This window comes from Molossus molossus, unplaced genomic scaffold (genome assembly GCF_014108415.1).
Source record: "Molossus molossus isolate mMolMol1 unplaced genomic scaffold, mMolMol1.p scaffold_m16_p_2, whole genome shotgun sequence".
Lineage (NCBI taxonomy): Eukaryota > Metazoa > Chordata > Mammalia > Chiroptera > Molossidae > Molossus > Molossus molossus.
The window spans coordinates 93,659,206-93,731,294 of NW_023425355.1; the positions used below are offsets into that span (position 1 = coordinate 93,659,206).

At 42.8% G+C, this 72,089-nt stretch overlaps 1 protein-coding gene and 2 pseudogenes across 1 annotated transcript; 1 reads left to right on the forward strand and 2 right to left on the reverse strand.

Moving 5' to 3' along the window:
* The first annotated feature begins 9,912 nt into the window (after positions 1–9,912).
* Positions 9,913–13,612, forward strand: LOC118635410 (annotated as a pseudogene).
* A 7,702-nt stretch (positions 13,613–21,314) lies between these two features.
* Positions 21,315–21,710, reverse strand: LOC118636313 (calmodulin-1-like). The gene has a single exon (XM_036271395.1). The coding sequence runs from the start codon at positions 21,678–21,680 to the stop codon at positions 21,315–21,317; it is 366 nt and encodes a 121-aa protein (XP_036127288.1). The 5' UTR covers positions 21,681–21,710.
* Positions 21,711–35,871: 14,161 nt separating this feature from the next.
* Positions 35,872–40,571, reverse strand: LOC118635411 (annotated as a pseudogene).
* Between the last annotated feature and the right edge of the window lie 31,518 nt (positions 40,572–72,089).

The window sequence follows — 72,089 nt, forward strand, 5'->3', positions numbered from 1 at the left end:
AGTAATGTGGATGACACACACCCCAAATTATTTCCCATGAGGTTTTTCTTGCCAAGATCATTTGGTATTTTCTAAGTCTCTCTCTTGTTTATAAGGCCAACAGAAGTAACCTGCAAGTAAACTGTTCCCTCCCCAACCTGACCGTGGATTGAAAAATTGGGATCGTTTTCCTGAAGTTACATTATGAACCACGTCACTCTGAGAGGTCTCTCTCTCTCTTTCTTCCTAGAGTGTTACCCTAGCTGGAGATGTGCCAGGTATGGTTGAATTTGTGTGCCCCTAGCAAGAGGCTTGGACTTTCTCATTACCTGTCCTGACTTCACTGCAATCCTGAACTGTGGGCAATGGGCAGAAGCCGAAGGCTGTAGGGTAACTGAGGTTTAGAGGACTCTGAAGTCCTCGGCAAGCTTGTGCCTAGAGGGATGTCCTTTGTACCTGTCCTAGGTGGACCTCAGAATCTGGGGACTAACTAGTCAGGAAAGGTTGATAGTTGTGGAATAAGAATAATGTTTAGCTTACACCCCGAGAAAGAGGAAGTACTCATCCCTGCTCACATGTTTATTCACACTGCCTGCTTTTCTTTTCTTTTTTTTTAAAATTAATTAATTAATTTTTGCTACAGATGTTTCCCTTTTTCCACCCACTGCTTCCCCCCTTCCCCTCCCTCCCCACCCTGTCCCCACCTTTGTTGTCCATGTCCATTGTTCATACATACATGCATGTATGTTCTGTGATTTATCCCCCCCTTCCGTCAGGGGATTGTCGGTCTGTACCCCACTTCCATGTCTCTGGGACTAGCCTGTTCCTCAGACTGTTATGTTTGTTATATTCCACAAGTAAGTGAGATCATGTCACACTGCCTGCTCTTCAGAAGTTCAAGGAAATCATCTATCAAGCACTCAGTCCCTGAAAAATCTGCCAGGAAATAATCCATTGACTACTGATATCTACAGCCCTTAGATCCTTAAGGCCATTTTATTTTAATACCCTACTATAGAGCTATTCAAGTCACTAATCATTGGGCCTTCTGGCCTCTGTCTGAAGGAAAGCGCTGAACAGAGATCATAGTTCTTTCATCCTCCAGCTGAAATAGAAGTCAGCGGTTTAGGAAAGTGAAGACATCATGGTTGAAATTAGGCAAACATGTTAGGACTTGACAAGAGAACGGTTACAAAAATAACATTATGTTTATCTCAAAACAGACTTCATCTCAAGAAAAAAAGGTCTGGCTCAAAGTGTCAGCAGGAAGGGGCCCTGGTTTGTATTTTCTCCACCACCATCACTGAGGATTTGGGCCCTTTTAGTCAAGGGCTCCAGGCTACAGAGCTGGGAGAAGCCCGGTTGATTTGAGTCAGCAGCTCAGCCCCTCTCCCAGATGCAGGTTAGTGGTGATTCCATCCCATGCCTGGGGGGCTGCAATGCCAGTTTTAGAAATACACGCCACACGTGCAGTTCTCAGTAAATAGCGTGTCAGGCCTTTTCTTTGGGGATGATGTTGCCAATGTCTCAGTGACATAGGATACGTTTGAGAGTGAGGAGGCCGTTTTCCTTAGCCCTCCAGATGGAGTCCACACATCAGAAGGCTCAGTGTGCTCGCACAAGCACAGCTGCATAAGGTCAGAATTGGCCTGGCGGCAACCAGAAGTGACCATCTTCTAAAATGACTAGCCCGGCCCTGGCCGGTTTGGCTCAGCAGTTGGAGCATCGGCCTGTGGACCAGAGAGCCCCGGGTTCGGTTCCCGCTAGGGGCACGTACCAAAAAAATATATAATAAAATAAAATGACTAGCCCGTTCTGTGCCTTACAACATGGCAGCAGCCTCTTCGCCAGGATCTTGCTGTGGAACAAGCCCCCTCAGTGGCTTGTGAAAGGTTGTGTGGTCTTAGGGCCTGTTCTTCAATCCCACATATGCATGCCGCTGAGGGGAAATGAAGCTTTCTGAAGGAAAATGCAAGCAGGGTAGTTTAAAATTAGGAATGTTTACAGTAAGCCAGAAATCATATCTTTGCAACTACTTAAACTTATGAAAAATTTCAGATACTAGTTTAAAAATGTGTGTATGTCAATGGAGTACTATGCAGCTGTAAGAAAGAAAGATCTCTTATCCTTGGAGACGACAAGGACGGACCTGGAAAGTATCATCCTACGTGAAACAAGCCAAGCAGAGAAAGACAAATATCACATGATCTCACCTATTTGTGGAATATAATGAACATAACAGTCTGAGGAACGGGGTAGTCCCAGAGACATGGAAATGGGGTACAGACTGACAATCCCCAGAAGAGGGGATGGTGGGGAGAGATAAACCACAGAACTTATATGCATGCGCATAACCAATGGACATGGACAACAAAGGTGGGGACAGGGTGGGGGGGAGAGGGAGAGGGTACTCAGTGGGGGGAAAAGGGGAAAAAACATCTGTAACAAAAATAAATAAATTAATTTAAAAAAATAAAAATGAAATATAACATTCTATATCAATATTAAAAAAAAAAAAAAAAAAGTGTGTATGTGACATGGTTTCACCAAACTCTTTTGGAGGGAAGTGAGCAAAACTACTTGAAGTCCACTGATTAGTAGACAGAACCTTGGGCCCGGCCTTCAGCCCTCTCAGTTGTCCCCTCTGAGACTGGAGCACAGCAAATGGATATGATAGTCCATCCCAGAATGCCTAACAGGAAAGCAAATTCACTTCCACCCTCCACGGTGAGCTCCTCCTCACTGCTGGATCCAAGGGGCAAAGATGGAAACTGCTTCTGGGGCCACTCACTACTTTTAGAACCTAATGCCTTGAAGACATGAAAGACTTCCTGTGGGAAGTGAAAGTGAGAAATGTGAAAAGCTGGAGTCACATGACAGAGATGTGGCTTAACAGCCTTGGGGAACAGCAAGGAAGGCTCATTTCCTGGATAGGACCTGGCTGTCAGAAAACTTGGGTACAGCAGAGGGGTAGGGGGCAGGCTGGTTTCTCTAGGACTAGATCAAATACTTTTCTCTCTCACTGATGTTGAGACCCTACACTTATTAATAATCTGAAAAGCCATTTATGTCTGTTTCTCCTTTCATTCCTACTTTAGAAAAAAAGTTGAAAGCCAACAGGAAATGAGTATGCTGTACTCAAAGCCAGTGGTTCTCAAACTTTAGAGGTATCAGAACACCCGCAAAGATCTCTACCCCCAGATTGCTAGGCTCTACCCTAGAATTCCTGATTCAGTAGGCCTCAGTGGGACCAGAGAGCTGCATCTCTACCAAGTCCCAGAAGAAGCTGATGCTTCTGGTCCACAGACCCGGCTTACAGAAGAATCTCCTCTAACCACATGCATCTGTCTGTGGTCACTGAGATGGGCTAGTTATAAATTGAGTTAGTTCTTTCCACTTTGGTGCTTCCCTCTGTCTACCCACCCCCATCTGAGATTGGGATGGTCAGATTTTCTCACCCCATGGATGGGCAGCAGAGACTGATGTATTCACCTCTGTTTTTGCTCTCTTCCCTCCTCATCTCTGACTGGCCGTGGAAGGGAGAGACTGGCTAGTTCTTACTAATTCCTCATGGCTAAGCTGAGATGTCACTTCTTGCCTGATCAGAATTGGGTAGGTATCTTTCCTGGGTGTGTTTGTAGGACCTTGAGCCTCCCTCAATATACTACATGTCACATTCCAATATAATAGCCCGTTTCCTTTTCTGTGACTCCCATCAGAGAGTGAATCCCTTGAGGACAGGGACTGTGTTCGAGAGGTTGCTAGTAGTGAGTCTCGGTGTAAGGAAATAAATTCTTGGACTCTAAAAACATCACAATAAAGAAGAAGGAATGGATATGAGGGATATTATAAAGGAATGTTCTTCTCAGTGCCTGCTCCACAACAGGCATCCGTGAATGCTTCCTCAATTAAATGGACTCATTCACAGAGCTTTTTGACTGATGGGATATGGAAGGTAAGTTGAAGAAGGGATCTAACATTTGGTGAGCACCTAATACCTGCCACATACTGATAGATAGCAAAGTCGAAAATGGCATTGAGGGGAGTAGGGAATATGAATGAGTTTGACATTGGTCAAGTGGTATTTGAGGTGATAGCAAATGCCCAAATGGGGGTGCACATCTGGAGATCTATTGATTATAAACTACAGCACAGTAGTTAGGAGCACAGTGAAGAGCACAGAAATTAGTCAGACACATGCCAGTAGTCACAGCAGTATCTCAGACCTCATCGTTGTACTGCATGAGAAGTCAGTCTGGACATTGCCAACCAAAAAGAATACTTGCAACAAAATCCAGAGCAGCTCTGGCCTAGCCTGCCAGCCCCACCCACCTGTTCACATGTGCATAACAATCAGACAGGAACAAAGAGGCATCCAGCAGGGCAGTCCTTAGGAACCCTCCCTTGGATATCCTAGCCTTCCAACCTCCACTTTCTCCTTTCTCTCTTCTCTACACCAAAGAGGAATAATTCGCGGGTTGAAGAAGTGGGAGAAAACCATTTCAGGTCTTTCAGTCCCAACCTCAGGGTGAGAAAGGACACGAGACCTTGAGTGGTTTGCTTGAATGAGTAAAACAAAATTATCCTGAGGACCTTTCCCTGTGCCACCACACTACCATCTAGCTGCCCTTGAATGACAATGCAGTCACTTTCCACTTGTGGTCATGTCTTTTTTAGCTTGAAGGGAAATCTCATGGGAGACCTGGTCCGAAGGCTTGGTGGATCTTCTGCTCCCTCAAATATCATTTTCACAAGTCCAGGGATCCTGGTCCTTCTTTCTGGAGGACTGCCTTTTCATTTTCCCAGCAGAGGATGCAGGGATGAAGATAGGCTGCTGAAGCTGCTGGTGGCTCAGAGGCTGAAAACCTCAGAGATGAGCTTGTGCAAGGGCTGGCGTGCTTTAACTAACCCCATGGTATGAGCAGTGCATTCCCTGTTGACAAAGAGCTGATTGGTTTGCTTTCTCTCCCCACCTGGAGCTGAAGGCAGAGAAAACGATTTACCAGGAGACTGGAAACTACACCAAAGTGAATTGATTCATTTTTGTGGGACGGTCCAAGCATCCCACATCCCACAGTGTCCTCTTCTGGGCACTGATGTGTCCCTACATAGTAACTTTGGCAGGAAACAGGACGATCACTTTCCTCGTCGGGGTCAATTCTCAGCTCCATAACTTGTCTTTACAGGATCTCCCCTTTTCCACCAGTGCTGTGCCAGTGACCATGGGAAACCCTCTGCAGAACCTTCCCAACATCTCTTCCAGTTCTTGTTTAGCCTAGCTCACCATCGAAGCCTTCTTGGTACTGCCTGAATGTTTCTTTCTTATGACCGATTTGAGGCTATCTCAGACCCACTCAGATACAACCTGGCCATGCCTTCTCGAGGATGCCTTTTAATGGCTTTGCTTGCATGGGTGACAGGCTTCCTGCTCACTGGTAGGCCCATACTGCTCTTCCCCATCCGTTTCTGAAGCCATAATTCTGTCAATCCCTTCTCCGGTGGAGTCCAAGCCCTCTTTAAATTGTTCTGTTCCAACACCCATTTCCTAGAGGTTATGATGATAGTATGTGAGGTCATTATAATGCTGACACCTTTCATTTTCATCTTTGTCTCTTACCTTTGTATTCTCAGAACTGTCTTAAGAATCCACCCAACCGAGACCAGGCTTGAATCCTTTTCCACATGTGGCTCTCACCTGGCCATGTTCACCATTGACTTTGTGACACTAATATTTATTTATATGAGACCCCAGACCAAATACTCTCACGGTGGATACAAAATTGTCTCTACAGTTTATGTAGCAGTGACCCCAATTCTAAATCCTCTCATCTACACCCTGAGAAATAAGGATGTGAAAGCTGCTCTCAGGACAGTAACTTCTGGGTCCAAGTCCTGATTCCTCGATCACACGACAGCACCAGGACTTCAGCCACCCTGGCAACTTGGCGTCTCTGAGTGAAACCTCTGGAATGGGACAAGTTTTTCAAAGCATCTGAAAAATGGAAGAAATCACACAAGAACAGAGATTTGATGGTAGAAAAATATAAAACTGCAGCATGTCACATATATCTTTAATAAAAATAAAGTGCAAGTTACACATGAGGAGCAACATTTTTAACATACATGACAGAAAAATTATCAATAATCTTTATATAAAAATCCTCCTGCATGCCCTGGCCGGTTTGGCTCAGCGGTTAGAGCGTCGTCCCGTGGACCGGAGAGTCCCGGGTTCGGTTCCCGCTAAGGGCATGTACCTCAGTTGCAGTTTATCCCCGGCCCTGGTTGGAATTGTGTGGGTGGCAACCAGTTGATGTGTCTCTCTCACATCGATGTTTCTCTCTCTCTTCCCCCATCTCTCCCTCCCGCTCTATCTGAGGATAAAAAATATCCTCGAGTGAGGATAAAAAAAAAAAAATCCTCCTGCAGGTCCTTAAGATGGAAGGCAAATATTCCGATAAGAAAATGGCCAAAGGACACAAATATGCAATTGAGTAAAGAAAAAAACATTCACACATATGCCACACACAAATACTGCATTTTATTTATCACATCAACAAAAATTAAAAACACTTACAGTATACGATATTGGTGAGAGCTTAGGGAAACACCGTTAGGGGCACGTAAATTGGTGCAAACTTTCACAGGGCAGTTTTGGTAGCTATAAAAGCAAACATTTGGGTGAGCATTTAGTTGGGGAGGAGGCTCTCAGCTGGAACTGGCTTTGCCCTCTGCATGCACTGCTCTGAGAGTGCTGCGAGGGTCTTCAAACCTCGTGGCTCTGAAAATATCCACACAGGAACAGGATGTCAATCTCCACTTTTTGCAGACTCCCACTGAACACATGAGGTGCTTTCCTCTGCATTCTTCCCTACATTAGGAGACCCTCGGGGGGGGGGGAGGGGGGTTCCACAAGGGAAATGATTCCAAGTGTGAAATGGTGCCTCGCAGCAATCTTTGTGAGTATGTGGTTGGTTCTTAACAGGTGGTCTTCTTTATTTAGAATGGGAGATATTTTGAGGACCGTTCTTTTTGTAGTTGTGGTCTTTAGCCATTGATTCTAGGAAAATATAAAAGACCAGCTGTTATGGACTGAATATTTGTGTGTCCTCCCTCCCATCCTAATTCAAACGTTGAAACCCAACCTCCCAGGTGGTGATATTGGGAGATGGGACCCTGGTCTGATGAGATAAGTGTCCATCTAAGAAGAGGAGGAGGGGTTCTCCCCCTCCCTCTCCTCCTTCTCCTCTCTCTCCTCTCTCTCTCTCTCTCTCTCTCTCTCTCTCTCTCTCTCTCTCTCTCCACTGTGTGCCCCGTGAGGACAAAGGGAGAAGGCAGCCATCTACATGCCAGGAATAGAGCTTCTACCAGAAAGTGAATCAGGTGGTGCCTTGACCTTGGACTTCCCAGATGCCAGAACTGTGGGAAATAAATGTCTGGTGTCTATTGTACTAGCCACATGGTCTATGGTGTTTGGTTATGACTGGCAAGCTGAATAAGACACCTGCTTTGACATTCCATGTCATCATGCTGTCACTGGACCAGGGCTGGCCCTGCCAGGGCAGGTTCTGGTACCAGCAGGTTCTTGCCTTGTGCAAGAAATATTGCAACTACGCCTCTGAGTGAGAGTCCTAGTGAGAACAAAAGCAAGTTTTATTCAGGTAGAGACAGAGAGGTTGCTGCAAAAGTACATGCCCGAGTGGAAACAGGCCAACTCTGGAGTGAATTGCACAAGTGGTCAGTCGGTTTTTAAGATTTTTTGTGTTTCTAAGTGTGAGTGGTTTCTGAACTTTCTGGTGCTACATTCTGACTCCACCATCTGGTAAGGAGGGTGCTCTTGTTCCTAACATGGTCCCTTCCCAAAATACCATCATGTTTATTCCCCTGGGGAGTGGGGTGCTCTTCTACCTGTGTTGTCAGTTTTCAGTATAATGATAGCATAATGAGCTTTGGGGTCAGTCTCTGGTCAAATTTTCCTCCACCTTGGAATGATCTGGTTTTAGCCAATGCTTATTGTTGTTGACTTCTGTAACCAACACAGGGGTTTCCAGTGATGAACTATTTTCCTTTGGTCATTCATGGAGGTGGGGCCCTGATGTGAGCACCTAGCAGCTTATCTGTCCTGTGATGTCCACTCCTCCTTCCTCATTCCACTTGTCGGGAGTTTTCCCTAAGTTCTTTCTATCTTGCGTCAATGCCACATCATGGCATCTATGTCACAGAAATACTGATGTATGTGTGGAACATGTTTGTGAAAGGATGCTTGTTAGAGCACTGTTCAGACTTGTGATAATTTTGAATAAAAGCCCTACATGTCCATTAATAGACTAATGTTGAAATAAATTACAGTACATCCATACTATGAAACACTGTGCAACTAAAGATGGCCCACTCTATAGGTCTCTCAATCTTTTGGAGCCACAAGGGTACCTGGCTATTAGGATTTTTTTTTTTTTTTTCCACGGTGATGACTAAAGTGCAAGAGGGGTGATCATGATACTTCTTGAGATCTAGGATTAAATCAGCACGTTCTTACTTTAGCCCAGAGGAAACCATGAGTAACACAATGCATTCAATCATGGTAGCGAAATAACTGAAGATAAATAGGAAAAGTAACCATCGTTTCTGTAAAGACTGGGTTTAGCTGCACAGGGAAAACATCCATTTTGGTGAGTTTAGGGAGAAAGAGGTTTATTGCAGAAGCTTTAAATAAGCTTATATGATTGTTGGGAGAACTGAAGACATGAACTGCAGCCTGATCTTCCCAAAACAAATGGCCGACCGGAGTGGGGCTATCAAGGTGAGTGCTGCTCATACTGCACCCAGGCAGCTGCCAGCATCACAACCAGCTGGTCTGCTATGATCTTCCCCAGCCAGATGGCCCACACCTTGACTCCCTTCCAGGTAACTCAATCTCCAAGGCTTGTTAACTGCATCTGATTATAACAACCTAAATCACATCTGAAGACCTACCTGCAAAAATGTCTGGGAAGACACACTGGAAGGAGCCTGGAGTATCCAACACATTTCCATCACCAGGAGACACTGAAAATAATGTTGGTATTTATCTTCCCACAGGTTTTGTCTACACCTCTGTACATAGAGATCAATCACTATTAAGTTACTATTTTCTCTTTTAACAAATCCTTTGAAGGGGTTAACTAAGTCAGGCCCACCCTCAAAGGAGGGAAAACTAAGCTGTATCTCCTGAAGGGAGGAGTATCAAAGACTTTGTGGACATATCTTTTTTTATTATTATTAAGTAATTTTTGTTACAGATGTTTCTCCTTTTTCCCCCACTGATTCCCCCTGCCCTTCCCCCCTGTCCTGTCCCCAGCTTTGTTGTCCATGTCCATTGTTCATGCATACATGCATATAAGTTCTGTGGTTTATCTCTCCCCCACCACCCCCTCTTCTGGGGATTGTCAGTCTGTACCCCACTTCCATGTCTCTGGGACTACCCCATTTGTGGACGTATCTTAAAAACCACTGCAGTAATGAATAAACATTTTAGGGGTGACAGTTGAGGCTATGCAACTATTCCATTTCTCTTCAATGTTTCATTCACTAATTTTAGCATCCACTGCTGGATCCTGACAGCAATTATGACTCTGGTCTTCTACTAGTGACTTTCTATTTCCCCTATTCATCGTTCATGATTTTATGCATTTAAGGTTATGGCTTCCTCTCTGAGAACATCTGCCTCCTGTAAGTTTGATATGTAGTCCTTTGATTGCCATTCAGTTTTAAATATTTCACAAAATCTACCATTATTGGCTCTTTTACCAATGAGTTATTCAGGAGTGCATTTTAAGTTTCCAAACACACTTTGACTTTATACTATCATTTTAAAGTTGTTTTGAACATGTTTGAGATTCAAAAAAAATAGTTATTCAGGAAAGCACTGATTCTGGCAGAAACCCAAATAATGTGATGATGAGGAGACAAAGGTACAGGGTATTTATGATAAAGGTAAGGGGAACATTTACATCCAAAAAAAGGAGACATTCTATTGTTGCAGATAACATAACATGGTGAAGTTTATGCCATGGTGTTTTTACTCTTTAGTCCACTAGTCATAATATCTGTTTTCTTCTTATTTTTGCAAACAGTTCTTTTGGTCATAAGGTTGCCCAAAGCCCTATCCAAAGGTTATTTTTCCCTGTTTTAACATTCCAAAGATGTGAGGCAAAAAAGAGGCAAGGTGATAAAGCAACCGAGCTTTATCATGAAAAAATGCGCATGACCTTGCCATTCTTCCACAGTTCCTCAAGCAACTGCTAGCTTCACCGACCAAAAAGTAAGGGAGAAAATTCAATTTTTAAAACAATCTATCGTTCCATTTGACCCAGTGATCCCACTTCTAGGAATTTACCCTAAGAAACCTGAAACACCAATCAGAAAGAATATATGTACCCCCATGTTCATAGCATCACTATTTACAATAGCTAAGATCCGGAAACAGCCCAAGTGTCCATCAGTAGACGAATGGATAAAAAAGCTGTGGTACATATACACGATGGAGTACTACGCAGTTGTAAGAAAGAAAGATCTCTTATCCTTTGAGATGACATGGAGGGACCTGGAAAGTATCATCCTAAGTGAAACAAGCCAAACAGAGAAAGACAAGTATCCTATGATCTCACTTATTTTTGGAATATAATGAACATAACAGGCTGAGGAATAGGGTAGTCCCAGAGAGAGACGTGGAAGTGGGGTACAGACTGACAATCCCCAGAAGAGGGTGTGGGGGGGTGAGATAAACCACAGAACCTATATGCATGTATGCCTGAACAATGGACATGGACAACAAAGCTGGGGACAGGACAGGGGGGAAGGGCAGGGGGAATCAGTGGGGGAAAAAGGAGAAACATCTGTAACAAAAATTACTTAATAAAAAAATAAAAATAAAAACAAAACAAAACAATCCATCGTTTAACAGCCAAAACTGATGCATCTATGGTGCTGCATCCTGTTGTCTGTCATACTCTTGAAATCAGACCTAGGTGAAAGATCACTTCTGACTTAACTGTGATGTGCTCACAAGTACCCTTCCTGTTTGTTTAGTTAGTGTTGAAATCAAGACTATTTATTGGGACTATATACAACAGCGTTTTCCACTGTGTTTCATTTGTGAAAGTGGAGAACAACCTTCCCTGCTTTTGTAAATAATTAATATTCCATATAGGATTCTTGAAGATTTCGATATGGTGAACCTATCAAACCTAGAAATTGTACTTCATCCTTTCATTACTGTGGCCTAAGTTCCCCGATACCTCCCACCCCCACTTTTTAGATGAAATTTAGCACCATTTCAGTTCTTTAAAAATTCAAATTTGTAATAAAATTATTTGTATAGAAAAAAAGAGGCAAGGCGACTCCATTTTAAATTGGCTGCGTTGATATTATTTTTGACACCTATATGACCCTTTGCAGAAGAGCTTTCCAACCCTGCCTGTTGCCTGTTTGCATTCTCTGCTCATTTGCTTAGCAGGATGTTAGCATCCATTGGGAAAAGATGCTTTCCGTTATTTTCTGGCCTAGAATGCTTCCCATCCATCTCTATATTTAGTCCTCACTTGCCCAGGAGGTAGGGGCTGCTACTTGAAGTTTTGGAGATGAGAAACTGGGGCTCAGAGGCAGAGGCACCAGAAAGACTGGGCCAGAGCTTTGGAACCTGGAATTCAGCTCCCCTCCCCACACAATCACCTCTTCAATGGCTCATCTCCCAGCAATCCAGCTGGCACCTTTGGCCCTCACTGGTGCGAGTCCACAAAGAAAAGGCCAGGTTTGCACACTGATTGGTGAGCTGTAACACTGTGTGCACTGCTGTTGCTTTTATGTAGCTTTGGATCCATCCCTGAAGGTTTCAAAGTCTGGAGGTGGTGAGGGTGAGGTCTTACCTGACCAGCTGCCAAACTCTCTGCAGACATGAGCTCCCTTCACCATGATGAAGTGTCTACTCTGTAGAGTGTCTTGGCCCAGGGAATATGGGAGGGTAATGGTGGGGATGAGGACATCCTGTGCAGGGTCTTCAAGGAGTGGGAGGTAGAACACCCTGAGTGGGAGGGGGCCTGGCATGTTGGAAGTGATGGTGGCCTAGCTGAGGGAGTCCTCATGGGATGGCATGGATACTGGCAGCCTGAGTGGAGGGTGGCCTGGATGAAGGGACTGAACAGTGGTGGGGGAAGGGTGACGAGTGTTGGGGGCGTGAGTGGACCCCTGGAAAGTGGGGGTTGACTGTCTGAGAAATCTGGGGAAGGTCATGACTGGGGAAACTAAAAGAGACTGACAAAAGTAGATTTGAATATAAGTGTGGGTCTCCAGGTGCTGGCTTCACCCAACCTTCTACCCTCAGACCCGAAGCCCGCTGACCTGTCATCATATGAGTTCCCTGGGACACAGCTCATGAGGGTAAGTATTTTCTTCAAAGATAGAAGCCAAGTCAAGTCCAGTGGCTTCTAGGATTCTTGAGACACGTCCAGACAAGGCATCCTTGGTGGCTGGGTGCTTTGCTGTCTTCCATTCCTCACGTATTAGCTCTGCAACCACACAAGGGGAGTTTGCTGGAGAGTTGGATATCTCCTCACACAACAAGTCATCAGCTAAGAAAATGCAAGTGTGGTCAGTGGGAAGAGAGCAGACAGGCCCTATCACCTGCCTCGGGCCACATGTAGGAAGAAGGAGCCTCAAGAGAAGAAATCTCTGACTTGCAATGTCTCAAAAGTTGTCCTGGGGAGAAAATCCCAGGCTCATATCTCTGGGTATGCCCGGGCACCAGCAACCATCCCTTCTATCTCTGGCTGTCCAGTGCTTAGGAATGCTGAGAAATGTTCCTTGATCCATTCAGGGCCAAAACAGCCCAAGCACAACTCCAGGAAGAAACCAGTGCTGAGTGGGATGAGGAAGTCCAAACTGGTGGGCCTAGAAGATACCAATCCAAATAAAGAGCCACCCCAAAGGGCAAAGAGAGTAGTCCGTCTTCCTCTTCCTCTTCCCCATCCATACCCCCAACACAAACACTTTTCATGTGCTCCTTCTGTCCTTTGAGGTTCTCATTAGAATGCCAAGTTTGGGTCATTTTAATAGTATCAAATGATTAATATGTGTCATGTTGTTTTACATGTCTTCCCCAGGGAGGGGCTGGGATTGAGTTGGGGTTGACAAGGACAGTGGTGGTTATGAGTGGAGGTGGGAAGGAGGGGGCATAGATTATGTTTTTACTTCTCATTTATTCCTTGCCTAACCACATCCTCTGCACATACACACACGCGCATGCACACACACCCCTAACTAGTCAGAAATGTATGTTCTAGCTTCCAGCAAACAGGCCAGAGCCATCTCGCCTGTCCATACATGTTGGAGGATACAACAGTGGAGACTCCAAGATTAAAACCTTTCCAGTTTCAGGACATTCACAGCTTTTGGCCATGGCCCAGGAAGAGTAAAGTCCAGAGTGCTCCACCCTCAGATTGAGTCAGGAGGGTTTGGTTTATGGGGAGGGGTTTCAGAGGGAAAGCCCTTGCTCTGTCACTCAGGACCTCAGTCTTGCTCCCAGCCCTCTCTTCCTAACTCATACAGTTCTTCCCCTAGGTAACTGTGTAAATAGGGCTGGCCTGAAACCATAGCTCCTGAGAAGGTCACCCTGGAGAGAAGGGCAGTAATACTGGACAGAGCAGAGGCAACTTGTCCACAGAGGGAGGTGCTGCCTCACTGTAGATCCTGCTAGGCCCTTCCTGCCCTTCTCCTGGGCTTGGGAGCTGGATTTGGTGTTTTCTTTCAGGTGACCAGGGGCCAATTCTCTATCCACCACAGCAGGAAAAGAAGCAGCCACCACCTGGAGCACAGGACTGCCCTCAAGTAATGCTCTCTAATTTAGACAGCAGAGTCTATGTCCAGGGTAAACAGACTTATATTGTCCCCCTCCCACCACCGTGGAGGGAGGCTACCTTCTTCCCACTGAAGGGTGCAGGGTTAGGGCAGTGCCATGGCGATGAGGGGTAGGGGTTCTGTTTCCCTGTGCCTGCAGTGTCTGTTTATGCCTTTCATTGTTTCAGTGGCCATGCAGTGCCTCAACAACAAGTTTCAGGTCCTTTGCCATGAGAGGTCCATACTCCTTTCCACAATCTCAGTCTGGGAGGAATGGGGGTTGGCCCTGGCTGTAGGTCCCTCCCTAACTCGACTCCCTTTGTCAGGATGAACACAGTACCCCCACCCTCACTCCCACTGACACACAGAAAGAGCTGTACCTGTTGATTCCAAGACTTTCGGCCAACCAGTTTCTCCCGTTCTCCTTGCCCAGTTCTCATCAGATGGGCCTACTGTACCCCACCAGGGGTAGCCTCTTTTCTGAGGTTTAGCACTGCCTTTGTCCCATGTGTGCAGCAGTTTTTTGTTTTTTGTTTTTTAATCCTCAGGCAAAGATATTTTTCCATTTATCTTTAGACAGAGCAGAAGGGAGGGAGACAAAGAGACGAGAGAGAAACATCGATGTGTCACATCGACTGCCTCCCGTGTGACCCAGAACAGGGCCTGGGACAAACCACAACCGAGGTATGTACCCATGGCCAGAATCGAACCCGGGTATCATTGGTCCACGGGCCGACACTCTAACCGCTGATCCAAACCGGCCAGGGCAGTGTGCAGCAGTTTTAAATTAATTTATTTAAATTTTATTTACTTTTTAAAAAATAATTTATTTTTGTTACAGATGTTTCTCCTCCCCCCCCCCCCCCCCCAGACATCCTCCTCATGATCCCGCCTTCTGCCCCGCAGCATTGTTGTCTATGTCAACTGGTTAGGCTTATATGCATATAAGTTCTTTGGTTTATCTTACCCACCCCACCCCATCCCCCGCAGCACCCCACCTCAGAGGTTTGTGATTCTGAACCATATTGCTTTCTATGTCTCTGGGTCTATTTTGTTCAACAGCTTATTTTGTTCATTATATTCCACAAATAAGTGAGATTACATAGTAGTTGTCTCTCTCTGCTTGGCTTATTTCGCTTAGCATAGTATTCTCCAGGTCCCTCCATGTCATCTCAAAGGATAAGAGATCTTTCCTTCTTACAGCTGTATAGTGTTCCATTGTGTATATGTACCACAGCTTTTATAGCTACTCATCTAGATGGACACTTGCACTGTTTCAATATCTTAGCAATTGTAAATAGCGCTGCTATGAACACAGGGGTACATATATTCTTTCTGACTGGTGTTTCAGGCTTCTTAGGATGTATTATGAGGAGTGGGATCAGTGGGTCAAATGGCAGTTTAATTTTTTATTATTCTAGGAAACACCATATTGTTTTCCATAGTGGCTGCACCAGTCTGCATTCCCACCAGCAGTGTACTAGGGTCCCCTTTTTTCCACACCCTCGCCAGCACTTGTTGTTTGATGATTTGTTGATGGCAGCCATTCTGGCAGGTGTGAGGAGATAACTCATAGTCGTTTTAATTTGCATCTCTCTGATGATTAATGACGTTGAGCATTTTTTTTATGTATCTCTTAGCCATTTGAATGTCTTATTTAGAGAGGTGTCTTTTTAGGTCCTCTGCCCATTTTTTAATTGGGTTATTTGTCTTCTTTTTGTTGAGTTATATGAGTACTGTACATATTTTTTAAATTAACCCCTTATCTGATGTATCATTGTCAATTTGCTCTCCCATATAGTGGGTTCCTTTCCATTTTGATGGTTGTTTCTTTTGCTGCACAGAAGCATTTTAGTTTGATGTAGTCCCCCCATGTATTAATTTTTTCCTTTGTTTCTCTTGCCTTAGGTATTGTATCAGTGAAAATTCTGCCTGCGATGATGTGTGAAAGTTTGTTGCCTACATTTACTTCTGGGATTTTTATGGATTCACCAGTCCCATCTAAGTATCTTATCCATTTTCAGTTTATTCTTGTGAATGGTGTAAATTGGTGGTCTAGTTTCATTTTTTTGCATGTAGATGTTCAATTTTACCAACACTATTTATTTATTTTTTTTATTAACTAATTTATTTATTTTTGTTACAGATGTTTCTCCTCCCCCCCCCACTGATTCCCCCGTCCCCCTCCCTCCCTGCCCTGTCCCCAGCATTGTTGTCCATGTCCATTGTTCATGCATACATGCATATAGGTTCTGTGGTTTATCTCTTCCCCACCACCCCCTATTCTGGGGATTGTCAGTCTGTACCCCACTTCCACATCTCTGGGACTACCCCATTCCTCAGACTGTTATGTTCATTATATTCAACAAATAAGTGAGATCATATGATAATTGTCTTTCTCTGATTTGCTTGTTTCGCTTAGGATGATACTTTCCAGGTCCCTCCATGAAGTCTCAAAGGACAAGAGATCTTTCTTTCTTACAGCTGCATAGTACTCCATTGGGTATATGTACCACTGCTTTTTTATCCATTTGTCTACTGATGGAAGCTTGGGCTGTTTCCATGTCTTAGATATTGTAAATAGTGATGCTACAAACATGAGGGTACACATATTCTTTCTGATTGGTGTTTCAGGCTTCTTAGTGTATATTCCTAGAAGTGGGATGACTGGGTCAAATGGAAGTTAAATTTTTAATTTTTTGAGGTAACACCCTATTGTTTTCCAAAGTGGCTGCACCAGTCTGCATTCCCACCAGCAGTGCACTAGAGTCCCCTTTTCTCCACACCCTCGCCAACACTTGTTGTTTGATGATTTGTTGATGGCAGCCATTCTGACAGGTGTGAGGTGATACCTCATTGTTGTTTTAATTTGCATCTCTCGGATGATTAGTGATGATGAGCATTTCTTCATATGTCTCTTAGCCATTTGTATGTCCTGTTTGGAGAGGTGTCTATTTAGTTTGTCTGCCCATTTTTTAATTGGGTCCTTTGTCTTCCTTTTGTATGAGCACTGTATATATATTGGGAATTAACCCCTTATCTGATATATCATTGGCAATTATGCTCTCCCATACAGTGGGTAGCCTTTCCGTTTTGATGATTGTATCTTTCACTGGGCAGAAGCTTTTGAGTTTGATGTAGTCCCATGTGTTCATTTTCTCCTTTGTTTCTATTGCCTTAGCTGATGTGTCAGTGAAAATTCTGCTGTGTATGATGTCTGAAATTTATTGCCTACAGTTTCTTCTACGATTTTTATGGATTCATGAGTCACATTTAAGTCTTTTATCCATTTTGAGTTTATTCTTGTGTAGGGTGTAAGTTGATGGTCTAGTTTTATTTTTCTGTAAGTAGCTGTCCAATTTTCCCAGCACCATTTATTAATGAGGCTGTCCTTATTCCACTGTATGCTCTTGCCACCTTTGTCAAATATTAATTCAGCATATTGCCTTGGGTCCATTTCTGGGTTCTCTGTTCTGTTCCACTGGTCTATATGCCTGTTCTTGTGCCAGTACTAGGCTGTTTTGATTACAGTGGCTTTGTAGTATAACCTGAAATCTGATAATGTGATCCCTCCAACTATTTTCTTCCTTTTCAAGATTGCTGTCGCTATTCGAGGCCTTTTTTGGTTCCATATGAACTTTTATAGTAATTGTTCTAATTCTGTGAAGTATGCCGTTGGTATTTTGATGGGGATTGCATTAAATCTATAGATTGCTTTGGGTAATGTGGACAATGTAATGATGTTAATTCTCCCAATCCATGAACAGGGTATGTGCTTCCACTTTTTTATATCTTCCTCTATTTCTTTTATCAATGACCTGTATTTTTCTGCGAATATTTATTTCTTTGGTTAAGTTTATTCGTAGGTATCTTAATTTTTTTCCGCAAATGTAAATGGGATTGTTTCCTTAGTTTCTCTCTGTGTGAGTTCATCATTGGTGTATAAGAATGTGGTCAATTTTTTTATGTTAATTTTGTATCCTGCTACTTTGCCAAATTCATTTATTAAGTCTAGTAGATTTTTGATGGAGTCTTCAGGGTTTTCTATGTATAATATCATGTCATCTGCAAATAATGACAATTTCACTTCCTTTTTTCCAATTTGGATCCCTTTTATTTTTTCTTCCTGTCTGATTGCTGTGGCTAAAACTTCCAGTACTGTGTTAAATAAGAGTAGCGAAAGTGGGCATCCTTGCCTTGTTCCTGTTCTTAAGGGAAATGCTTTTAGTTTTTGCCCATTGAGTATGATGTTGGCTGTAGGTCTTTCATATATGGCCTTTATTATGTCTAGATATGATCCCTCTATTCCCACACTGCTGAGCGTTTTTATCAGAAATGGCTGCTGGATTTTGTCGAAGGCTTTATCGGCATCTAGTGATATGATCGTGTGGTTTTTATTCTTCATTTTATTTATGTGGTGTAGCACGTTGATTGATTTGTGAATATTGTACCAACCTTGCATCCCTGGGATGAATCCCACTTGGTCATGGTGGATAATTTTTTTGGTGTACTGCTGGATCCGATTTGCTAGTATTTTGTTCAGGATTTTGGCATCTATGTTCATCATGGATATTGGCCTGTAGTTTTCTTTCTTTGTTGTGTCTTTTTCTGGTTTTGGAATTAGAATTATGCTGGCTTCATAAAACGAGTTTGGAAGTCTTCCTTCTTCTTGAATTTTTTGAAATAGTTTGAGGAGAATGGGTATTAGTTCTTCTTTGAATGTTCAGTAAAACTCCCCCGTGAAGCCATCCGGGCCTGGGCCTTTGTTTGCTGGGAGAGTCTTGATTACATCTTTCAGTTTCTTCTGTTGTTATTGGTCTGTTCAAGTTTTCTATCTCTTCCTGATCCAGTTTGGGAGACTATGTGTTTCTAGAAATTTGTCCATTTCGCTTAGATTGTTGAATTTGTTGCCATATAATTTTTCATAGTAGTTGTTAACGATCTTTTGTATTTCTGTGGTGTCAGTTGTTACCTCTCCTCTTTCATTTCTGATTTTGTGTATTTGGGTTCTCTCTCTTTGTTTCTTGGTGAGTCTAGCTAAGGGTCCATCAATCTTGTTTACCTTTTCGAAAAACCAGCTCTTTGTTTCATTGATCCTTTGAATTGTTCTTTTGGTCTCTATGTCATTTATTTCTGCTCTGATCTTTACTACTTCCTTCCTTCTACTTGCTCTGGGGTTTTCTTTTTGTTTGCTCTCTCGTTCTTTAAGTTGTGAGGTTAGATAATCTATTAGAGATTTTTCTTGTTTTTTGAGGTAGGCCTGTAGTGCTATGAACTTCCCTCTCAGAACTGGTTTTGCTGCATCCCATAGATTTTGTGTTGTTTTGTCTTCATTTTCATTGGTTTCCAGGAAGTTTTTGATTTCTTCCTTGATCTCCTCGGTGACCCATTCATTGTTTAATAACATGCTATTTAGCTTCCATGTGTTCAAATGCCTTTGTATGTTCTTGTTGCAATTGATTTCTAGCTTCATGCCATTGTGATCTGTGAAGATGCTTGATATGATTTCAGTCTTCTTGAACTTGTATAGACTTAATTTGTGCCCTAACATGTGGTCTATCTTTGAGAATGTCCCATGTGCACTTGAGAAGAATGTGAATTCTGTAGTTTTGGGGTGTAATTCTCTGTAGAGATCTATTAAATCCATTTGGTCTCGTGCTTCACTTAGAGTCTCTGTTTCCTTGCTAATTTTTTTGTCTAGAAGATTTATCCAGTGATGTCAGCGGGGTGTTGAAGTCCCCTGCTATGATTGTATTGCTATCGATTTCTCATTTGAAGTCCTCCAGAAAATTTTTAATATATTTTGGTGCTCCTATATTGGGTGCATATATGGTTATCAAGATTATATTTTCCTGTTGGATAGATCCTTTCAATATTATGTAGTGGCCTTCTTTGTCTCTAGTTATGGCCTTCATTTTGAAATCTATTTTATCAAATATGAGTATTGGTATCCCAGCTTTCGTTTCTTTCCGTTTGCCAGAAAGGTGGGGCCAGAGCTTTGGAACCTGGAATTAAGCTCTCCTCCCCGTACAATCACCTCTTCAGTGGCTCATCTCCCAGAAACCCCACTGGTCCCCTTGGCCCCTCACTAGTCGGAGTCCTCAAAGGGCTGGCCAGGTTGTGTACCCTGATTGGTGGGCTGTGGTGCTGTGCACACTGCAGTTGACTCTACAGAGCTTTGCACTCATTCCCGAATGTTTCAAGGTCTGGAGGCAATTAGGGTCAGGTCTTACCTGCCCAGCTGCCAAACTCTCTGCAGACTGGTGCAGCCACTGTGGAAAACAATATGGTGTTACCTCAAAAAAAAAAATTAAAAATTGAATTTCCATTTGAGCCAGTGATCCCACTTCTAGGAATATACCCAAAGAAGCCTGAAACACTAAGCAGAAAGAACATATGTACCCCCATGTGTGTCGCAGCACTATTTACAATAGCTAAGATCTGGAAACAGCCCAAGTGTTCATCAGTAGACAAATGGATAAAAAAAAGCTGTGGTATATATACACAATGGAGTACTATGCAGCTGTAAGAAATAAAGATCCCTTATCCTTTGAGACCACATGGAGGGACCTGGAAAATATTATCCTAAGTGAAACAAGCCAAGCAGAGAAAGTGAAGTATCGTATGATCTCATTTATTTGTGGAATATAATGAACATAACAGTCTGAGGAATGGGGTAGTCTCAGAGACGTGGAAGTGGGGTGCAGACTGAAAATCCCCTGAAGAGGGGGTGGGAGGGAGAGATAAACCACAGAACATATATGCATGTATGTATGAACAGTGGACATGGACAACAAAGGTGGTGACAGGGTGGGGAGGGAATCAGTGAGTGAAAAAGAAGAAACATCTGTAACAAAAACAAATAAATTAATTTTTTTAAAAAGAAAGAAAATAAACCCGTGATTTGGAATGGATTTGAGGTACATTGTGCCACATGTGCATTTTCTTTAGGTGGCTAAGCAAAGTTTAAAAATCAAGTAACAATAAAAGGAACCTCTTCTGGTATAAAATCAGTATTACAAAAATATAGTGTATGAGTACCTAATACACCCATTTTGCAATAGTGCAACTTTTAAGGACATAGTGTTGACTGCCCATCATCCACACACACTTACAACTGCACTCTTCAACAAACAACATGCTGACGGCTCCTAAAGAAAACTATTTTCAAAAAAGGCATAACCCAGATGTTTCCTCGTTGGACCGACTGCATCTAAATTTAGAGGTACAGAAGGGCTTAGATATATTGTGAATAAGCCACATGCACCATGTTACTTGATCAATGTTCTGAATCAAGCTTTCAGGACAATGACAGTAATATAAGGGAAGAAAACATGGAGGAATGAAGTCCTAATCACCAGACATGCATATTTCTTCCTCAGTTGGGGGAAACCATTTACAGATAAGCTAGAAAGAAAAGTCAAATAAACCATTTTGCACAAGAAATTTAACATATTCTGCACATATCTTCACTTTCTTGTCATCATTTGTACAAATTCTTTATAGTTTTCTTGACCATCACCATGAAAATCTGCTTCCCTGATCATTTCATCCACATCTTCATGTGGTAACTTGTCTCCAAGGTTTGCCATCACATGTTGTAGCTCTGCTGCACTAATATAGCCTTTACCATCCTTATCAAACACACGGAATGCTTCTCTAATTTCTTCTTCACTGTCTGTGTCTTTCATTATTCTCACCATCAATGTCAGAAATTTGGGGAAGTCAATTGTGCCATTACCATCAGCATCCATTTCATTATTCATGTCCGGTAACTCTGTTTCTGTGGTTTTCTGCCCAAGAGACCTCATTACAGTTCCTAATTTTGTTGTCATTATAGTTCCATCACCATCCTTGTCAAATAGTGAAAAACCTCTACACTTATAATTTACATGTCAGTTTATGTGAAGCCTCTCCTTGAGAGGTCGCCCCATAAGGTACAAAATGAAACATGTTTATTTGTGGTTGATTCTCAGGACTCATCACTTCACTGATGAAAACTTTATACATACAATCACTGAAGTCCAGGTGATCTGATACTGGAATTTTTACTGTTAAAACTCATAGGAATACATCTGGTACAATAAAGGACACAAATCCACCCTGTACCTTCTCAATGCCACCAAAGCCATCGATTTTCACAGTACTCAGTCAGGGACTAGAGTTTAGACAATGACATTCAGGTAGATTGTGAAAGATTTAGTTAATTGTGAAGGCAAAACATTTCATAAAACAGGACCAAGCATTTATGGAATGCCTTGCAAATACTGTTTTGGTGCATCCTCAAAGTCTTTGTAGGAAAGAGAGGAAATTGGCTAATCCAGATAAATATATGTGCCAAATAACAATGAAGTCAAGGAGGCATGAATTACTGCAGGCCTCATTTCTGCAGTAATACATACAGCCGTATGCTTGGTGTTTTTTACTTGATGGTTGCTCAGGTACAGCCACAAAGGGATACAGGAGAGGCACAGACAACAACAACAACATCAAAAACAAAAACAAAAACAAAAAAAGAAAAAACCTTGATTATACTCACAGTTTCCAGAGAGTCAGAGGGACTGCACTGCATGCCAAGGGGTTACATGGGGTAGAACACCACGGGTGCGGCCTCAACCAAGCCTGTGGGGAACAGAGAGGAAGTGAGGCCTGGTTGGCAAGCAATTGTACTGGGAGTCAGCGTTGAGTACACAACAAAAAGCTCAAGACTTCATTGGTTTGTTTGAATGTTACTAGGTGACGTGAGGTAAGGGGTGGTTAGGAAGGGGAACTTGTGACAGGCCAATCTTTTTTTTCTTAAATTTAATTTATTGTTCAATTGCAGTTGACTTGCAATAGTATTTTATATTAGTTTCATTGCATATTGATTAGACAATTATGTAATTTATCAAGTGATATCCCAAGAAGGTAGTGCACATCTGGTACCATACACGCTTATTACAAATTATTGATTATGTTTTCTATGCTGTATTTTACATCCCTGTGACTATGTGACTACCAATTTGCTCTGCTTAATCCCTTTACCTTTTTCACCCAGTCCCACACTCCCACCCATCTGGTAATCATTAGTTAGTTTTCTCTATCTATTAGTCTGTTTCTCTTTTTTTGTTGTTGATTTATTTTGTTATTTTTAAATTTTCATTTTGATTTAAATTTATTTTTTATATTTTTCATTTTTCAAATATAGTTCACATACAATATTATATTAATTTCAGATGTAAAACCTAGTTATTAGACATATAACTTACCATGTGATCATCCCAATAAATCCAGAAACCACCGGATACCACATGTAGTTACCACAACATTATTGACCACATTCCCCATGCTGCTGCACTTCACATTCCCACAACCATTCTGCAACTACCAATTTGTACTTCTTTTTGTAATTTTTTTTCCTTATTGACCTCTACAGAGAGAGAGGAAAGGAGAGGGAGAGAGAGATAGAAACATCAATGAGAGAGAACATCGAATGGCCGCTTCCTGCATGCCCCTCACTGGGGATCAGGCCCACAACCTGGGCATGTGACCCGTCCAGGAATTGAACCGGTGACCTTGTAGTGCATGGGTTGATGCTCAACCACTGAGGCACACTGGCCAGGCCCAATTTTTACTTCTTAATCCCGTCACACCTCTCACCCATTTCCCCATCACCCCTCAACCATCTGGCAACCATCAAAATGTTCTTTGTATCCACAAGTCTTCCACCATTATCCTTGTTCAATTAGATTCCATTTTTAATAGATGTGTATTTATTACCATTTTATTATTCATATTTTCAATGTCTTTTTCTTCTTAAAGAAGACCCTTTAACATTTTGTGTAATGCTGGTTGGTGGTGATGAATTCCTTTAGCTTTTTCTTGTCTGGGAAGCTCTTTATATGTTCTTATATTTTAAATGATAGTATTGCTGTGTAGAGTACACTTGATTATAGGTCCTTGCTTTTCATTACTTTGTATAATTCTTGCCAAACCCTTCTGTCCTGCAAACTTTCTGATGAGAATCTGGCTGACAGTCTAATGAGAGCTCCCTTGTAGGTAACTAACTACTTTTCTCTTGCTGCTCTTAAGATACTCTATCTTTAACCTTTACCTTTTAATTAGGAAGTGTCTTGGTGTGGGCCTCTTTTGGTTCACCTTGTTTGGGACTCTTTGAGCTTCCTGGACTCGTATGTCTATTTTCTTCATCAGATTAAGAAAATTTTCATTCATTTTTATTCAAATAGTCCCTCTAAGGGAATGCTCTGCACCCAGCAGCCAAGATATCTCTCCTCGCCTGGTTTGTCTCGGCGGTTAGAGCGTCCATGGACGAATGAGTCACTGGGTTCAAATCCAGTCAAGAGCATTTACCTTGGTTACGGTTAATTCCTGGCCCTGGTCGGGCCATGAGGGCATAGATGTGTCTCCCACACACTGATGTTTCTCTCTCCCTCCCAATCCTCGGGTGAGATTTAAAAAAAAAAAAAAAAAAAAAGATATCCCTGCTCACCTTTGGCCTGCTGCTGGTGGGAGTTGGGTCAGCCCCTCTCACAACCCTGCCCTTCCTGCCAGTCTTGAGGTGGTTTCTATAATTTTTTGTTAAAACTCTCCTTTTCAGCTAATTTTCAGTTGGCTGGGTGAATGTTCCCTGATGTAGTTTTATTTTCACTGTGGTTCTGGGAGGAGGTGCAAGAAAGGTCTACCTACCCCACCTCTATCTTGAACCCCCCCTGTAGCAAACATTTTTTAAAGTGCTAATTTTTTGATGCAACAATTCCCCTTCTAAAAATCTATTATTTGTACAAAATGTGCTACACAAAAGCAAATGCATCATGATATTTATTTCAGCATTATTTATAATACCAAACTATTAGAAGCAACATAAAGGCCTATGTATGACACTGGTTAAAATAACCATGGCATCTACATTCTGTAAAATATTACACAGCCATTAAAAATAATTGGAAGGCATAGGCCTCTCTCTCTCTCTCTCTCTCTCTCTCCACTATATGGCCCATTTCTGCATCAAATTTCGGAGCACTATCTGGAATGGGGTGATCCTTCTCTTTGTCCCTTTCCTGCAGCTGCCCCTGTTAGTCCTTGCCCACAAAAGACACATTTCTCTCCTCTTCTACTATAACGTGGCTTGTTCAGCAAGGAGCCAATCTTTTAGCAAGAAAATAGGCTCATTTCTCCTTTGAAGTACAGGAGAGCCAAGTTTTCAGATCACAATAATAGGTTAAATAAGAAATAAAACTATGGATCCTCAATTCAATAGTCAAACATTTTCTATTCCAAGTGGAAGAAAGAGATAAAACAATTTTTAAAAATTCACATTAGCTTGAGCCAAAGGGAGGATTTCTGGGTCTATGTAACTGAAAGATTAAGGGATAGTTCCTGGCTTCTGGCATGGCTGTATCCAATATTGGGTTCTCTGAGATTTACCTTTCTTGCTCTAGTTTCCCTTCTGTTCAGTGTCTGTGTGCACCCCTGAAATCCCAAAAGTGTTGCTGGTTAGATGGAATCACTACAGCTGGAGGAAAGCAGTGCTCTGATTGATCTGGGAAGTATAATGCACATGTTTGGGAAGAAATGAGTATATGTTTCATTTAATCAACTTTAAAACCCATTTGTGATGTTGCAAAAGAAAAATACTAAAACAGATTATTTCTTTCTTTCTTTTTTGGTACATTCCCCTAGCGGGAACTGAACCCTGGACTATCTGGTCCACAGGCCAAGGCTCCAACCACTGAGCCAAACTGGCCAGGGGAAAAAACAGTTACCCTCAGGACCTGTGGGGTGCTGATGCACTAGAGAGGCCTGAGTGACCCATCAGGGTCTGTGCCATCAAATTACCTGCGGGACCTGTGGGGTGCTGAAGCACCAGAGAGGCCTGTGCGAACCAGCAGGGACTGTGAGATATAGTCACCCGAGAGATCCGTGGGGTGCTGAAGCACCAGAGAGGCCTGAGTGACCCATCAGGGTCTGTGCCATCAAATTACCTGCGGGACCTGTGGGGTGCTGAAGCACCAGAGAGGCCTGTGTGAACCAGCAGGGACTGTGAGATATAGTCACCCGAGAGATCCGTGGGGTGCTGAAGCACCAGAGAGGCCTGAGTGACCCATCAGGGTCTGTGCCATCAAATTACCTGCGGGACCTGTGGGGTGCTGAAGCACCAGAGAGGCCTGTGCGACCCAGCAGGGACTGCATGATCTAGTTACCCATGGGGCCTGTGGGGTGCTAAAGCACCAGAGAGGCATGCGCGACCCAGCAGGAACTGTGCAATCCAGTTACCCTCGAGACCTGCATGGTGTGAGGGGAACAAAGAGACTTGTGTGACCCAGTTGCGCACAAGATAGGCTTAGAGGATGTGAAAATGGAAGCAGAGTGAATAGAAGCTACTCAGATGATCTCCCAGGATCAAACGAAAATTACAACTATAATAAAGACAAATCCTAGGAAAAAAGCAACAGAAAGGCAGCAGGACAGGACCACATAACCAGGGACACTGGTAAGATCTGTGGAGGCGCGACAGGGTGGCAGGCTGGGAGCCCAGGGAAAGCAGCAGTCTTAGCTGTGAGCAGCGCCCTTGGGGAATAAAGGCAAAGCCTGCTACAAAGCCCAGAGAGCCAGGACAGAGCAATAAAATAGCCACAGCCACTCACCTGGGGGCTCCGGCAGAGGGAATGCAGACTGGGCTGGAACTCTGTGTGGAGATCCGGGATTTGGAGGGCACTCAGAGTTTTTGCTGAGTTGTGGCCACAAAGGACGATGGCCAGTGTGTTCCTTCCTTGAGCTGTGGGGAAAAGCTGCAGCCCCCCACCCCTTGCTCAGAGATTCAGCCTTTCCAAGGTGAGGCAAACAAATAAAAATTGAGGCTTAATAAAAACCAGCATCTATCCCAACCTCTGTAAATACTCTTAGGCAGAACACAAGGGCTACATTCCAAGACAATGAGTACCTGAGACTATTAGTCACGAGGAAAAATCTAGAGGATAACTGAACTTTTCCTGGGCTTGCAAATCTACCCAGGAAAGTAAGACTTGACAATTATTTTTAACATGGGCCCACCCAGGCTCATCCAAACCCAGTAGAGGGAGCCACAAACAGCAAGACACCAACAACCACAGGGAAAATATGGCAGGCTCCAAAACCCACTGAGATAGCCAAAAGGTGAAACAAAGAAACAAATCCAAAATGAAAGAACAAGAGAACTCTATCGAAGATGAGATCAATGAAATGCAGCTAAGCAAGTTATCAAGGTAGAGTTCAGAGCCATGATCTTGAGGAAGCTCAACACAATGTGTAAGGACATCAGCATCATGAGTAAAGATATAGAAACATTGAAAACCAACCAAGTGGGAATGAAGAATGACATAGCAGAAATAAAAAACAAGGGACAAAAAAATGGCGGCGGAGTGAATGGAGCTACACAGACCATCTCCCAGGACCAAACTGGATTTACGACGAAAATAAAGACAAATCGTCAGGAAGGGGCAACCGAAAGACACCTTGGAGGACCACATAACCAGGGACACCAACTCAATCCTGGTAGGCTTGCGAGGATGCGAGAGGGGGCTGGGAGACCATGGTCCGCAGTGGCCTGGGCTGGGACCAGTGGACTTGCATGGGACCAGGGGACTTACCTGGGACCAGGGGACTTGGCGGAAAGCTGCTGCTGCTTCGGCTGCGACACTGGCTGAGTCCTGCAAACTCTGCTGCATGCTAAGCCCTCGGCTGGTGCCACACGAACTGGCTGGGACCAGGGGACTCTGCTGGAAGCTGCTGCCACCTTGGCAGTGTCCCGCTACCATGGCTTAGTCCTGTGGCTTCTGCTGAGTGCGATGCCCTCGGCTGGTGCCACAGCCGCCGCCGCCGCCCGTGGCTGGAAGCAGCGCCCTTGGGTTAAAAGTCGCAGGCAGCTCCACAATGCAGAGTCCAGACAGAGGTTAACTGACAGCAGCCCCTCACCTTGTGCTCCGGCAGAGGGAAGGCAGACTGGACTGGAACTGTGTGGGGACACTAGGGTTTTGGAGGGTGCTCAGAGCTTTTGCAGAGTGCAGCCACGCAGGACTGTGGTCATCTTACTCGTTCCCATGGCCCTGGGGAGAGGCGGTGGCCCCTCCCTCAGAGATTCAACCCCACCTGGTGGCCAATGAAATGCTAACTGAGGCCCATTAACAACCAGCAGCTGCCCCACCCTCAGGAAATCCTCTTACACTAAGCACCTGAGGGAGTTTTTCAGGCAACTTAGAAACCAAGGTTCTTTATGTGACCTCTACTAATAGCCTCCAGGCAAAAAAGCTAGAGGATAACTATCATCCCCTGGGCTAGCAACACTAACCAGAAAAGCTAAGACTTGACAGTGGTGTTTGAAGTGGGTCCTCCCTGGCTCATCAAAATCCAGGAGAGGGAGCCACAAACAGCAGAACACCAACACCCACAGGGAAAATTTGGCAGACTCCAAAGCCCAAGGTGATAGCCAAAATGGTGAAAAACAGAAACAAAAGCCAAATGAAAGAACAAGAGAACTCTACCGAAGATGAGATAAATGAGGTGCAGTTAAGCAAGTTAACAGAACTAGAATTTAGAGACATGATGTTGAGGAAGCTCAACAGCATGTGTAAGGACATGAGCACCATGAGTAAAGACATAGAAATGTTGAAAATCAACCCGTTGGAAATTAAAAACCACCAAGAAGAAATAAAGAATGACATATCAGAAATGAAAAACACATTGGAAGGTCTAAAAAGCAGAGTAGGGGAACCTGAGGACCGGATCAGTGAATTAGAAGACAGGCTAGAAAAAAATCAACCAATCAGAAAACCAAAAGGATAAAACGATTAAAAAACAGGAAGACAGCTTAAGAGAACTGTGGGACAACTGGAAATGGAAAAATATTCGCATCATAGGAGTCCCCGAAGAAGAAGAAAATGAGCAAGGGTTAGAGAATATATTCAAAGAAATAGTGACAGAAAACTTCCCTAATTTGGTGAAGGAAGAAGGCATTCAAGTTCAAGAAGCACAGAGAGCCCCAAGTAAGAAGAACCCAAATAGGCCCACACCAAGACACATAGTAATCAAACTGCCAAAAATTAAAGACAAAGAGAGAATCCTAAAAGCACCAAGAGATAAGCAACAGGTTACCTACAAAGGTAACCCCATTAGGCTCTCAGCTGACTTCTCACAAGAAACACTACAGGCCAGAAGGGAAGGGCATGAGGTAATCAAGGTCATGAAAAACAAGGATCTGAATCCAAGACTACTCTACCCAGCAAGGCTATCATTCAAAATAGAAGGTCAAATAAAGAGCTTCCCAGACAAAAAAAAAAAAAAAAAAAAAGGCTAAGGGAATACATTGGCACCAAACCAGCACTGCAAGAAATGTTAAAAGGACTGCTGTAATTAGCAGGAGAAATGGGAAGAAAAATAGAACCACACTAAACAAAAATGGCAATACATAAGTACATATCAATAATCACCTTAAATGTAAATGGATTGAATGCTCCGATGAAAAGACACAGAGTAGCTGATTGTATAAGAAAGCATGGCTCATCTATACGTTGTTTACAAGAGACCCACCTCACAACAAAAGACTCGCGTAGATTGAAAGTGAAGGAATGGAAAAAATCTTCCAAGCAAACGGAAAGAAACGAAAGCTGGGATACCAATACTCATATTTGATAAAATAGATTTCAAAATGAAGGCCATAACTAGAGACAAAGAAGGCCACTACATAATATTGAAAGGATCTATCCAACAGGAAAATATAATCTTGATAACCATATATGCACCCAATATAGGAGCACCAAAATATATTAAAAATTTTCTGGAGGACTTCAAATGAGAAATCGATAGCAATACAATCATAGCAGGGGACTTCAACACCCCGCTGACATCACTGGATAAATCTTCTAGACAAAAAAATTAGCAAGGAAACAGAGACTCTAAGTGAAGCACGAGACCAAATGGATTTAATAGATCTCTACAGAGAATTACACCCCAAAACTACAGAATTCACATTCTTCTCAAGTGCACATGGGACATTCTCAAAGATAGACCACATGTTAGGGCACAAATTAAGTCTATACAAGTTCAAGAAGACTGAAATCATATCAAGCATCTTCACAGATCACAATGGCATGAAGCTAGAAATCAATTGAAAGAAGAACATACAAAGACATTTGAACACATGGAAGCTAAATAGCATGTTATTAAACAATGAATGGGTCACCGAGGAGATCAAGGAAGAAATCAAAAACTTCATGGAAATCAATGAAAATGAAGACAAAACAACACAAAATCTATGGGATGCAGCAAAAGTCATTCCAAGGGAAGTTCATAGCACTACAGGCCTACCTCAAAAAACAAGAAAAATCTCTAATAGATTGTCTAACCTCACAACCTAAAAACTAGAGAGCAAACAACAACAACAACAAAAAAAAAACCCAGACTAAATCGAAGGAAGAAAATGGTAAAGATCAGAGCAGAAATAAATGACATAGAGACCAAAAGAACAATTCAAAGGATCAATGAAACAAAGAGCTTGTTTTTCGAAAAGGTAAACAAGATTGATGGACCCTTAGCTAGACTCACCAAGAAACAAAGAGAGAGAACCCAAATACACAAAATCAAAAATGAAAGAGGAGAGGTAACAACTGACATCACAGAAATACAAAAGATCGTTAACAACTACTATGAACAATTATATGGCAACAAATTCAACAATCTAAGCGAATGGACAAATTTCTAGAAACACATAGTCTCCCAAACTGGATCAGGAAGAGATAGAAAACTTGAACAGACCAATAACAACAGAAGAAACTGAAAGATGTAATCAAGACTCTCCCAGCAAACAAAGGCCCAGGCCCGGATGGCTTCACGGGGGAGTTTTACTGAACATTCAAAGAAGAACTAATACCCATTCTCCTCAAACTATTTCAAAAAATTCAAGAAGAAGGAAGACTTCCAAACTCGTTTTATGAAGCCAGCATAATTCTAATTCCAAAACCAGAAAAAGACACAACAAAGAAAGAAAACTACAGGCCAATATCCATGATGAACATAGATGCCAAAATCCTGAACAAAATACTAGCAAATCGGATCCAGCAGTACACCAAAAAAATTATCCACCATGACCAAGTGGGATTCATCCCAGGGATGCAAGGTTGGTACAATATTCACAAATCAATCAACGTGCTACACCACATAAATAAAATGAAGAATAAAAACCACACGATCATATCACTAGATGCCGATAAAGCCTTCGACAAAATCCAGCAGCCATTTCTGATAAAAACGCTCAGCAGTGTGGGAATAGAGGGATCATATCTAGACATAATAAAGGCCATATATGAAAGACCTACAGCCAACATCATACTCAATGGGCAAAAACTAAAAGCATTTCCCTTAAGAACAGGAACAAGACAAGGATGCCCACTTTCACTACTCTTATTTAACACAGTACTGGAAGTCTTAGCCACAGCAATCAGACAGGAAGAAAAAATAAAAGGGATCCAAATTGGAAAGGAGGAAGTGAAACTGTCATTATTTGCAGATGACATGATATTATACATAGAAAACCCTGAAGACTCCATCAAAAATCTACTAGACTTAATAAATGAATTTGGCAAAGTAGCAGGATACAAAATTAACATAAAAAAATTGACCACATTCTTATACACCAATGATGAACTCACACAGAGAGAAACTAAGGAAACAATCCCATTTACATTTGCGGAAAAAAATTAAGATACCTACGAATAAACTTAACCAAAGAAATAAATATTCGCAGAAAAATACAGGTCATTGATAAAAGAAATAGAGGAAGATATAAAAAAGTGGAAGCACATACCCTGTTCATGGATTGGGAGAATTAACATCATTACATTGTCCACACTACCCAAAGCAATCTATAGATTCAACGCAATCCCCATCAAAATACCAACGGCATACTTCACAGAATTAGAACAATTACTTCAAAAGTTCATATGGAACCAAAAAAGGCCTCGAATAGCCACAGCAATCTTGAAAAGGAAGAACAAAGTTGGAGGGATCACATTATTAGATTTCAGGTTATACTACAAAGCCACTGTAATCAAAACAGCCTAGTACTGGCACAAGAACAGGCATATAGACCAGTGGAACAGAACAGAGAACCCAGAAATGGACCCAAGGCAATATGCTGAATTAATATTTGACAAAGGTGGCAAGAGCATACAGTGGAATAAGGACAGCCTCATTAATAAATGGTGCTGGGAAAATTGGACAGCTACTTACAGAAAAATAAAACTAGACCATCAACTTACACCCTACACAAGAATAAACTCAAAATGGATAAAAGACTTAAATGTGACTCATGAATTCATAAAAATCTTATAAAGGAACTGTAGGCAATAAATTTCAGACATCATACACAGCAGAATTTTCACTGATACATCAGCTAAGGCAATAGAAACAAAGGAGAAAATGAACACATGGGACTACATCAAACTCAAAAGCTTCTGCCCAGTGAAAGATACAATCATCAAAACGGAAAGGCTACCCACTGTATGGGAGAGCATAATTGCCAATGATACATCAGATAAGGGGTTAATTTCCAATAAATATAGAGTGCTAATACACCTGAACAAAGAAAGACAAACACCCAATTATAAAATGAGCAGACAAACTAAATAGACACCTCTCTAAACAGGACATACAAATGGCTAAGAGACATATGAAGAAATGGTCAACATCACTAATCCTCAGAGAGAAGCAAATTAAAACAACAATGCGGTATCACCTCACACCTGTCAGAATGGCTGCCATCAACAAATCATCAAACAACAAGTGTTGGCGAGGGTGTGGAGAAAAGGGGACTCTAGTGCACTGCTGGTGGGAATGCAGACTGGTGCAGCCACTTTGGAAAACAATAGGGTGTTACCTCAAAAAATTAAAAATTTAACTTCCATTTGACCCAGTCATCCCACTTCTAGGAATATACACTAAGAAGCCTGAAACACCAATCAGAAAGAATATGTGTACCCTCATGTTTGTAGCATCACTATTTACAATATCTAAGACATGGAAACAGCCCAAGCTTCCATCAGTAGACAAATGGATAAAAAAGCAGTGGTACATATACCCAATGGAGTACTATGCAGCTGTAAGAAAGAAAGATCTCTTGTCCTTTGAGACTTCATGGAGGGACCTGGAAAGTATCATCCTAAGCGAAACAAGCAAATCAGAGAAAGACAATTATCATATGATCTCACTTATTTGTTGAATATAATGAACATAACAGTCTGAGGAATGGGGTAGTCCCAGAGATGTGGAAGTGGGGTACAGACTGACAATCCCCAGAATAGGGGGTGGTGGGGAAGAGATAAACCACAGAACCTATATGCATGTATGCATGAACAATGGACATGGACAACAATGCTGGGGACAGGGCAGGGAGGGAGGGGGACGGGGGAATCAGTGGGGGGGGGGAGGAGAAACATCTGTAACAAAAATAAATAAATTAGTTAATAAAAAAAATAAATAAATAGTGTTGGTAAAATTGAACATCTACATGCAAAAAAATGAAACTAGACCACCAATTTACACCATTCACAAGAATAAACTGAAAATGGATAAGATACTTAGATGGGACTGGTGAATCCATAAAAATCCCAGAAGTAAATGTAGGCAACAAACTTTCACACATCATCGCAGGCAGAATTTTCACTGATACAATACCTAAGGCAAGAGAAACAAAGGAAAAAATTAATACATGGGGGGACTACATCAAACTAAAATGCTTCTGTGCAGCAAAAGAAACAACCATCAAAATGGAAAGGAACCCACTATATGGGAGAGCAAATTGACAATGATACATCAGATAAGGGGTTAATTTAAAAAATATGTACAGTACTCATATAACTCAACAAAAGAAGACAAATAACCCAATTAAAAAATGGGCAGAGGACCTAAAAAGACACCTCTCTAAATAAGACATTCAAATGGCTAAGAGATACATAAAAAAAATGCTCAACGTCATTAATCATCAGAGAGATGCAAATTAAAACGACTATGAGTTATCTCCTCACACCTGCCAGAATGGCTGCCATCAACAAATCATCAAACAACAAGTGCTGGCGAGGGTGTGGAAAAAAGGGGACCCTAGTACACTGCTGGTGGGAATGCAGACTGGTGCAGCCACTATGGAAAACAATATGGTGTTTCCTAGAATAATAAAAAATTAAACTGCCATTTGACCCACTGATCCCACTCCTCATAATACATCCTAAGAAGCCTGAAACACCAGTCAGAAAGAATATATGTACCCCTGTGTTCATAGCAGCGCTATTTACAATTGCTAAGATATTGAAACAGTGCAAGTGTCCATCTAGATGAGTAGCTATAAAAGCTGTGGTACATATACACAATGGAACACTATACAGCTGTAAGAAGGAAAGATCTCTTATCCTTTGAGATGACATGGAGGGACCTGGAGAATACTATGCTAAGCGAAATAAGCCAAGCAGAGAGAGACAACTACTATGTAATCTCACTTATTTGTGGAATATAATGAACAAAATAAGCTGTTGAACAAAATAGACCCAGAGACATAGAAAGCAATATGGTTCAGAATCACAAACCTCTGAGGTGGGGTGCTGCGGGGGATGGGGTGGGGTGGGTAAGATAAACCAAAGAACTTATATGCATATAAGCCTAACCAGTTGACATAGACAACAATGCTGCGGGGCAGAAGGCGGGATCATGAGGAGGATGTCTGGGGGGGGGGGGGGGAGGAGAAACATCTGTAACAAAAATAAATTATTTTTAAAAAGTAAATAAAATTTAAATAAATTAATTTAAAACTGCTGCACACTGCCCTGGCCGGTTTGGATCAGCGGTTAGAGTGTCGGCCCGTGGACCAATGATACCCGGGTTCGATTCTGGCCATGGGTACATACCTCGGTTGTGGTTTGTCCCAGGCCCTGTTCTGGGTCACACGGGAGGCAGTCGATGTGACACATCGATGTTTCTCTCTCGTCTCTTTGTCTCCCTCCCTTCTGCTCTGTCTAAAGATAAATGGAAAAATATCTTTGCCTGAGGATTAAAAAACAAAAAACAAAAAACTGCTGCACACATGGGACAAAGGCAGTGCTAAACCTCAGAAAAGAGGCTACCCCTGGTGGGGTACAGTAGGCCCATCTGATGAGAACTGGGCAAGGAGAACGGGAGAAACTGGTTGGCCGAAAGTCTTGGAATCAACAGGTACAGCTCTTTCTGTGTGTCAGTGGGAGTGAGGGTGGGGGTACTGTGTTCATCCTGACAAAGGGAGTCGAGTTAGGGAGGGACCTACAGCCAGGGCCAACCCCCATTCCTCCCAGACTGAGATTGTGGAAAGGAGTATGGACCTCTCATGGCAAAGGACCTGAAACTTGTTGTTGAGGCACTGCATGGCCACTGAAACAATGAAAGGCATAAACAGACACTGCAGGCACAGGGAAACAGAACCCCTACCCCTCATCGCCATGGCACTGCCCTAACCCTGCACCCTTCAGTGGGAAGAAGGTAGCCTCCCTCCACGGTGGTGGGAGGGGGACAATATAAGTCTGTTTACCCTGGACATAGACTCTGCTGTCTAAATTAGAGAGCATTACTTGAGGGCAGTCCTGTGCTCCAGGTGGTGGCTGCTTCTTTTCCTGCTGTGGTGGATAGAGAATTGGCCCCTGGTCACCTGAAAGAAAACACCAAATCCAGCTCCCAAGCCCAGGAGAAGGGCAGGAAGGGCCTAGCAGGATCTACAGTGAGGCAGCACCTCCCTCTGTGGACAAGTTGCCTCTGCTCTGTCCAGTATTACTGCCCTTCTCTCCAGGGTGACCTTCTCAGGAGCTATGGTTTCAGGCCAGCCCTATTTACACAGTTACCTAGGGGAAGAACTGTATGAGTTAGGAAGAGAGGGCTGGGAGCAAGACTGAGGTCCTGAGTGACAGAGCAAGGGCTTTCCCTCTGAAACCCCTCCCCATAAACCAAACCCTCCTGACTCAATCTGAGGGTGGAGCACTCTGGACTTTACTCTTCCTGGGCCATGGCCAAAAGCTGTGAATGTCCTGAAACTGGAAAGGTTTTTAATCTTGGAGTCTCCACTGTTGTATCCTCCAACATGTATGGACAGGCGAGATGGCTCTGGCCTGTTTGCTGGAAGCTAGAACATACATTTCTGACTAGTTAGGGGTGTGTGTGCATGCGCGTGTGTGTATGTGCAGAGGATGTGGTTAGGCAAGGAATAAATGAGAAGTAAAAACATAATCTATGCCCCCTCCTTCCCACCTCCACTCATAACCACCACTGTCCTTGTCAACCCCAACTCAATCCCAGCCCCTCCCTGGGAAGACATGTAAAACAACATGACACATATTAATCATTTGATACTATTAAAATGACCCAAACTTGGCATTCTAATGAGAACCTCAAAGGACAGAAGGAGCACATGAAAAGTGTTTGTGTTGGGGGTATGGATGGGGAAGAGGAAGAGGAAGACGGACTACTCTCTTTGCCCTTTGGGGTGGCTCTTTATTTGGATTGGTATCTTCTAGGCCCACCAGTTTGGACTTCCTCATCCCACTCAGCACTGGTTTCTTCCTGGAGTTGTGCTTGGGCTGTTTTGGCCCTGAATGGATCAAGGAACATTTCTCAGCATTCCTAAGCACTGGACAGCCAGAGATAGAAGGGATGGTTGCTGGTGCCCGGGCATACCCAGAGATATGAGCCTGGGATTTTCTCCCCAGGACAACTTTTGAGACATTGCAAGTCAGAGATTTCTTCTCTTGAGGCTCCTTCTTCCTACATGTGGCCCGAGGCAGGTGATAGGGCCTGTCTGCTCTCTTCCCACTGACCACACTTGCATTTTCTTAGCTGATGACTTGTTGTGTGAGGAGATATCCAACTCTCCAGCAAACTCCCCTTGTGTGGTTGCAGAGCTAATACGTGAGGAATGGAAGACAGCAAAGCACCCAGCCACCAAGGATGCCTTGTCTGGACGTGTCTCAAGAATCCTAGAAGCCACTGGACTTGACTTGGCTTCTATCTTTGAAGAAAATACTTACCCTCATGAGCTGTGTCCCAGGGAACTCATATGATGACAGGTCAGCGGGCTTCGGGTCTGAGGGTAGAAGGTTGGGTGAAGCCAGCACCTGGAGACCCACACTTATATTCAAATCTACTTTTGTCAGTCTCTTTTAGTTTCCCCAGTCATGACCTTCCCCAGATTTCTCAGACAGTCAACCCCCACTTTCCAGGGGTCCACTCACGCCCCCAACACTCGTCACCCTTCCCCCACCACTGTTCAGTCCCTTCATCCAGGCCACCCTCCACTCAGGCTGCCAGTATCCATGCCATCCCATGAGGACTCCCTCAGCTAGGCCACCATCACTTCCAACATGCCAGGCCCCCTCCCACTCAGGGTGTTCTACCTCCCACTCCTTGAAGACCCTGCACAGGATGTCCTCATCCCCACCATTACCCTCCCATATTCCCTGGGCCAAGACACTCTACAGAGTAGACACTTCATCATGGTGAAGGGAGCTCATGTCTGCAGAGAGTTTGGCAGCTGGTCAGGTAAGACCTCACCCTCACCACCTCCAGACTTTGAAACCTTCAGGGATGGATCCAAAGCTACATAAAAGCAACAGCAGTGCACACAGTGTTACAGCTCACCAATCAGTGTGCAAACCTGGCCTTTTCTTTGTGGACTCGCACCAGTGAGGGCCAAAGGTGCCAGCTGGATTGCTGGGAGATGAGCCATTGAAGAGGTGATTGTGTGGGGAGGGGAGCTGAATTCCAGGTTCCAAAGCTCTGGCCCAGTCTTTCTGGTGCCTCTGCCTCTGAGCCCCAGTTTCTCATCTCCAAAACTTCAAGTAGCAGCCCCTACCTCCTGGGCAAGTGAGGACTAAATATAGAGATGGATGGGAAGCATTCTAGGCCAGAAAATAACGGAAAGCATCTTTTCCCAATGGATGCTAACATCCTGCTAAGCAAATGAGCAGAGAATGCAAACAGGCAACAGGCAGGGTTGGAAAGCTCTTCTGCAAAGGGTCATATAGGTGTCAAAAATAATATCAACGCAGCCAATTTAAAATGGAGTCGCCTTGCCTCTTTTTTTCTATACAAATAATTTTATTACAAATTTGAATTTTTAAAGAACTGAAATGGTGCTAAATTTCATCTAAAAAGTGGGGGTGGGAGGTATCGGGGAACTTAGGCCACAGTAATGAAAGGATGAAGTACAATTTCTAGGTTTGATAGGTTCACCATATCGAAATCTTCAAGAATCCTATATGGAATATTAATTATTTACAAAAGCAGGGAAGGTTGTTCTCCACTTTCACAAATGAAACACAGTGGAAAACGCTGTTGTATATAGTCCCAATAAATAGTCTTGATTTCAACACTAACTAAACAAACAGGAAGGGTACTTGTGAGCACATCACAGTTAAGTCAGAAGTGATCTTTCACCTAGGTCTGATTTCAAGAGTATGACAGACAACAGGATGCAGCACCATAGATGCATCAGTTTTGGCTGTTAAACGATGGATTGTTTTGTTTTGTTTTTATTTTTATTTTTTATTAAGTAATTTTGTTACAGATGTTTCTCCTTTTTCCCCCACTGATTCCCCCTGCCCTTCCCCCCTGTCCTGTCCCCAGCTTTGTTGTCCATGTCCATTGTTCAGGCATACATGCATATAGGTTCTGTGGTTTATCTCACCCCCCCACACCCTCTTCTGGGGATTGTCAGTCTGTACCCCACTTCCACGTCTCTCTCTGGGACTACCCTATTCCTCAGCCTGTTATGTTCATTATATTCCAAAAATAAGTGAGATCATAGGATACTTGTCTTTCTCTGTTTGGCTTGTTTCACTTAGGATGATACTTTCCAGGTCCCTCCATGTCATCTCAAAGGATAAGAGATCTTTCTTTCTTACAACTGCGTAGTACTCCATCGTGTATATGTACCACAGCTTTTTATCCATTCGTCTACTGATGGACACTTGGGCTGTTTCCAGATCTTATCTATTGTTAATAGTGATGCTATGAACATGGGGGTACATATATTCTTTCTGATTGGTGTTTCAGGTTTCTTAGGGTAAATTCCTAGAAGTGGGATCACTGGTTCAAATGGAACGATAGATTGTTTTAAAAATTGAATTTTCTCCCTTACTTTTTGGTCGGTGAAGCTAGCAGTTGCTTGAGGAACTGTGGAAGAATGGCAAGGTCATGCGCATTTTTTCATGATAAAGCTCGGTTGCTTTATCACCTTGCCTCTTTTTGCCTCACATCTTTGGAATGTTAAAACAGGGAAAAATAACCTTTGGATAGGGCTTTGGGCAACCTTATGACCAAAAGAACTGTTTGCAAAAATAAGAAGAAAACAGATATTATGACTAGTGGACTAAAGAGTAAAAACACCATGGCATAAACTTCACCATGTTATGTTATCTGCAACAATAGAATGTCTCCTTTTTTTGGATGTAAATGTTCCCCTTACCTTTATCATAAATACCCTGTACCTTTGTCTCCTCATCATCACATTATTTGGGTTTCTGCCAGAATCAGTGCTTTCCTGAATAACTATTTTTTTTGAATCTCAAACATGTTCAAAACAACTTTAAAATGATAGTATAAAGTCAAAGTGTGTTTGGAAACTTAAAATGCACTCCTGAATAACTCATTGGTAAAAGAGCCAATAATGGTAGATTTTGTGAAATATTTAAAACTGAATGGCAATCAAAGGACTACATATCAAACTTACAGGAGGCAGATGTTCTCAGAGAGGAAGCCATAACCTTAAATGCATAAAATCATGAACGATGAATAGGGGAAATAGAAAGTCACTAGTAGAAGACCAGAGTCATAATTGCTGTCAGGATCCAGCAGTGGATGCTAAAATTAGTGAATGAAACATTGAAGAGAAATGGAATAGTTGCATAGCCTCAACTGTCACCCCTAAAATGTTTATTCATTACTGCAGTGGTTTTTAAGATACGTCCACAAATGGGGTAGTCCCAGAGACATGGAAGTGGGGTACAGACTGACAATCCCCAGAAGAGGGGGTGGTGGGGGAGAGATAAACCACAGAACTTATATGCATGTATGCATGAACAATGGACATGGACAACAAAGCTGGGGACAGGACAGGGGGGAAGGGCAGGGGGAATCAGTGGGGGAAAAAGGAGAAACATCTGTAACAAAAATTACTTAATAATAATAAAAAAAGATATGTCCACAAAGTCTTTGATACTCCTCCCTTCAGGAGATACAGCTTAGTTTTCCCTCCTTTGAGGGTGGGCCTGACTTAGTTAACCCCTTCAAAGGATTTGTTAAAAGAGAAAATAGTAACTTAATAGTGATTGATCTCTATGTACAGAGGTGTAGACAAAACCTGTGGGAAGATAAATACCAACATTATTTTCAGTGTCTCCTGGTGATGGAAATGTGTTGGATACTCCAGGCTCCTTCCAGTGTGTCTTCCCAGACATTTTGCAGGTAGGTCTTCAGATGTGATTTAGGTTGTTATAATCAGATGCAGTTAACAAGCCTTGGAGATTGAGTTACCTGGAAGGGAGTCAAGGTGTGGGCCATCTGGCTGGGGAAGATCATAGCAGACCAGCTGGTTGTGATGCTGGCAGCTGCCTGGGTGCAGTATGAGCAGCACTCACCTTGATAGCCCCACTCCGGTCGGCCATTTGTTTTGGGAAGATCAGGCTGCAGTTCATGTCTTCAGTTCTCCCAACAATCATATAAGCTTATTAAAGCTTCTGCAATAAACCTCTTTCTCCCTAAACTCACCAAAATGGATGTTTTCCCTGTGCAGCTAAACCCAGTCTTTACAGAAACGATGGTTACTTTTCCTATTTATCTTCAGTTATTTCGCTACCATGATTGAATGCATTGTGTTACTCATGGTTTCCTCTGGGCTAAAGTAAGAACGTGCTGATTTAATCCTAGATCTCAAGAAGTATCATGATCACCCCTCTTGCACTTTAGTCATCACCGTGGAAAAAAAAAAAAAAATCCTAATAGCCAGGTACCCTTGTGGCTCCAAAAGATTGAGAGACCTATAGAGTGGGCCATCTTTAGTTGCACAGTGTTTCATAGTATGGATGTACTGTAATTTATTTCAACATTAGTCTATTAATGGACATGTAGGGCTTTTATTCAAAATTATCACAAGTCTGAACAGTGCTCTAACAAGCATCCTTTCACAAACATGTTCCACACATACATCAGTATTTCTGTGACATAGATGCCATGATGTGGCATTGACGCAAGATAGAAAGAACTTAGGGAAAACTCCCGACAAGTGGAATGAGGAAGGAGGAGTGGACATCACAGGACAGATAAGCTGCTAGGTGCTCACATCAGGGCCCCACCTCCATGAATGACCAAAGGAAAATAGTTCATCACTGGAAACCCCTGTGTTGGTTACAGAAGTCAACAACAATAAGCATTGGCTAAAACCAGATCATTCCAAGGTGGAGGAAAATTTGACCAGAGACTGACCCCAAAGCTCATTATGCTATCATTATACTGAAAACTGACAACACAGGTAGAAGAGCACCCCACTCCCCAGGGGAATAAACATGATGGTATTTTGGGAAGGGACCATGTTAGGAACAAGAGCACCCTCCTTACCAGATGGTGGAGTCAGAATGTAGCACCAGAAAGTTCAGAAACCACTCACACTTAGAAACACAAAAAATCTTAAAAACCGACTGACCACTTGTGCAATTCACTCCAGAGTTGGCCTGTTTCCACTCGGGCATGTACTTTTGCAGCAACCTCTCTGTCTCTACCTGAATAAAACTTGCTTTTGTTCTCACTAGGACTCTCACTCAGAGGCGTAGTTGCAATATTTCTTGCACAAGGCAAGAACCTGCTGGTACCAGAACCTGCCCTGGCAGGGCCAGCCCTGGTCCAGTGACAGCATGATGACATGGAATGTCAAAGCAGGTGTCTTATTCAGCTTGCCAGTCATAACCAAACACCATAGACCATGTGGCTAGTACAATAGACACCAGACATTTATTTCCCACAGTTCTGGCATCTGGGAAGTCCAAGGTCAAGGCACCACCTGATTCACTTTCTGGTAGAAGCTCTATTCCTGGCATGTAGATGGCTGCCTTCTCCCTTTGTCCTCACGGGGCACACAGTGGAGAGAGAGAGAGAGAGAGAGAGAGAGAGAGAGAGAGAGAGAGAGAGGAGAGAGAGGATAAGGAGGAGAGTGAGGGGGAGAAACCCTCCTCCTCTTCTTAGATGGACACTTATCTCATCAGACCAGGGTCCCATCTCCCAATATCACCACCTGGGAGGTTGGGTTTCAACGTTTGAATTAGGATGGGAGGGAGGACACACAAATATTCAGTCCATAACAGCTGGTCTTTTATATTTTCCTAGAATCAATGGCTAAAGACCACAACTACAAAAAGAACGGTCCTCAAAATATCTCCCATTCTAAATAAAGAAGACCACCTGTTAAGAACCAACCACATACTCACAAAGATTGCTGCGAGGCACCATTTCACACTTGGAATCATTTCCCTTGTGGAACCCCCCTCCCCCCCCCCGAGGGTCTCCTAATGTAGGGAAGAATGCAGAGGAAAGCACCTCATGTGTTCAGTGGGAGTCTGCAAAAGTGGAGATTGACATCCTGTTCCTGTGTGGATATTTTCAGAGCCACGAGGTTTGAAGACCCTCGCAGCACTCTCAGAGCAGTGCATGCAGAGGGCAAAGCCAGTTCCAGCTGAGAGCCTCCTCCCCAACTAAATGCTCACCCAAATGTTTGCTTTTATAGCTACCAAAACTGCCCTGTGAAAGTTTGCACCAATTTACGTGCCCCTAACGGTGTTTCCCTAAGCTCTCACCAATATCGTATACTGTAAGTGTTTTTAATTTTTGTTGATGTGATAAATAAAATGCAGTATTTGTGTGTGGCATATGTGTGAATGTTTTTTTCTTTACTCAATTGCATATTTGTGTCCTTTGGCCATTTTCTTATCGGAATATTTGCCTTCCATCTTAAGGACCTGCAGGAGGATTTTTTTTTTTTTATCCTCACTCGAGGATATTTTTTATCCTCAGATAGAGCGGGAGGGAGAGATGGGGGAAGAGAGAGAGAAACATCGATGTGAGAGAGACACATCAACTGGTTGCCACCCACACAATTCCAACCAGGGCCGGGGATAAACTGCAACTGAGGTACATGCCCTTAGCGGGAACCGAACCCGGGACTCTCCGGTCCACGGGACGACGCTCTAACCGCTGAGCCAAACCGGCCAGGGCATGCAGGAGGATTTTTATATAAAGATTATTGATAATTTTTCTGTCATGTATGTTAAAAATGTTGCTCCTCATGTGTAACTTGCACTTTATTTTTATTAAAGATATATGTGACATGCTGCAGTTTTATATTTTTCTACCATCAAATCTCTGTTCTTGTGTGATTTCTTCCATTTTTCAGATGCTTTGAAAAACTTGTCCCATTCCAGAGGTTTCACTCAGAGACGCCAAGTTGCCAGGGTGGCTGAAGTCCTGGTGCTGTCGTGTGATCGAGGAATCAGGACTTGGACCCAGAAGTTACTGTCCTGAGAGCAGCTTTCACATCCTTATTTCTCAGGGTGTAGATGAGAGGATTTAGAATTGGGGTCACTGCTACATAAACTGTAGAGACAATTTTGTATCCACCGTGAGAGTATTTGGTCTGGGGTCTCATATAAATAAATATTAGTGTCACAAAGTCAATGGTGAACATGGCCAGGTGAGAGCCACATGTGGAAAAGGATTCAAGCCTGGTCTCGGTTGGGTGGATTCTTAAGACAGTTCTGAGAATACAAAGGTAAGAGACAAAGATGAAAATGAAAAGGTGTCAGCATTATAATGACCTCACATACTATCATCATAACCTCTAGGAAATGGGTGTTGGAACAGAACAATTTAAAGAGGGCTTGGACTCCACCGGAGAAGGGATTGACAGAATTATGGCTTCAGAAACGGATGGGGAAGAGCAGTATGGGCCTACCAGTGAGCAGGAAGCCTGTCACCCATGCAAGCAAAGCCATTAAAAGGCATCCTCGAGAAGGCATGGCCAGGTTGTATCTGAGTGGGTCTGAGATAGCCTCAAATCGGTCATAAGAAAGAAACATTCAGGCAGTACCAAGAAGGCTTCGATGGTGAGCTAGGCTAAACAAGAACTGGAAGAGATGTTGGGAAGGTTCTGCAGAGGGTTTCCCATGGTCACTGGCACAGCACTGGTGGAAAAGGGGAGATCCTGTAAAGACAAGTTATGGAGCTGAGAATTGACCCCGACGAGGAAAGTGATCGTCCTGTTTCCTGCCAAAGTTACTATGTAGGGACACATCAGTGCCCAGAAGAGGACACTGTGGGATGTGGGATGCTTGGACCGTCCCACAAAAATGAATCAATTCACTTTGGTGTAGTTTCCAGTCTCCTGGTAAATCGTTTTCTCTGCCTTCAGCTCCAGGTGGGGAGAGAAAGCAAACCAATCAGCTCTTTGTCAACAGGGAATGCACTGCTCATACCATGGGGTTAGTTAAAGCACGCCAGCCCTTGCACAAGCTCATCTCTGAGGTTTTCAGCCTCTGAGCCACCAGCAGCTTCAGCAGCCTATCTTCATCCCTGCATCCTCTGCTGGGAAAATGAAAAGGCAGTCCTCCAGAAGAAGGACCAGGATCCCTGGACTTGTGAAAATGATATTTGAGGGAGCAGAAGATCCACCAAGCCTTCGGACCAGGTCTCCCATGAGATTTCCCTTCAAGCTAAAAAAGACATGACCACAAGTGGAAAGTGACTGCATTGTCATTCAAGGGCAGCTAGATGGTAGTGTGGTGGCACAGGGAAAGGTCCTCAGGATAATTTTGTTTTACTCATTCAAGCAAACCACTCAAGGTCTCGTGTCCTTTCTCACCCTGAGGTTGGGACTGAAAGACCTGAAATGGTTTTCTCCCACTTCTTCAACCCGCGAATTATTCCTCTTTGGTGTAGAGAAGAGAGAAAGGAGAAAGTGGAGGTTGGAAGGCTAGGATATCCAAGGGAGGGTTCCTAAGGACTGCCCTGCTGGATGCCTCTTTGTTCCTGTCTGATTGTTATGCACATGTGAACAGGTGGGTGGGGCTGGCAGGCTAGGCCAGAGCTGCTCTGGATTTTGTTGCAAGTATTCTTTTTGGTTGGCAATGTCCAGACTGACTTCTCATGCAGTACAACGATGAGGTCTGAGATACTGCTGTGACTACTGGCATGTGTCTGACTAATTTCTGTGCTCTTCACTGTGCTCCTAACTACTGTGCTGTAGTTTATAATCAATAGATCTCCAGATGTGCACCCCCATTTGGGCATTGCTATCACCTCAAATACCACTTGACCAATGTCAAACTCATTTCATATTCCCTACTCCCCTCAATGCCATTTTCGACTTTGCTATCTATCAGTATGTGGCAGGTATTAGGTGCTCACCAAATGTTAGATCCCTTCTTCAACTTACCTTCCATATCCCATCAGTCAAAAAGCTCTGTGAATGAGTCCATTTAATTGAGGAAGCATTCACGGATGCCTGTTGTGGAGCAGGCACTGAGAAGAACATTCCTTTATATATCCCTCATATCCATTCCTTCTTCTTTATTGTGATGTTTTTAGAGTCCAAGAATTTATTTCCTTACACCGAGACTCACTACTAGCAACCTCTCGAACACAGTCCCTGTCCTCAAGGGATTCACTCTCTGATGGGAGTCACAGAAAAGGAAACGGGCTATTATATTGGAATGTGACATGTAGTATATTGAGGGAGGCTCAAGGTCCTACAAACACACCCAGGAAAGATACCTACCCAATTCTGATCAGGCAGAAGTGACATCTCAGCTTAGCCTGAGGAATTATAAGAACTAGCCAGTCTCTCCCTTCCACGGCCAGTCAGAGATGAGGAGGGAAGAGAGCAAAAACAGAGGTGAATACATCAGTCTCTGCTGCCATCCATGGGGTGAGAAAATCTGACCATCCCAATCTCAGATGGGGGTGGGTAGACAGAGGGAAGCACCAAAGTGGAAAGAACTAACTCAATTTATAACTAGCCCATCTCAGTGACCACAGACAGATGCATGTGGTTAGAGGAGATTCTTCTGTAAGCCGGGTCTGTGGACCAGAAGCATCAGCTTCTTCTGGACTTGGTAGAGATGCAGCTCTCTGGTCCCACTGAGGCCTACTGAATCAGGAATTCTAGGGTAGAGCCTAGCAATCTGGGGGTAGAGATCTTTGCGGGTGTTCTGATACCTCTAAAGTTTGAGAACCACTGGCTTTGAGTACAGCATACTCATTTCCTGTTGGCTTTCAACTTTTTTTCTAAAGTAGGAATGAAAGGAGAAACAGACATAAATGGCTTTTCAGATTATTAATAAGTGTAGGGTCTCAACATCAGTGAGAGAGAAAAGTATTTGATCTAGTCCTAGAGAAACCAGCCTGCCCCCTACCCCTCTGCTGTACCCAAGTTTTCTGACAGCCAGGTCCTATCCAGGAAATGAGCCTTCCTTGCTGTTCCCCAAGGCTGTTAAGCCACATCTCTGTCATGTGACTCCAGCTTTTCACATTTCTCACTTTCACTTCCCACAGGAAGTCTTTCATGTCTTCAAGGCATTAGGTTCTAAAAGTAGTGAGTGGCCCCAGAAGCAGTTTCCATCTTTGCCCCTTGGATCCAGCAGTGAGGAGGAGCTCACCGTGGAGGGTGGAAGTGAATTTGCTTTCCTGTTAGGCATTCTGGGATGGACTATCATATCCATTTGCTGTGCTCCAGTCTCAGAGGGGACAACTGAGAGGGCTGAAGGCCGGGCCCAAGGTTCTGTCTACTAATCAGTGGACTTCAAGTAGTTTTGCTCACTTCCCTCCAAAAGAGTTTGGTGAAACCATGTCACATACACACTTTTTTTTTTTTTTTTTTTAATATTGATATAGAATGTTATATTTCATTTTTATTTTTTTAAATTAATTTATTTATTTTGTTACAGATGTTTTTTCCCCTTTTCCCCCCACTGAGTACCCTCTCCCTCTCCCCCCACCCCTGTCCCCCACCTTTGTTGTCCATGTCCATTGGTTATGCGCATGCATATAAGTTCTGTGGTTTATCTCTCCCCACCATCCCCTCTTCTGGGGATTGTCAGTCTGTACCCCATTTCCATGTCTCTGGGACTACCCCGTTCCTCAGACTGTTATGTTCAGTATATTCCACAAATAGGTGAGATCATGTGATATTGTCTTTCTCTGCTTGGCTTGTTTCACGTAGGATGATACTTTCCAGGTCCGTCCTTGTCGTCTCCAAGGATAAGAGATCTTTCTTTCTTACAGCTGCATAGTACTCCATTGACATACACACATTTTTAAACTAGTATCTGAAATTTTTCATAAGTTTAAGTAGTTGCAAAGATATGATTTCTGGCTTACTGTAAACATTCCTAATTTAAACTACCCTGCTTGCATTTTCCTTCAGAAAGCTTCATTTCCCCTCAGCGCATGCATATGTGGGATTGAAGAACAGGCCCTAAGACCACACAACCTTTCACAAGCCACTGAGGGGGCTTGTTCCACAGCAAGATCCTGGCGAAGAGGCTGCTGCCATGTTGTAAGGCACAGAACGGGCTAGTCATTTTATTTATTATATATTTTTTTGGTACGTGCCCCTAGCGGGAACCGAACCCGGGGCTCTCTGGTCCACAGGCCGATGCTCCAACTGCTGAGCCAAACCGGCCAGGGCCGGGCTAGTCATTTTAGAAGATGGTCACTTCTGGTTGCCGCCAGGCCAATTCTGACCTTATGCAGCTGTGCTTGTGCGAGCACACAGAGCCTTCTGATGTGTGGACTCCATCTGGAGGGCTAAGGAAAACGGCCTCCTCACTCTCAAACGTATCCTATGTCACTGAGACATTGGCAACATCATCCCCAAAGAAAAGGCCTGACAACGCTATTTACTGAGAACTGCACGTGTGGCGTGTATTTCTAAAACTGGCATGCAGCCCCCCAGGCATGGGATGGAATCACCACTAACCTGCATCTGGGAGAGGGGCTGAGCTGCTGACTCAAATCAACCGGGCTTCTCCCAGCTCTGTAGCCTGGAGCCCTTGACTAAAAGGGCCCAAATCCTCAGTGATGGTGGTGGAGAAAAATACAAACCAGGGCCCCTTCCTGCTGACACTTTGAGCCAGACCTTTTTTTCTTGAGATGAAGTCTGTTTGAGATAAACATAATGTTATTTTTTGTAACCGTTCTCCTTGTCAAGTCCTAACATGTTTGCCTAATTTCAACCATGATGTCTTCACTTCCTAAACCGCTGACTTCTATTTCAGCTGGAGGATGAAAGAACTATGATCTCTGTTCAGCGCGTTCCTTCAGACAGAGGCAGAAGGCCCAATGATTAGTGACTTGAATAGCTCTATAGTAGGGTATTAAAATAAAATGGCCTTAAGGATCTAAGGGCTGTAGATATCAGTAGTCAATGGATTATTTCCTGGCAGATTTTTCAGGGACTGAGTGCTTGATAGATGATTTCCTTGAACTTCTGAAGAGCAGGCAGTGTGGACATGATCTCACTTACTTGTGGAATATAACAAACATAACAGTCTGAGGAACAGGCTAGTCCCAGAGACATGGAAGTGGGGACAGACCGACAATCCCCTGACGGAAGGGGGGGATAAATCACAGAACATACATGCATGTAGTTATGAACAATGGACAATGGACAACAAAGGTGGGGACAGGGTGGGGAGGGAGGGGAAGGGGGGAAGCAGTGGGTGGAAAAAGGGAAACATCTGTAGCAAAAATTAATTAATTAATTTTAAAAAAAAAGAAAAGAAAAGCAGGCAGTGGGAATAAACATGTGAGCAGGATGAGTACTTCCTCTTTCTCGGGGGTAAGCTAAACATTATTCTTATTCCACAACTATCAACCTTTCCTGACTAGTTAGTCCCCAGATTCTGAGGTCCACCTAGGACAGGTACAAGGACATCCCTCTAGGCACAAGCTTGCCGAGGACTTCAGAGTCCTCTAAACCTCAGTTACCCTACAGCCTTCGGCTTCTGCCCATTGCCCACAGTTCAGGATTGCAGTGAAGTCATGGACAGGTAATGAGAAAGTCCAAGCCTCTTGCTAGGGGCACACAAATTCAACCATACCTGGCACATCTCCAGCTAGGGTAACACTCTAGGAAGAAAGAAGAGAGAGAGAACCTCTCAGAGTGACGTGGTTCATAATGTAACTTCAGGAAAACGATCCCAATTTTTCAATCCACGGTCAGTTGGGGAGGGAAACAGTTTACTTGCAGGTTACTTCTGTTGGCCTTATAAACAAGAGAGAGACTTAGAAATACCAAATGATCTTGGCAAGAAAAACCTCATGGGAAATAATTTGGGGGTGTGTGTCATCCACATTACTGAAGTTGTAAGTAGCCCCTATGGGCAGCCACAATTAAAATGTGGTCCTGCCCTGGCCGGTTTGGCTCAGCGGTTAGAGCGTCGGCCTGCGGTCCGGAGAGACCCGGTTCGGTTCCCGATAAGGGCATGTACCCTCGGTTGCAGTTGTCCCCGGCCCTGGTTGGGTCGTGCGGGTGGCAGCCACTCGATGTGTCCCTTTCACGTCGATGTTTCTCTCTCTCTCTCTCTTCCTCTCTCTCCCTCCCACTCTATCTGTGCAAAAATGGAAAAATGTCCTCGGGTGAGGATAAAAAAAAAAAAAATGTGGTCCTGATGCTGCAAATAGATTATAGATTGACTTTTGAGCCAAAGAGTGACAACAAATAACAAGTTCATGCTGTATCCTCACAGCCCAACAACTGGGACTTGTGCACATCCTTGTCTAAAGCTGTATTTCAGATCCTTTGACACATGAGTGACTCTTATCCAGACACCAGAATTATTGGACTCACAGTCATCATTTACTATGCCTCTCCCCCGTGCCAGGATCTATGTAACAGCTCACAGAAGAACAGTGGTCTAAACAGAGACACTGAAAGTTCACAAGAATTGAGCATCAGTCTGCTTAGAATGGAAACTGAGGGCAAGGCTTGACTGAGGGGTGGACTTGAGCTTGGGACTCCAGCTCAAGTCCACCCCTTCCTGTCTGTGATTTGAGGGTGAGGTGTGATCCTTAATCTTAGCTTTAGATTTTTTTCTCTTTGACATGGGACAAATAGCAGCTATCTCATTTCACAGTTTGGAGACATAACTGAGAGACTACGTGCATAAGTTATCTGTAAATGCAGGTGTTCGTTCAGGAAAAAGGCCAGCATCTCCATACCCACCCCAGCAGGGCATTTACATAACACAAGTGCCTCATATCAGCACCCACAGGTTGAGCATCAGCCCTCTAGGCCAGTAAAGCTCCTTTGTCTCTTCCCAGTGCCCAGGTGGAAATAGGCTTCAGACGTGTTTCCCATGGATGTTGAATGTTCAACATGCTCCTGAGGGGCAGAGGGGTGGTTGAGTGTAGACCCAAACTGGAAGCCCTGTGGCCAGGAGTCAGAAATGATACCACAGTTACTGGGGACCAGACAGGATGATGATGTACAACTCAGGAGTCCCTGCCATGACTAGTGGCTCTTAGACGTAGGGTGGTGACAGAGATGTGCCGATGGAAAGAACATTTCCTTGACATTGAGAGAGGATGCTGAAAATCAGGTGCTGGTGCAGAGCCAGTAGTTAGGGAAGCTGGCACTCAAAAGGTTTTAATTGATTACACTGTAATAGATCACCTAAGGCTAAAATTAAATGATCAACTCTTGGTCTAATCTGGCATAGTTAAATATTCATACAGGCTGGAAATTTTTCTTCATGTACACTTGAAGGTCAGATTGCTAAGGAATGCCTGCAAAATGCATTTGTAAATATTCACACAGAAATCATGGTGTAAATGCTGATTGATATCACTACACTGAGATGACGGGAGGAGGAAGCAGTGTGTGTGCATGGTCGGTGTAGGAAGAGTGCTGAACAGGGTTAGATTCTGAACCTCCAGCATGGGAAAATAATAGCTCGTGCTAAAATTAAAAGGCAAGAAGCAGCAGTATACGTATGCTATTTAGTTATATAAAGTGTTGCCTCAGAAAAGAAGAAAAAGAGGGAAAGGGTAAAGGAGATTGTTGTTATTCATAACACATCTTGCGAATTATTTGACTTTTGAAATTACGTTTGTGTTTAACTTGATTTTTAAAAATTAAGTGAAAATTAAAACAAATGGGAAATTCCACAAAGCAACTCATTAATAGATTACAAAATTAAAGAATGAAACTGAGGGACCAAGATCACAACATTGCAGAACAAATAAATAAGCTAATGCTTAATGTCTCCTTCTCAAACAGGCCTACCACCTCCCCATATAAACTTGGCCCCTAAGTCCCACCTCATTGGTACCCTGACCCCCTTTGCCAAGCCCAACTGGTTTTCAACAGCATGAATCGCCATCTAAAACTACATCACTTCCTGATCTCACTTCTAGGAATATACCCTAAGAAAGCCCGAAACACCAATCAGAAAGGATGTATGTACCCCTATGTTCATAGCAGCACTATTTACAATAGATAAGATCTGGAAACAGCCCAAGTGTCCATCAGTAGACAAGTGGATAAAAAAGCAGTGTACATCTACACAATGGAGTGATACTATGCAGCTGTAAGAAACAAAAGATCTCTTATTCTTTGAGATGACATGGAGGGCCCTGGAAAGTATTATACTCAGCGAAACAAGCCGAGCAGAGCAAGACAAATATCACATGATCTCACTTATTTCTGAATATAATGAACTAAACAACTGATGAACAAACTAGACCCGAGTCGTAGAAGTAGGGTACAGACTGACAATCCTCAGAATCGGGGAGGGGGGGATAAACCACCGAACTTATATGCATGTATGCATAACCGATGGACATAGACAACAAAGCTGGGAATGGGGTTGGAGGGGATGGGGAGGAGGGTGTCAATGGGGGGAAATGGAGAAACCATCTGTAACAAAAATAAATTAATAAAAATTTAAAATAAATAAAAAAAAAATAAACTACATCACTTCCTTATTGATGCTTCACTTCTTTTTTCTCCACTAGGATGACGACTGTGCAAGAGCAGGCCTCTGAGACTGTTTGGTTCCCTGCCAGATCCCAGCACCGAAAACAGTGCCTGGCACATAGCAGGCACTCATAAGCATTTGTTAGATTACTGTCTTTTATTTATTTTATTTATTTTTTAATTAGTTAATTTATTTTGTTACAGATGTTTCCCCTTTTTCACCCACTGATTCCCCCCCCCCTCCTCCCCACCCTGTCCCCACCTTTGTTGTCCATGTCCATTGTTCATACATACATGCACATAAGTTCCATCAGTTTTTTGTTTTTATTAATTAATTTTTGTTACAGATGTTTCTTCCCTTTTCCCCCCACTGATTCCCCCCTCCCCCTCCTCCCTGCCCTGTTCCCAGCTTTGTTGTCCATGTCCACTGTTCATGCATACATGCATATAAGTTCTGTGGTTTATCTCTCCCCAACCACCCCCTCTTTTAGGGATTGTCAGATCTGTAGCCCATTTCCACGTCTCTGGGACCACCCCGTTCCTCAGACTGTTATGTTCATTATATTCCACAAATAAGTGATATCACATGATACTTGTCTTTCTTTGTTTGTTTTTTCACTTAGAATGATACTTTCCAGGTCCCTCCATCTAGTCTCAAAGGACAAGAGATCTTTCTTTCATACAGGTGCGTAGTACTCCATTGTGTATATGTACCACTGCGTTTTTATCCATTCGTCTACTGAAGGACATTTTGGTTATTTCCAGATCTTAAGCTATTGTAAATAGTGCTGCTACAAACATGTGGTACATATATTCTTTCTGATTGGTGTTTCAGGCTTCTTAGGGTATATTCCTAGAAGTGGGTTCACTGGTCAAATGGAAGATCAATTTTTAAATTTTTGAGGTAACACCATATTGTTTTCCATAGTGGCTGCACCCGTCTGCATTCCCACCAGCAGTGTACTAGAGTCCCCTTTACTCCACACCCTCGCCAACACATAAGCATCTGTCAGATTACTGTATTTTAAAAACTGTAAAACTCTATTGAAGAACATCAGAGAAGGCATAATTAAGTGTATAGAATCTTATACACTTTTTAAAAATTTATCTTTATTGTTGAAAGTATTACAGATGCCCCCCCTTTTTTTTTCACCACTGACCCCCTCCTCCCCACTCCCTCCCTCCTCCTGCCTTCCCCACACCATTGTCTGTATCCACTGTTTATGCACATATGCATGTAAGTCCTTTGGTTTCTCTCTTCCCGACCCCCTTCTTCCCTTCCCTCTAAGGTTCCTCAGTCAGTCTAACAACCAATTTGTATTTCTTTATCCCTTCAACTTTTTTGCAACATCCCCCAAACCCCCCTCCTATCTGGCTACCAACAAAATGTTCTCTGTATCTATGAGTCTGTTTCTATTCTGCTTGTTCATTTTGTTTGTAGATTAAATTGTTGATAGATATGTATTATTGCCATTTTATTGTTCATATTTTTTATCTTCTTCTTCAAGAAAACCCTTCAACATTTCATATAATACTGGTTCGGTGGTGATGAACTCCTTTAGCTTTTCTTGTCTAGAAAACTATTATATGTCCACTGATTCTAAATAGAAGCTTTGCAGAATAGAAAATTCTTGGTTGTAGGTTCTTGCTTTTCATCACTTTGAATATTTCTTGCCACTCCCTTCTGGCCTGCAAAGTTTCTTTTGAGAAATCAACTGACAGTCTTATGGGAGCTTCATCATAGGCAACTAACTGCTTTTCTCTTGTTAAGTTTTTAAGGTCTTATATACCTTTTCCATTTTATTAAGATGTGTCTTGGTGCTGGCCTCTGTGGGTTCATCTTGTCTGGGACTCTCTTGTGCTTCCGGGACTTGTATGTCTGTTTCCTTCACCAAGGTAGGGAAATTTCCGTCATTATTTTTTCAAATAAATTTTCAATTTCTTGCTCTCTCTCTTCTCCTTTCAGCACCGCTATGATGGGATTGTTGGTACACTTGAAGATGTCCCAGAATCTCCTTACACTATCCTCATTTTTTTTTTTTTTTTGGATTATTTTTTCTTTTTGCTGTTCTGATTGGGTAGTTTTTCCTTTCTTACATGTCAAATCAGTGGTGTGATTCTCAGCTTCACCTACTCTACTACTGATTCCCTGTAAATTATTCTTTATTTAACCTATTCATCCTTCATTTCTGACTAGTAATTTATTATGCTCTTGAAGTCTTCACTAAGTTCCTTGATCATCCTTTATAACTAGTGTTTGAACTCTGCATCTGTTACATTGTTTATCTCCATTTTTTTTTTTTTTTTTAGTTCTTCCTGGAGTTTTGTTCCTGTTCTTTTATTTGGAACAATGTGCTTTTTGTCTCTTCATTTTCACTGCCTCCCTGTGTTTGTTTCTATGTATTAGGTAGAGTTGCTACACTGCTAAACTTGGTAGGGTGGGGCCATTGTAGTAGTGTTCTGTAGGGGCCAGTAGCACGCCTCCCTGATCACCTCAGCTGGGCACTCGAGGTGTACTCCCTGTTGGTCTTGTACTCCTTCTGGTTGTAATTGAGTCGTGATTGCTGCTGGCATGTCAGTAGAAAGAGATTGGACTCAGGCTGATCAGCTGCAGGCTGACCACCTTGGAGAATTCAACTATGCAGGGGCCCACCATGCAGAGCGTGACTTATTTCAGCAGGGCTCTGCTACCCACTGAGTCCATTCCTTGAGTGTGTCACTTTGGAGGTAGTAGGGTGGTGGTGCTTCCACGTGGTCTGAAGCTCTCCAATAGGGTGCTCACTCTGGGGCCTCCGGAGAGGCGGAGGCCAAGGTCAGCCACTGCCAAAGTGATCTGCAGATGGCTGCTTCTTGTGTTGGGCTTGGAGGTGCCCAGGTGAGGCCAAGCTGTGAACCAAGAATGGCTGTTGCTAGTGCCAGGCCTTGGGACACCTAGTGAGAGGTATGGATGGGGCTGGCTGATGCCACATATTGCCAGTTTGAGAGATTTTAGGAAAATCCGAAGCATAAGCCCAGAGAGGCCATTCCTGTTGTAGAGCCACAGGAAACAGGTTAGGTAGGCCCAAAATTTGGATGCGCAGGGCCTCAGGGATACACCAGGGTGGAGCAAACGTGTGAGCCAGGTTGTTTGGAGTCCCAGATATGGCGCCCATCTGCTAGCCCTGTGGGGGAAAGGCTCACCCAGGAACAACAGCCTCTGCCGCATGTCTGTTTGTCCGGGAGAAAAGCTTCTTTCCAGCTCTCCCCCGGAAGCCAAACAATTCAGTTCTTTCCTGTATGTCTCTGGTGCCTTTCAAGCTGCCTCCCCAACGGGAGCCCAGAGGAGCAAGTCCAGTATGAGTGGGGGCCTTTAAGAGGAACTGCCTGGGACTCCACCTGCCTCAGCCTCCCTCAGCTTCAATTCCCACTGTTTTTTTTACAGCCAGAAGTAATGGGAACTTCTCTTCCTTGCACTGGAACCCTGAACTGGGGGGCCTGGTGTGGGATGAGGACCCCTCACTACTCAGGGAGGATCTTCACAGCTGAGGTATCCCTCCTGATTTTTATCCGCCACACGTGGGTGTAGGACCAGCCCTTCCAAGCCTCTGCCCCTCCTACCAGTCTTGATGTGGGTTTTTCTTTAATTTAGCAGTTGAGGACTGCTTGATTTCAGGCAGTTCTGAATGATAGTTGTTCTGTAGTTTAGTCGTAATTCTGATGTGGTTTTAAGTGGAGGCAAGAACCACTTTACCTATCCTCCTATGCCATTTTTTTTTTATATAAAAATACAATACTACAGATACCAATTCTTCCTAACTTAATTAATAAACACATTACAATATCAATTAAAATGTGACCATAATGATACTAATGTCCAAATGGGAAAATATATATGGAGACTAGGCAGGAACATATTGCCAAATTTATATAATTAGGTGGAATAAGTCTTAGAAAATATAAAATAATAACTAAATAGGAAGGCTGATCAATGAAATGTAATTAAGAGTCCAGAAAAGATTTAATACATGATAAAGGAGAAATTTAACAAATAATAAAGATAACAATAAATGACATTTAAATTTTTTTATTTTTATTGAATTTATTGAGATGACACTGATAAGTAAGATTATATAGGTTTCAGGTGCACATTTCTATAATACCTGATCTTACATTGCATTTTGTCAAATCATCGTCCATCACCATATATTTCACCCACTTTACCCTTAAGTACATCCTCACTTCCTTTCATCTGTTGACCACTGTACTGTTGTCTGTGTCTATGAGTTACTGCTTGTTTATTTTTCTTGTTTCCTTATTTGATGCTTTCAGTTTATATCCCACATGTGAGTGAAATTATTTTTGAATTCAATGTATTGGGGTGGCATTAGTTAATAATATGTTTCAACTCTTCAAGTGTATAATACATCATCTATATATTGCATTGTGTACTCACCACCCAAATTCTAGTCTCCTTCCGTCATCATACATTTGACCCCCTTTACCCTTTACCATTTTGTCCTCCTCCCACCTCCCTTCCCCTCTGGTAACCACCATACTGTTGTCTGTATCTATGAGTTTGGTTGCTCACCTGTTGCTTTCTGTTTATATCCCAAATATGTGTGAGATCATGGTTTTTGTCCTTTTTCATCTGACTTATTTCACTTAGCATGATATTCTCAAGGTTCATCCATGTTGTCGCAAATGGCAGTATTTCACCCTTTCTTATGGCTAAGTAATATTCCATTGTATAAATGTATCAAATTGTATCCAATCATCCACGAAGGACACTTAGGTTGTTTCCATGTCTTGGCTACTGTGAATAACGCTATAATGAACATGGGGGTACATACATCTTATGAACAAATGTTTTCAAATTAGTCAGGTAGCTCTATTCTTAATTTTTAAGGAACCTCCATATTGTTTTCCATAGTGGCTGTACCAATCTACATTCCCACCAGCAGTGTATTAGCATTCCTTTTTGTACACATCCTCGCCAGCACTTGTTATTTCTGTTGCCACAGGTGAGGTGGTATCTCATTGTGGTTTTCTTTTGCATTTCCCTTACAGCTAGTGAAGTTGAGCATCTTTTCACATATCTGTTGGCCATTTGTGTGTCTTTTTTGGGAAAGTGACTGTTCAGGTCCCCTGTCCATTTTTTAATTGCATTGTTTGTTTTTGTTATTGACTTGTATGAGTTATTTATATATTTTGGATATTAGCACCCTATTGGAGATACTGTTTGCAAATATCTTCTCCCATTCTGTTGGTGGCTTTTTTGTTGTTGTTGATAGTTTCTTTGCTGTGCAGAAGATTTTTGGTTTGATGTAGTCCCATCCATTTATGCTTGCTTTACTTCCCTTGCCTTTGGCTCGGGTTACAAAAGACTCTCTGAGATCATGGATCTTACGTTTGGTAGCTATGTTTTTCTTTTTTCTTTTCTATGTATTTTATGTTTAAGGTCTATATTTAAATATTTAATCCATTTGAAGTTCATTTTTGTTTATGTTGCAAATAACAGTCTAGTTTCATTCTTTTGCATGTGGCTTTCCAATTCTCCCAGCATGAACAAATGGCAATTTATACAATTGGCTTTCCATGCACACACACACATACAAAGGTGTATCCCTATTTCACTCCTTACTTCAAAGAGTAAACACAGAAAAATGAAACACTGAAACTGCTAACTGAAAAACACACAGGTGGATAGCTTATCTTCTGACAGTGTGAAAATAGTCTGAGCTCAGAAACCCCAGAGGAGAAAAACAATAAAGTGGCCACATAAAATTTAAAATGTATGAAGCAAAAGACAAATGAGAAAATTCTCATCTCAATTTGAAGGGCCTAATGTGATTAACAAATCATTTTTTCTAGACAAAGCGAACAGCCCGATATAAAACAGGCTATGAAGCCCAGCCAATGTGGCTCAGTGGTTGAGTGTCAACCCATATACCAAGATGTTACCAGTTCGATTCCTTGTCAGGGTACATGCCCAGGTTGTGAGCCAAATCCCTAGTAGGGGGCATGCGGGAGGTGGCCAATTGATATTTTCTCTCATTGATGTTTCTATTTCTCTCTCCCTCTCCCTTCTCTCTCTCTCAAATCAATAAAGAAAAAATATTTTTAAATAGGCTATGAATCTACGAATGTGGAGATGGAGGTCATAAGAAAAGAAATACAAGGGCAAATAAAGAAAGAAAACAATGCTGAGCCTCACTAACAATTTCTTTAAAGACAAATTGAAACAAAGAGGTATTTGTGCCCATTAGATTGGCAAAACCTTGAACAATCTGCATCAGTTTGAGTGAGGCTGGAATCGCTGTTACATGCTGTTGACCACCCTGTATATTGGAGCAGCCGCTCTGGAGGACAGTTGGCAACGTTGCTCCCATTTAAACTGTGCCACACAAAGCTCAACAGCGGGGGAGGCAGCGAAGGTCCAGATGGCCATGGAGAAGGTACTCAAGGAAAGACAAAGACAGGTAGGCACCTGGGCTGCCATTTCTGTGTCTCAGGTAAGGACTTCCTGTTGGCCTCGCCCTGTGCAGTGCAGAGAGAACTAGTGAAGACTGTGGAACTTGAAGATGCTTTCGAACCTCTCTCAAACCCGTGCTCAGCGTCCATCCTGTTTGGAAATCCTTTCCTGGAGATAGCCGCTCAGGTCTGGAAGACACAGTCTTTCAGTCTCAAGGTCACGTTAGCATTAGCACCCTTTGCTTTTCTTTACTTGTTCGATGACTGATGTGTTTGATTGCAGACTCCCAGGGTAGCCACTAGGGGGAGAAAGAGCTATACTCTATAATGCTCATTCCAGATTGAGGGCTCATGGTCTAGAGAGGAAATACAGAAAGAAGTGGAAAAAAGATAGTATATGTTTGCTGGTCACTTTGAATAGGTAAATCCCTTACTCTTGAGCCGCTTTTGCATGCCATGACCCTCCCTTCCCATTTCTGCTAATGGTGGCCTGGGATGTGACCTAGCATGAGGGTGTGGTAGTAATTAGGCAGTTTTCACCACTAGGTGACAATATAGGGCAAGGGGAAGTGAGAAGTCAGACAGACCTAGGTCTTCACTGACTGCTGTCTTGACATCAATGTCTCCACATGAGCTTATGCTTTGCATTATCTGGCTGATATCCATATTCCCAACATGTCTTTCTACTATTCTCAGTATCCAGCTCTTCTGGCCTTAGTGTAGATTCCAGACAGGCAGGGTACCCTGAGGTTGTTTGGTAGCAGGAGAATTTTTAAGTTATCTCACACCTGAACTATCACCCGTGAATTTGGGAGCTGGTGGTTGTCATGTTTGCCACCATGCAGGGGCTGGATCACCCATAAGAGGGGCCACTCCCGAGCCGTAGCCATGTGCTTTCCTTCCTTGCTGCAATGTGCAATGTGTACTTCCACAACCACGTGCTTCAGACCAGCCAACATTTTGGGGTATTTTCACATTCAAATAATTGTCCACGTGCATCTAGCATGCAGGCCACTCCTCCTCACATGGAATTAGATGGCCAACTCAGGATTTCCCCCACATATGCCCCTTTCCCAAAACCCATTTTTTTGGTCTCCTGGAAGGCTCGCCACCTATTAGGACATACAGACCCAGGGAAAGATTCGAGGAATGAAAATCTTCCTCGGTACTCGGAGGACAGTGAAAGACCAAAGGAAGAGGCAGGTCACTCCACTAAGGTAATCAAGTTTGTTAAGGGAAACATCACATGAGGTGCATTTTGAGCAGCTGTGAGACAAAATGAATCCCTGCACCACTTGTCAGGCAGCAAAGAATTATATGGGGTAAAGGGGGGAGAGTCACAGATACTAGTACGTGAATGCTACCAGATATGGAAGTACGTGCTTGATCAGTTCAGGACAGTGGCCTGCTCCAGGAAGCAGGACAGAGTGGGAGGTAAGGGAGGGCACAGGCTTCTGTGAAAATGCCCCAAATGGCGTTTGCAGGGACAAATCACATTACGGAGCAGTCTCTCCTCCAAACTGAGGGAGGTGAGGCTGCAGCCAAAGAAGATGGCAGCACAGAGGTTCTTTCATTACACTACTGTGGCAGCCTATAGGTACGTGGGCACGTTTTCCCTCAGGAAGCCACTCCATGGCTGTGTCCAGCCCTTTCCCTGGCATTGTTAAATAAAATAGTATCACAGGTGAATAAAGACTCTGATGGACTTCGGAGGCTGGGCATCCAGAGGAGCTGGTGGACAGAAGTGTCTCCTTCCTCCAGCTGCCACATAGTCCAACATTATTTCCAACCCTGGCTCATCTCATGTTGTGGGTACAATTACCCAAAGTACTCTGCATTCTTAAGCAGGAAGCTAAGGAGGACTCTGCCTTTAAAATAGTCGGGTATACCTTCAACATGAGAAGTACTGAAAATAAGGTTTGCAGAACAATGATGTTCCATGCAGGGGGTTCAATTATGACCCTCAAAATTCATGTCCACCTGAAATCTGCAGCCATTTTAGGAAATAATACAGTTTGCAAATTGATGATGCTTTGCACACTGTTCTGGGCCTGTGGTAAGTACAGGAATCGAGGGCATGTGCAGACAGAGTTCATGTCTGTTGAATCTAATAATCACTGGGATGTCTTTTTCCAGCTAACTTTACTACTAATTCTATTGTACTTTACAAAAACATTAATCCATTCTATATTGGAAATAGTTTTTCCCATACTGTAAATGTGACTACCTTTATTAGAAAATACATTGGGGGAGATTTTTTAGAAAGAAGAACAAGAAAGGTCCTTTTCCAAAAAGAGTTGAAAAGCACTACTGTAACAACAGCTGCCAGCAGCTCCTTGGAGTTTCTGGAAAGAAACTGCTGCTGTTTCACGCTGAACCTGCCCCCAACCCCCATAATTCATATTCTATTGTGGTTTCAGGAACATTCTGGAAAGATTACTTAGATCCATGTCCCCAAATCACTATTTTCCCCAGAATTTCTAATTGTTACTCTGTTAGTTGTGTCAGAGTTCAAACGTCTTTATTAAATATTCTGATACAAAAGTAATACAATTTCTAGATTCTGGGCATGTGGCAGCAGTGGTGCTAACAACGTTTTAAAATTTATATATTTATTATCATTATTATTTTAATCCTCAACTGAGGATATGTTCTACTGATTTTTCGGAGAGAGGGGAGAGGGCAGAGAGAGAGAGAGAGAAACATCGATGTATGAGATAAATATCGATCAGTTGCGTACCATACGGACCCCCATCAGGAATCCAACCCACAACCCAGGTGTGTGTTCTGACCAGGAATCAAACCAGTGACCCTTCAGTGCATGGGGCTATGCTCTAACCAACTAAGCCACCCAGCCAGGGCAGTAACATCATTTTTTTAATCTTCTCAACCTTCATCCTCACTCCAACCCATAAAAGAGAGACAAGGAGAGAAAATGGGAAAGCAAAACAAAAAACACAGGGAAATATCTACAAGCAAAACTAAGTGACAAGGTACCTTCTAAACTCTAAGGCATGTACTGGCTGAGACCAAACCAACTCTAGCCCCTAGATTGGTGCAATCTTAGCAACTGAAGAAAGAACATAGACAGAAGGAAATGTGGAACTGCCTGGTGGACTTAAAATAACATTACTTGCCCACCTTTAGGGAATTTCAATTATGGAATTCTTTGTGGTTGACCAAATAAATATAACGCAAGAAAATAAAGAGAACAATCCATCCAGCTTTTAAAACATAAAGAGACTGTTGAGGAAAATTCAAGCAAACCAATAGAATACATGCACATGGTTCAGTGGAGAAGAACCCTAGTGTCCAGACAAGGGGACAGAGGATGTGGCTTCCTCTGGGTCCCCAGGCAGGTTTGGGGCCCACAGCCAACATGGTGAAGAAGGAAGCAGGCATATGGAGCTCACTCTGGGACTACATTCCTGAATACTTGGCAGCACGATATCTAAGAAATTTAAATACAAATATTAGCACTTAAGTTGAGAATTTGGAGGAGTAGAGAAGGGCCAATAAATAACATACTTCTTCCCAGCCAAAGTTCTGAGCTGACTAGGAAATACTACAAAAGCCCCAGCAGAGAGGAAGCAAAACAGATTTTATGCTGGTAAAACTAGTTGGTGGACACAGCTTGTTATGGGAGCCAACCGGGCTTGCTAATTCCGTACAAACCCCCAGCTCCCCAGTCGAGACTTGAACAACCCATTGGAAGGAGGGGTTGGGTCTGCAGAGCAGGCTCACATTTCCAATACTGCTGTCTCCCACCCATCAGGGTGGAAAGGGAAGAAGAAAGAGACCAAATGCCCCCCACTCAGAACCTTTGACAAATTAACCACTGGAGGAAGAAATGTGTTCCTATGGATGCTACCCCCCCAACAGCATATTTCACTGCATCTCCATGTGGCATCAACTTCCTTGAGGGAGAAAATCAGGGCAGAGAAGAGATACCCTCAACACCCACACCCACATGTGACATACTCCTGTACCTCTTAACCCATTGGGCTTAACTGTTAAGTCTATGGTACACCCATAGCCAAATTTCACTCCTTTTCTACTCTTATTCTAATTATTTCCAGGGATCATTACCCAACATATCTCTTCAGAGGTTCTGCATCAAGATCAAATGACAACCATAAGACACACTAATAATAAAAGTCCAACATTCAAGCTACTTCAAATATAAAGCTACTATGAATTTCAGGGGAGACAGTACAGTTTGAAATTCTCCTTGCAAGTTGAAGTTTAAAGACATTGGAGGAAAGCGCAAAGTAAACTCTTTCAACCCTGGCTGGAGTGCCTCAGTTGGTTCAGCCTCGTCCCACGCAAGGAGAGGTCACCATTTGGATTCCCAGCCAGGGCCCATGCCCAGGTTGCAGGCTCGATCCCTACTAGGGGGTGGGCAGGAGGCAGACAATAGATGTTGTTCTCTTGTATTGATGTTTCTCTCTCTCTCTCTCCCTCTCCCTTCCTTTCTTTCTAGAATCCGTAAAGCGTATGTTTTTTCTTTTTAAAATCTTTAATGTTGGATGTAAAATGTATTACAGACGTATCACATTTTCCCCCCATTGACCTCCTCCTTCCCACTCCCGCCCCCCTCCCACGTTTTCCCACACTATCGTCTGTGTCCTTTGGTTATGCATATAAGTTCTTTGGTTTATTTCTTCCCACCCCCCAACCCCCTTTCCCTTTGAGGTTTGTCAGTCTAGCAATGAATGTGTACTTCTTAATCCCTTCACCTTTTTCACCCATTCCCCCAACCCCCCTCCCAACTGGCAACCAACAAAATGTTCTCTGTATTTATGAGAATGTTTCTGTTCTACCTGTTCATTTTGTTTGTAGATTCCATTGTTGATAGATATGTATTCATTGCCATTTTGTTTGTTCATATATTTTATCTTTTTCTTCAAAAGACCCTTCAACATTTCATATAATAACGGTTTGGTGGTGATGAACTCCTTTATCTTTTTCTTGTCTGGGAAAGTTTTTATATGGCCACCGATTCTAAATGACAGCTTTGCAGGATAGGGTAATCTTGGTTGTAGGTTCTTGCTTTTCATCACTCTGAATATCTCTTGCCACTCCCTTCTGGCCAGCAAAGTTTCTTTTGAGAAACCAGCTGACAGCCTAATGGGAACTCTCTTGTAGGTAACTAGCTGCCTTTCTCTTGCTGCTTTTAAGATTCTCTCTTTGTCCTGAACCTTTTGCATTTTGATGATGATGTGTCTTGGTGTGGGCCTCTTGGGGTTCATCTTGTTTGGGACTCTCTGTGCTTCCTGAACTTGTATGTCTGTTTCCTTCTCCAAGTTAGGAAGCTTTTCTGCCATTATTGTTTCAAACAGGTTTTAGATTTCTTGTCCTCTCTCTTCTCCTTCCGGCACCCCCAAGATGCGAATGTTGGCACGCTTGAAGTTGTCCCAGAGGCTCCTTACACTATCCTCATTTTTTTGGATTATTTTTTCTTTTTGCTGTTCTGATTGGGCAATTCTTGCTTCCTTATATTCCAAATCAATGGTTTTCTCCTTGGGTTTAGGTACTCTATTATTGAAGCTGTGTAAATTATTCTTTATTTCAGTCAATGCCTCCTTCAATTCTAACTGTGTATCCATGATTTCTGACTGGTCCTTTTTTATGCTCTTGAGGCCCTCCCTAAGTTCACTGAGGTTCTCACTAAGTTCATTGAGCATCCTTATAAGCAGTATTTGAACTCAGTATCTGTTAGGTTGCTTTTCTCCATTCGCTTAGTTCTTTTCTTGGGGTTTTGTTCTGTTCTTTCATTTGGGACCTGTTTCTTTGTCTCCTCATTTTGGCTGCCTCCCTGTGTTTGTTTCAGTGTATTACTTAATGAGAGGTATGGGGCTCGCTGAGACCAGATGCTGCTCGTTTGAAAGAATTTAGGAAAAACCTGAAGCAGGATCCAAGACAGGCCAATCCTATGGTTAAGCAAGTGGCAACAGCTGGGGTGGGCTTGAGAGTTGGGTGGGGCTGTGCGGGGCCTCAGGGAGTCACCAGGGCGGCGCTACCAGTGTGAGCCAGGTTGCTGGAGTCCCAGATATGGCTTCTGTCTGCCGCGCCAGGGAAGGGCTCACCAAAGGAACAAAGGCCTCTGACAGCACGTTTGTCCCGGAGAAAGCCCCCTCTCCAGCCCTGGCTCCAGTGCCAAACAGCTCAGTTCTTCCCTGTATGTCTCTGGTGCCCCTCGAGCTGCCTCCCCTCCAAGATTAGATGGAGAGAGTCCGACAAGTCCGTGCGCGGGCCCTTTTGGGAGCTGCCTGGGGCTCCAGCCGCTTCAGCTTCCCTGAGCCTCAGTTCCCGCTGGTTTTTCCAGCCAGAAGTTATGGGGACTTCTCTTCCTGGCACTGGAACCCTGAGCGGGGCACCTGGTGTGGGATGGGGACCCCTCAGTCCTCAGGGAGGACCTTCCCAGCCGAGGTATCCTCCTGATTTTTATCCGCCACACTTGGGTGTGGGACCAGCCAGTTGCGCTGCCGCCGCCGCCCCTCCTACCAGTCTGGATGTGGCTGCTGCTTTAATTCCGTAGTTGTAGGACTTCCATTCAGCTTGATTTCAGGTGGTTTTGAATGATGGTTGTTCTGTAGTTTAGTTGTAACTTTGATGTGGTTGTGGGAGGACGCGATACCGCGCTTACCTACGCCGCCATCTTGACCGGAAGTCCAAAGCATATGTTTTTTCTTTATTGATTTTAGAGAGAGAGAAAGGAAGAGGGAGAGAGAGAAACATCGATGAGACAGAACATCGATTAGCTGCCTCCTGCATGCCCCCCACTGGGGATCTGGCCCACAACTTGGGCATGTGTCCTGACCGGCAATCGAACCAGCGACCTCTTGGTGCATGGGTCTATGCTCAACCACTGGCCACACCAGCTGGGCAATAAAAGAATAGTTTTAAACACAGCCTTTCAGTCTGTGAGCTAAAGTTAAAAGAAACTGTAGTTTCAACTCACTCTCTCCAGCTTCTCATCTGATAAGACTCAGAGGTTCTTGCTGGTCAGTGGAACCAGAGTTCTGCATCTGGGCCACCATCCAGAGGAATGGGGCTCGAGAATTAGGCCTCAATGCTAATGCCCCCAGGAGTTACCCTTTTAAAGAGTCCAAATAGTTAATAAGATGTGCACAAAGGTCCACCCTGGCCCTATCATCCCAGCAGAACGATGTTCCCAGAACTCAGTGCAATGTTGGCCAAGAACCTGTGATATCTAATGGGAGAGAGATGAAGAAAATCTGCATACTTGGGAGTGATGTGGTAGCGAGCTACCACTGCTTTAGAACACCTAGGAATTTGCAAAGTGGCAGCCCCAGTTACTGAGGTCTCTTTTGAAATGCTTTTCGTTCGCAGTGTTAAATTTATCCTTCTTTATTTCTTCTGGTTTTCTACTTTTATTTTCCAGTCTGTTTCAGAAAGCATGCTGGCAGAAGATCAAACACCTAGGTTTAATGCTTTGAAGTTCATGTCATGATAGATATTGGAGAGGCAAAGACCCAATACCTTCTTCCAAGATGCTAAAACAGGAGCAGGCAGGAATATTAACTCTTAAACAGACTGAGGAGCTATGTCTCATTGATTCACATGTTCCAGGGCACCAGCTTACTTTTTTTTTAATTAATTAATTTATTTTATTTTTATTTATTTAATTAATTCAGTTATTTTTATTTTTTATTTAATTAATTTATTTATGTTACAGATATTTCTCCTTTTCACACCACTGATTCCCCCCTCCCCCAGCCTCTCCACCCTTTCCCCAGTTTGTTGTCCATGTCCATTGTTCATGCATACATTCATATGAGTTCTGTGGTTTATCTCTCCCCCACCACACCCTCTTCTGGAGATTGTCAGTCTGTACAGCACTTCCATGTCTCTGGGACTACCACATTCCGCAGACTGTTATGTTCATTATATTCCACAAATAAGTGCGATCATATGATACTTGTCTTTCTCTGTTTGCCTTGTTTCGCTTAGGGTGATACTTTTCAGGACCCTCCATGTCATCTCAAAGGATAAAAGATCTTTCTTTCTTACAGCTGCATAGTACTCCATTGGGTATATATACCACCATTTTTTTATCCATTCGTCTACTGATGGACATTTGGGCTGTTTCCAGATCTTAGCTATTGTAAATAGTGCTGCTACAAACATGGGGGTACATATATCCATTCCGATTGCTGTTTCAGGCTTCTTAGGTTATATTCCTAGAAGTGGGATTACTGGGTCAAATGGCAGTTCAATTTTCAATTTTTTGAGGTAACACCAAATTGTTTCCCATAGTGGCTGAACCAGTCTGCATTCCCACCAGCAGTGTACTAGAGTCCCCTTTTCTCCACACCCTCGACAACACTTGCTGTTTGATGATTTGTTGATGGCGGCCATTCTGACAGGTGTGAGGTGATACCTCATTGTTGTTTTAATTTGCATCTCTCTGATGATTAGGGATGTTGACCATTTCTTCATATGTCCCTCAGCCATTTGTATGTCCTGTTTGGAGAGGTGTCTATCTAGTTCCTCTGCCCATGTTTTAATCGGGTTCTTTATTTTCCTCTTGTTGAGTTGTATGAGCACTCTATATATATTGGAAATTAAACCCTTATCTGATATCATTGCCAATTATGCTCTCCCATACAATTGGTTGCCTTTCCATTTTGATGACTGTATCTTTTGCTGTGCAGAAGCTTTTGAGTTTGATGTAGTCCCATGTGTTCATTCTTTCCTTTGTTTCTGTTGCCTTAGGGGATGTATCAGTAAAATTTCTGCTGCGTATGATGTCTGAAATTTTGTTGCCTACATTTTCTTTTAGGGTTTTTATGGAATCATGAGTCACATTTAAGTCTTTTATCCAGTTTGAGTTTATTCTTGGATATGGTGTAAGTTGATGATCTAGTTTCATTTTTCTGCATGTAGCTGTCCAATCATCTGAACATCATTTATTAAAGAGGCTGTCTTTTCTTCATTGTATGCTCTTGCTTCCTTTATCAAATATTAATTGGGCAAAATGTCTTGGGTCAATTTCTGAGCTCTCTATTCTTTTCCACTGGTCTATATGCCTGTTCTTGTAGCAGTACCAGGCTGTTTTGATTACAGTGGCTTTGCAGTATAACCTGAAATCTGGTAATGTGATCCCTCCTACTTTGTTTTTCCTTTTCAAGATTGCTGTGGCTATTCGAGGTCTTTTTTGATTCCACATAAACTTTTGAAGAATTTGTTCTAGTTCTGTAAAATATGTCGTTGGTATTTTGATGGGGATTGCATTGAATTTATAGATTGCTTTGGGTAATATGGACATTTTAATAATGTTATTTCTTTCAATACATGAACAAGGTATGTGCTTCCACTTTTTATATCTTCCTTTATTTCTTTTTTCAATGACCTGTAGTTTTCTGTGAATAGGTCCTTTATTTCTTTGGTTAAGTTTATTTCTAGGTATCTTGCTGCAATGGAAAATGGGATTATTTTCTTAGTTTCTCTTTCTGTGAGTTCAAAATTGGTGTATAAGAATGCCATTGGTCCCTGGCCGGTTTGGCTCAGCAGTTAGAGCGTGGACCTGCGGTCCTGAGAGACCCAGGTTCGGTTCCCGCTAAGGGCGCGTACCTCGGTTGCAGTTTGTCCCCGGCCCTGGTCGGTCATGCGGTGGCAGCCACTCGATGTGTTCCTTTCACATCGATGTTTCTCTCTCTCTCTCTCTTCCTCTCTCTCCCTCCCACTCTACCTGAACAAAAAAATGAGGAAAATGTCCTCGGGTGAGGATAAAAAAATAAAAAAAATAAAAAAAAGAATGCCATTGGTTTCTTGATGTTAATTTTGTATCCTGCTACATTGCCAAATCCATTTATTAAGACTAGTAAATTTTTGATGGAGTCTTTGGTACTTCCAGTACTATCTTAAATAAGAGTGGTGAAAGTGGGCATCCTTGTCATTTCCTGTTCTTAAGGAAAATGCTTATAATTTTTGCCCACAGAATATTATGTTGGCTGTAGGTCTTTCATATATGGCCTTTATTATGTTGAGATATGATTTCTGTCTTCCCACATTGCTGAGCGTTTTTATAAAAAATGCATGCTAGATTTTGTCGAAGGCTTTTTTGGCATCTGTTGATATGATCATGTGGCTCATATTCTTCATTTTATTTATGTGGCATATCACATTTACTGATTTGTAAATGTTGTACCAGCCTTGCATCCCTGGATGAATCCCACTTGGTCATGGTGGATAATTTTTTTGGTGTATTGCTGATCTGATTTGCTAGTTTTTTGTTCAGGATTTTGGCGTCTATGTTCATCAGGGATATTGGTCTGTAGTTTTCTTTCTTTGTAATGTCTTTTTCTGGTTTTTGAATTAGAATTATGCTGGCCTCATAAAACGAGTTTGGAAGTCTTCCTTCTTCTTGAATTTTTGAAATAGTTTGAGGAGAATGGGGGTTAGTTTTTTTTGAAAGTTCAGTAAAACTCCCCCGTGAAGCCATCCGGGCCTGGGCTTTTGTTTGCTGGGGGAGTCTTGGTTACATCTTCAATTTCCTTAGTTGTTATTGGTCTGTTTTTTATCTCTTCCCGATCCAGGTTTGGGAGACTATGTGTTTGTAGAAATTTTTCACTTTCGCTTATATTATCGAATTTGTTCCAATATAATTGTTCATAGTAGTTGTTAACAATCTTTTGTATTTCTATGGTGTCAAATATTAATTATCTTTTTCATTTCTTATTTTGTGTATTTGGGTTCTCTCTTTTTGTTTCTTGGTGAGTCTAGCTAAGGGTCCATCAATTTTGCTTATCTTTTCGAAGAATCATCTCTTTGTTTCATTGATATTTTGCATTGTTTTGTTTGTTTGTTTGTTTTGGACTCTATGTCATTTATTTCTGCCCTGATCTTTACTATTTCCTTCCTTCTATTTGCTCTGGGGTATTCTTTTTGTTTGCTTTGTAGTTCTTTAAGTTGTGAGGTTAGACAGTCAATTAGAAATTTTTCTTGTTTTTTTTTTGTGGTAGGCCTGTAGTGCTATGAACTTCCCTCTCAGAACTGCTTTCGGTGCATCCCATAGATTTTGTGTTGTTGTTTGTTCATTTTCATTGGTTTCCAGGAAGTTTTTAATTTCATCCTTGATCTCCTTGGTGACCCATTCATTGTTTAATAACATGCTATTTAGCCTCCATGTGTTGAAATGTCTTTGCCTGTTCTTGTTGCAATTGATTTCTAGTTTCATGCCATTGTGATCTCAGAAGATGCTTGATATGATTTCAATCTTCTTGAACTTGTAGAGATTTAGTTTGTGCCTTAACATCTGGTCTATCTTTGAGAATGTCCCATGTGCACTTGAGAAGAATGTGTATTCTGTAGTTTTGGGGTGTAATTCTCTGTAGATATCTATTAAATCCATTTGGTCTAGTGCTTCATTTTGAGTCTGTGTTTCCTTGCTAATTTTTTGTCTAGAGGATCTATCCAGTGATGTCGGTGGGGTGTTTATTTCCCCTGCTATGATTGTATTGCTGTCGATTTTTTCTTTAAAGTCCTCCAGAAGATTTTTAATATATTTTGGTGCTCTTGCATTGGGTGTATTTATGTTTACCAAGGTTATATCTTCCTGTTGGATAGATCCTTTCAACATTATGTAGTGGTCTTCTTTGTCTGTAGTTATGGCCTTCATTTTGAAATCTATTTTATTAAATATGACTATTGCTACCCCAGCTTTTTTTTCCTTTCTGTTTGCTTGGAAGATTTTTTTTCCATCCCTTCACTTTCAACCTATGTGAGTCTTTTGTTTTGAGGTGGGTCTCTTGTATACAACATTTAGATGAGTCATGCTTTCTTATCCAATCAGCTACTCTGTGTCTTTTTATCGGAGCATTCAATCCATTTACATTTAAGGTGATTTTTGATATGTATTAATTTATTGCCATTTTTGTTTAGTGTGGTTCTATTTTTCTTCCTATTTCTCCTGCTGATTACAGTCCTTTTAACATTTCTTGCAATGCTGGTTTGGTGCTAATGTATTCCCTTAGCCATTTTTTATTTGACCTTCTATTTTGAATGATAGCCTTGCTGGATAGAGTAGTCTTGGATTTAGATCCTTGTTTTTCATGACCTTGATTACATCATGCCATTCCCTTCTGGCCTGTAGTGTTTCTGTTGAGAAGTCAGCTGAGAGCCTAATGGGGGTTCCTTTGTAGGTAACCTGTTTCTTATCTCTTGCTGCTTTTAGGATTCTCTCCTTGTCTTTAATTTTTGGCAATTTTATTACTATGTGTCTTGGTGTGGGCCTGTTTGAGTTCTTCTTACTTGGGTCTCTCTGTGCTTCTTTAACTTCAATGCCTTCTTCCTTCACCAAATTAGGGAAGTTTTCTGTCACCATTTCTCAAAATATATTCTCTAACCTTTGCTCATTTTCTTCTATTTCGGAGACTCCTATGATGTGAATATTGTTACGATTCCAGTTGTCCCACAGTTCTCTTAAGCTGTCTTCCTGTTTTTTAATTGTTTTTTCCTTTTGGTTTTCTGATTGGTTGATTTTTTTCTACCCTGTCTTCCAATTCATTGATCCAGTCCTCAGTTTCCCCTACTCTGCTCTTTAGACCTTCCAATGTGTTCTTTATTTCTGATATGTCATTCTTCATTTCTTCTTGGTGGTTTTTAAATGTCAACTGGTTGATTTTCAACATTTCTATGTTTTTACTCATGGTGCTACTGTCTTTACACATGATGTTGAGCTTTCTCAACATTATGGCTCTGAATTCTAGTTCTATTAACTTGCTTAACTGCAACTCATTTATCTCATCTTTGGTAGAATTCTCTTGTTTCTTCACTTGGCATTTCTTTCTTTGTTTCACCATTTTGGCTATCTCAGTGGACTTTGGAGCCTGCCAAATTTTTCCTGTGGTTGTTGTTGTTTTCCTTTTTGTGGCACCCTCTGCTGGGTTTGGATGACTGAGAGAGGACCCACCATTAAACACCAGTTTCAAGTTTTCCTGGGCAGAGTTGCAAGCCCATGAATGGATCAGTTATTCTCTAGCGTTTTGCCTGTAGGCTATTAGTCCCAGTTACTTGAAGAGACTTGGCTTCTCAGTTGAATGAAAACCTTTCTCAAGTGTTCAGCATAAGGGGATTTCCCAAGGGTAAGGCAGATGCTGATTTTGATTAGGCCTCAGTTTGCATTTCAATTGCCACCAGGTGGGGTTGAATCCCTGAGGGAGGGGCCACCACCTCTTCCCAGAGCTTGGGAAGGAATAAGATGGCCACTGTCCTGCATGGTCACAACTCAGCAAAAGCTGTGAGTGCCCTCCAAATCCTGAGTCTCCCCATATAGTTCCAGTCCAGTCCACCCTCCCTCTGCTGGAGCCCGAGGTGAGTGGCTGTAGCTATTTGAGGGTCTGTCCCGGCTTTGAGCTGTGGAGCCGCTTGGGAGTTTAACTCACAGCTAAGGTTGCTGCTGACTGTGAGCTCCTCACCCCTCTCTCATGCCTTCACAATCCTACAAGGATTGAGTCAGTGTCCCTGGTTATATAGTCCTCCAAGATGCTTTTCTGTTGCTTTTTCCTAACGCTTTGTCTTTATTTTCGTTTTGATTCCAGTTTGGTGTGGAGAGATGGTCTGTGTAGCTTCCATTTACCCCACCACCATTTTGGAATCTCTCTTTTTTGAATGTTTGTAAAACTCCCCCGTGAAGCTGTCCGAGCCTGGGCTTTTGTTTGCTGGGAGAGTCTTGATTACATCTTCAATTTTCTTAGTTGTTATTGGTCTGTTC

Excerpts from the sequence above, each read along its gene's own strand:
- LOC118636313 (XM_036271395.1), bottom strand. The coding sequence starts at position 21,680 with ATGACAACAAAATTAGGAACTGTAATGAGGTCTCTTGGGCAGAAAACC.